This window comes from Plectropomus leopardus, chromosome 14 (assembly GCF_008729295.1).
Source record: "Plectropomus leopardus isolate mb chromosome 14, YSFRI_Pleo_2.0, whole genome shotgun sequence".
NCBI lineage: Eukaryota > Metazoa > Chordata > Actinopteri > Perciformes > Serranidae > Plectropomus > Plectropomus leopardus.
Window position 1 is genome coordinate 28,733,882 of NC_056476.1, and position 72,089 is coordinate 28,805,970.

The following is a 72,089-nucleotide window of genomic DNA, read 5'->3' on the forward strand; positions in this document are numbered from 1 at the left end:
TAATGAGACCACTGCTCACTCTTTTTTATCTGATGATTTCTAACTTAACTTCTCTTTTCTTGCCTTCTCTGTCCTCTATTTCCAACATGTAGAATATGACACAGCCTCTGATATTGTCACAGTTTGCACTCGAGGTCAAGAAACCTGCTACTTTTTGGTTACAGTTGGGAACCAACTTTTTGCATTTCAGACCAATTAATTTTTTTTTTGCTAAAGTGCTAAAAACAAATCAAAATTAGATGCAGAAACTGTAATGGAACCAGTTCCATGTTGGTTTAAAAGTGGTATATGGTAGCCAAATACACACTATTAAAGCATGTTTTCTTTTAATAGTCTGAAAATATTTCCAATTGTCAACAAAATCCTCCAGTACGTGCTAAAGGTCTGCTGTGTCAGGCCCTATCTAAAGCCAGTGTTTGATTTGTCTCTTCTGGGCTACTGTAGAAACAACATAGGGAACTCCATATAAAAGGACAAGTTCTGTATATAGACATAAATGGCTCATTCTAAAGTAATATGATTATATATGATATAATCTGATAGTAACATGATTATTAGTTTCATGTGATTATAAACTAATGAAAAAACAGTTATTATGTAAGCTAGTTATATTCCATTTAATCCAATATAGCCCCCCTAAATCCGGCACACTGTTTTAAATTTAAACAAAATACAATAAAACACTGTAAAACGTACATTTGACATGAAATGAGCATAAACATTAATGATATAATGATATTTGTCATGCATAACAAGTTTTTATTGGTTGACATATTATATAATGGCTTTTTTTAAATCAATTTTTGGACGACATACTATACTATGACTTTCTGATCTTTTTTTTGACAATATATTATGACTGAGATGCACTCTCATACATTTTTCATACATTATACCACACTTATGCCATGTGACCTGCATGATGCCATGTAAAGGCCAGTCAACTACTTTGTTGAAAACACATTGTATTGATGAATAATAACATTATAAATGTTTGTATGAAAAGTGCCATTATGAGGCAAAACAAAACAGTCTTCGCATAAGGTGCAGACTATACATGCCATAATTTAACAACATGCATATCATTCTTGTTGATTATTTTCATAAAGAAAGGAATGTTAATAACAACAAATGTGCCCATATGTTTTGTAATGAGCATATGCTGGGCTAAAACACACTCTCTCTCACACACACACACACATACACACACACACACACACGCACGCACACACACACACACACACACACACACACACACTTTGATGGCTCCACTGATAATCAACCCTGACAGGAGGAGGTGAAAATTCTCGGCGTTCCCTGTGGAGCCGGGATGCCACTCCAGCCGACTTAGGCAGAGAGAGCGAGAGAGAGAGGTGGGGGTGCGGAAGCTAATATTTGGGAGGAGAGGGAAAGACAAGACATGCAGGAGGTCTAGACTTTGAGACTCTGACACAGAGTTTATCTATTGTACTTAAAAAACACAAGAGTTTTTGCAAAATTTAACTTTTTCTTTAAAATGTATACATAAAATAGACATTTTTACAGTCAAACAAGTTACATTTAACCGAATAAAAATAGATTAGATAGAAAAAACAATGCTACTGAAGACATGTTGGAAATTAAATTTGTTCTTGCTTTACTTAAAGCATGATAGAAAATGTTTATTGAGTCTGACCAAAAAAAGAAAGAGTGAGGCCATCATCTGCTTGTGTTCCTGAGTGATATCAGGAGTGAATTGGGATCATGTTCTGCTGACAGGAGGCCTTTCAGGGCCTCAGAAATGGCAGCAAGCGGCGGTTCTGAGGTTGCACACCACAAGCCACAGACCCTCACAAGGTTTGTTACATGTTTTAAAGTGAAACCCTCTTAAATCCACTTTTGGTGATCTTCATGTTTTCACTTCAATTAAAGGATTAAAGGGTCCTCAGTGGGCTAAAAAGATCTTGGACCCTTTCAAACAGCACAGGCTGATGTGATAAATGCTTGTTAGTTCTGCTGAAAACAGGGCAGTTTTTCTTAACTCCTGGAGAGCTGACGTTCTGCAGATACCAAAGTTGTACTTGAAAGCTAAACACCTTGTGTTTCAGCCCCGTGATGATTTCCAGAGAGATTTATGTTAAGTATACAAAGAATTCAATATCATTAAGGTTTCATGCCCTTTTTGCAAAGAATTAAACAGTGTACCATCTGGGCGGCAGACTGGCACAAAGACTACACTTGAATTATTAATACAAGCAATCTTTCAAAGCATCTGTTACTTCTTATGTCCTCTTCTTATAGGAAAGGCAAACACAAGTCGAATTGTCCTGCCCTCAACTAGTCGAACTACCCCAATTACAAACTGTCCAGAAGTCTCTGTTAGGATGAAACAACACTGCCACCTGGTGCTATGTCACACCTACTGTAGCCAGCTGTCGCAAAAATATAAGGATGGCCATGACTGTGATACACTCCCTTGTGTTTAGTTGGCTTTTCCTCTGTTTTTTGCTTGTGTGTGAGAGTGCATCCTTGTACTTGTCAAATAGTGAGGACCAAATGACATTTCAAACCAACGGAGAGGGGACATTTTTAAAAATGAGGGCATGTTGGCTGCTCCCTACTTCTTTAATCCTTTAACAGCCACACTAAAAAAATGCCTTTGCACAAAAAAAGATGCATTATAGACTGTAGAATATGTTAACAAAATGCATCAATTTATTAAGCAAAGAAGTGTTATGCATTGTAAAAAGTGCAAAAGTATATAATAGAAATCTAAAAATAAAAGTAACTTTATATATTTCATTTTCTGTAACCGCTTGTCCTTGTAAGGGTCATGGGGGGGCTGGAGCCAATCCCAGCTGTCATTGTATGGAAGGCGGGGTACACCCTGAACAGTTCGCCAGACCATTGCAGGGCCGACACATATAGACAAACAACCATACACACTCACAGTCACACCTAGGGGCAAGTTAGAGTCACCACTTAACCTGAGCTGCATGTCTTTGGACTGTGGGAGGAAGCCGGAGACCCCGGAGAGAACCCACGCAGACACAGGGAGAACATGCAAACTCCGCACAGAAGGGCCCCCGCCCGGACCAAACCCTGTTCCAACTGGGATTCGAACCAGTTGGAACTGTGAAGCAACAGTGCTAACCACAAAGCCACCGTGCCACCCCTTTATACACTTTATACAATAAACATATAAAAATAGAGAAACAAAAATAGACACTAAAATATATGTTAAATGACAAATTATCAATGTTATATAATACAAATCTGAAAATAAAAGTAAATTCATACAAAAAGCAGATAAAAAACAAAATAATATTTAAAAAAAAAAATTATTAATAATCACAAATGATTATGAATCTAGTAACAAAAAATATCAAACAAAATACTAAAAGAATATCGGTATAAAATGAAATTGGGTTTGCCAAGTTTTTAGAAAATCAATTTTCAACACCCTGTAACTTTTTTGTAACCAACTTCCCGTAGGAGGCAAACTGAAGTCATTTTTTTAAAGACACAATGACATCTGACAACATAGCCTACCTAAACCAAATGGTAGAAATAGCTCAATACAGTTCTATACAATATTCATTGAGATAGTGACTCAAAAAGTGCTCTAGCAAAAGTTTGAGCAGCTGATGATATTTGTATTAACTGTGTTGGTTAGTTTAAAGTGTGATTCCACCCATTCACCTGGACTCTTACATCTCTGTTGTCTTTACATCAAAGATTACAACTTCTATAAGTACTAAACTTTATTGTGTTGTCCTTGATACTATGTGGATGTGTCCATCTTGTACTGTCATCAACTTAAGTCCCCCTGTGGCACACACAGACTGAAGAAATTTAGGGGATTCTGGGCCACTATCCGGTTGGGTACAGAGAATCGGGGCGAGAAGAAGGCAGGGGCCACACATTGGCAGGCTGTAGGGTGGTCAAGCCTGGCTCCAGCTCCTGAGATTTGCTGCTCAGCATATCAATGACCTTCACAACACAGAGAACAGATTCCTCAAACAAGCACTGACTGGTTAGAATAAAAGAGCTGTCATTTAGACTTTGTTTGTCTTGGTATTTACTCAAAATCGTGCAATCACAGAGGATGTAGGAATGGTCTTATTTTAAGGCCATTTCTTCGGTTATTTTTTATCTTGTGAAATACTAAAAACGATAAAATGAGTGCATCTATACCTGACAATCTAAGTCATATGGTTAAAAGCCTAAGAAAGACAGCTAAATGGCACGTCAGCAGGGCTGCATGCTCTTCTGTTAGTAATTAATGTTATAAAATAACAAAATGTACAGATATCATTTCAGCAAATGTAATGTTAGTGTTACATTACAGAGTTTATGGTGTGCTAATGTTTTGTGGGATGTGCACGCTTTCATGTTTCAACATGAAAGCGTGCACAACATAAAAAAGCCAAAAAGCTTTGGAAACATGTCCTTAAATTTTGGTGGCATGATATTATAATGCTTTTGTTATTTTGCTTGATTGACAAAAAGGCGCATTTGTGAAAAAAAAAAATGTTTAGAAACTGTTACCCTCTCTTTTTTAAAAAATACACTATTTATGAAACTCTACTCTAAAATGTCAAGTTTGGTACAAGTGTAAGAGGAAACCAGTTACGACTAGTAATCTTTTATTAAAACCATTTACTAAAACAATAACATCATGATACAAACATACATTCATTCAGTGGGCAGTGAGCATTCACCAGGAACTATGACATTCAGACACTAATTGTCAAATTTGTTACCACAACAAATTACTCAGAGGGCAAAGACTTAATGCAATAGTGCCAAACATACATTCAAATTAAACAATCAAGTCGGAGATGGAAAATTAACAATAAACATTATCATTCAGCTTTGAGAAAAGGCTATGTGCCACTAATGGCCAAGTAAAACATTACTGAAGGAAAACCCCACCTTTAGATATGGTTACAGTGTTAGATATCATCAATGCATTCCAGCTGTTAGCTTATCTCATAAATAACCTCTGGAATGCTTTAATTAAAAGGATTGTCCTTGTTGGTACTCCAAGTTTCCATAAAATCTGCATCATTTCCTGCTTTAGATTGCAATTTCCTTTTTTTTTTTTTTTTTTTTTTGCATTCACCTGTGTGTTCTATGAGAACAATTAGTCCCTTGTTCAAAGCACATTGTATTGTGGTTTATACAAGATTTCCCCTTTTCCTTTTATATTGTGATGGACTAACAACAAAGAACAGCAATTTTAGACCATATTTATGCTATTTAACTCCACTGCCACTGCTGGAAATATGATGGCACAAAGTTATGTGGTCTGTTTGGTGCGCTCATTCATGGGAATTAGAAAGTTATCCATCAAGAGTAAAATAAAAATACCAGCTGTTAAATTCAGGGTGCATTTTTACGACAACAGGTTTAGTTGGTGATCATTAGCTCTGATTTCATAGTAGTCAAACATTTAGACTTCTACAACGTAGTCTGAGTTACCACAGATCACCCCGGCGTCTTCATAATGGGCACAGTTATTTATCCCCACACCAGCATGTTTGCAGTCCAGCAGGCTGGACTCTGTACCTTCACACTGAACATCATCCAAAAGAATGGGCAGATCCCTTCCCTCCCCAAACTCTGAGTTCTTGGCTGCCTTCAGAGCATGCCTGAAACCCAGCTGTCGGCAAACCACTGCAGCGTTCTTGGTGGTCCATAGGTCATCGCACACAGTGCCCCATGCCCCGTTAACGTAGATCTCCACCCGTCCACGGTCACTGCGGCCTTGGTCATCCCCAACCAGCCTCACCATTCCGTTCTGGAGCTCAGGCGTACTCTCTGCTCTGGATTTGCCCTTTCTTCGTCTGTTTTTCCGCCTTGAATTTCTGGGTGATTTGGTAGTAGTTGTGGTTGGCGAAGCGGTGGTCAGGTCTTGTCCTAGAAGATCAATAAGCTCTTGGAGCCAGTCGTAGGACTCTGTAGGTTGTGGGTCAGGCTCAATTTTGTTTGGTGGGTCAAGGCCGATTAATGCTAATGTGAGGACAATGAAAAAATATGAGACCAAGAGTATAAACAACTTTATGTCTAGGGCTTTATTGAACCAAAGAAAATTTTGACTGATTGAAATTCTACCTACTCCTCAACTAATTGATTCATAGATTGGGGTAAAAAAAACTGCACATTATCTCTAGGTTAACTAAATCCCCACAGGCCACTCTACCTGGAAGTGTTGTGAGTCTACCAAAGCATTTTTTTTTTCTTTTACAGGGCTCACAATAACACCAGAGCAAGTAAACTCTGTGTTCAGGCAAGTGGAATGCCTCGAGTAAAAATAAATGTGATCTCGATTGTATCATTTGAAAAAAAAGTGTGCACTGTGCGCTTTTCCTCAGTTAAAAGAAATTCATTGAACTTAAAAATTTAAGAGAGGAAAAGAGGAAAAGAGGAAAGACACAAGTGCTCAACAACAACCGTCATTTTTCAGCTAGGAAATGAAATGCTTTGGTGGAAACACGGCCTCGGTAAAGTAACATCAGTGATTGTCAGACCAATTAGTATTTGGTCGGACAAAAACATATCGATCAAGCAATCGACCTTTCGACTAGAGGCTTATAATGTCAGATTTAAATTGTTTTGTAGTCAGTATTGAGGTCATAGTGTTTGGAAGTGGACTTACTTTCTTGGGGAACAAACTTGATGAGGTTACTTTTCACTCTGACAGGAAGAGGGTCATAGTGGCATTGTCTTGGTGGAGCACGCCTGAAAATAAAACACAACGAAACATTCTTGCACATTAGAGAAGCCAGAATACAAGCAGGTGGACAGAAAAAACTGTGGTCCTGTGATATATATTTAATTTCCAACTCAAGTCACAACAGTGGCGAGGAACACTTAAATGAGCTTGATGGCTGGGAAACAAATTAAGTGACACAACCGTCTACTGCTGAGAGAAACGCAGCAAGAGCCAAAAGCTGTCTGAAGCAATGTCAGAGAAGGGAGATTTAGGATGGCAGGCCTTTCACACTACTGCCAACACTGCTTCATTTCCCCTCCTTTACCAAAACAGAGACAGGCAGTATAACCTCCACATTCAGCAAAAGTTATCCCACCAGCACTGAGAAAACACAGATCTAAGCTCACTTCCAGGCCAAGAATGATCATGATACTGCACATCCCTCAGGCTCACTGAGAAGAATGACATGCCTGTGTTTGTAATTATGAACAGATGTGTGTCAGACATATCCAATTCCAAGAAATCGAAATAGTAAATACTCTTCACACAGTGTGCAGACACTGTACAGGGCAAAAGTTTTCTTTGTGTAATGATGAAGTAAGAAAGAAGCAAAGTAATCATCATATGAATCACTCTATGAAACCCTATTATTGCTGCAACTTGGACTATTCCAAATCACCCCTAGAAGTGGCTATAATGGACTAAACCATCTTGTACCTGATCTGTATGAACAGGATTTGTCGGTCAAATCTAAAGTGTTGAATTGATTGGTGGTTCTTATTTGTATGCATGTACATGTGTATGCATGCATGAAACTACCATTACACATGTTCTACTGAAAATGAACTAAAGTCAGGGACAGTGATGCTGGAAAAGACTACAGACAGTCATTTCTTTGTCATAGCCTACACCTTCTATCAAAAGACAGGAATATGTAGCTGCAGCACACCAGTACAGTATACACACAGTGTCCTTAATACTCACCTTGAAGGGTCCACTATTTTATAAATGACTCCTGAAGGTGACGTAGCGCTCGGTATTCCAGTTGACATGAAGTACAGCTCGCCTGATGGAAAGACAAACAAAGCATTACATCAGGCAGACATTGCACAGGAAATCATATTTCCAAATTAGAGCTAGTGCAAACTCAAGACATATTCTGGGTTTGAGGGTGTGCATGCATTACCAGCTTCATCCTCTGCAAAGGAGATGATGTACTGGTGGTAGTTGTTGATGAGCCCAGGGAAGGCACAGGTCAGGCCCATCCCCATACAGATCTCATTGTATTTCCATTGCCTTGTGTTTCTGTCCTCCTGGAGACTCATCAAACGCCTGGAAAAGGAATAAAATCTTCAATCTCTAATGTGCAGTGCACTTCATGATGGAGAGTTATCTGAACTTCTATACCTTAGCAACAAGTATTTCCTACACTGATGTTGTGTGTAGAGCATAACCAAATTATATTACATCAAAGATAATCTACATGTCAAACTGGAATTATCTTTATTAATTCTAATCAGTTCGTTATTGAGTCCAATTCCCTTGAGGTGTTCTTGAGACATTGCATTTACAAGAATGCAAGAGATGAGGTCACAGTGAGCTTTAACCAGTAAATTACTAGTTAAATTACTAGTTAATCATTGTGTCCAAATGGATGTTCATGCCAAATTTGATTACCTCCAGGTGTTCTTGAGATATTTTATTGCTGAGAATAGGACAGATGGTCAGACAAACCGAAAAACAAACAATCCAACTTTCAGGTCTCGCCAAAGATAACATGAGCCACAACCTCCTCTTCAACATGACCAGAAATGGAAGACATACTCTCTGTCTTAAATCTAATTTTGTATCAGTATCACAGTGTGAGAATAGTCTACTGTAAAAGTCCTGCATTCAAACTTTTCTTAAACAACAGAGGTAAAACGTACTTAAAGTAAAAAAAAAAAAAAAAAAAGCAAAAGTTTTCATTGTATAGAATGGCCCAAAGTTTATGTCTGACATCATATTGGTACCATTCTTTAATAATGTCTTAATACCCTTTTTAACAAAAAGGCAAGCTTTAGAGGTTAGTGTTATTGTGTAAAGAAAATATACTATTTACTAGATTAAAGCTTACCCACTCATAAAGTCTCCAAATATGTACATGCCATTCAGATTGGGGTATTCACAGCCGCGGTACACATAGCCACCAGTCACTGACTTCCCCATCTTGTGAGGGTATGCATAAATAGGGAGGACATCATCTGTGAAGAAACTGAAAAGTTATTATTGGTATTACTGAGTTTCTCCATCTTTGTTAGCCATTTCTTCCCAATGAAGCATCTTGTTGACCTGATAAAACTTGCTTTTATTAGTAAGGTGAAAGTAGTGAAAAATAGTTTTGGAAGCTAAATATGTATTATAGGAAGAAGTCCAACTATTTTAAAGTTCCTATGATTATGCTGAATGATTACACACCCAAATAAAATCTGAATGCTGTAAGTGCGGGGTACAACTGAAAAGTGAAGTATTTTTTGGAAAATATTGGAAACTAGTATGGCAGTCACACTTAATTGCCTTGATAACGGTGATATACTGTGCAGAGAACAATGCAGTTCCAACTAACAATGTGCTTTTGAAGTAACTGGTGATGCATTAAAATAATTTAAGTTAGGCAAGTAGGTCATGGTCATTGATTATCTAACTGTCTAGTGTGACAACATGATTACTTGAGGTTACAAAAATTAAAATGCTCTATGGTAGATGATGGTCAAATTTTGCTTTCAATATTCCCTCTTACATGTGTTTCAATTGAATTAGTTGTAATAATGAGTTCATGTCCTTTGCTTTGTGGCAGCACCAGAACACTGGTCACCATTTCTACCAAGGGCCAAGACCCTGCAGTCTCTCTTTCAAACATAACATGACAGAAGCTGATTTCATCCAGACAGGAAAATTTACACTAGTTTGTGCAGAGAGCTGCCATGGTGTGTGTCTGTGATGAATAACTCCAGTTCTGTAGTCTGGAGTTTAAGGAGGTTACCACGGGTGTGCTACCATTTCACTGTAGAGTATGCCTACCTAGTGAGCTGTTGGCACACAGCTTCTTGTCGTAGCAGGAGAAACCCTCTTTGGCTCTCCAGCCGTAGTTTCGCCCTTTCTCGATGATGTCGATCTCTTCGAACTTGTTCTGGCCCACATCCCCACAGAAGATACGCCCTTTGCCCTCTTTGTTGCGAGGGTCGCCCCGGTCCACAGAGCACCTCCACATATTGCGGACACCGTAAGCATAAATCTCAGGTCGTGCCCCTCGCTCTTGTATGAAGGGGTTATCTGGAGGAATTCTGTACAATGGCCCTCTCTCATTGTCATCCACATCGATGCGGAGAACTTTACCCAATAGAGCTGACCTAAAGTGGATGGTGGCAATATGTGAAAAGTGATTTTAGAAAATGTAATTACTCTTCAAATATCTAAACTACCATTATATATTATGACTAAAACATAGGTGTAGCACTAGCCCTATTCAAGGTTCTTTGCTATAGTTTCTAAAACTGGGTACATTCTTCATTGATTTAGATCATTTGAGTGTGTCTAGTTCCAGGAACCTTTGTTGATGTCTTACTTGTTTTGGGCATTCCCATATTTCCCAAATGGATCTCCTGCCATTCCACCATCTCCTGTGAAAATGTACAAGTAACCATCATCTGCAAACAGAAGTTGCCCTCCATTGTGGTTGGATGCTGGTTCATCTATCTCCAGAATAACCCTAGAAGGAGAGTTGACATGACAAATAAGACAAGAAACAGACCAGTTGTAGGACCATTGCTGTACTTGCCAACCTGGATCAGTCCATACCTACCGCTCAGAGGCATGATCCACCACATTCATGTCACTGGCTGACACGTGGAACTCACTGATCCTGATCCTCTCATCAAAACCCACCTCCACTGAGTAATATACATACAGCTTCCCATTGAACTTGTACTTGGGGTGAAAGGTGAGTCCCAGAAAGCCTCTCTCGTCACCTTCCCATGATGACGTTAACACCGCCTTGGAAATATTCAAAAATGGTTTCTCTAGTTTGGACCCATCAGGTAGGTACGTCCACACCAAGCCTACCTGTTCTGCCACAAAGAACCTATATGTGCCATCGTTAGCATGCACCATAGCTAGTGGGTTCCGCAGCCCGTTTGCAACTTCTTTCAGGCACAGCTGCAGACAGCCATCCAAGTCTGACTGAACCCGGCCCAGATTCTTGGTGAGCTGTTGGTTGCTGAGGAGGTGTGGGTAGCAGTAGTCCACATCTTCTAGTTCCAGATACTGGCAAAGAAGTGCCTGGTTTTGTTTGACTTTGGCTATGTGTGGGTCATCAGACAGGAAAGGAATGGTGGAGCTGCACTTCTTCCAAAACTGGGCGCAGTAGTCAGGACAGAGGCCAGGGATGGTCCTGAGTGGGGTGGTTGGGACCTCAGCATCAAAGAGATGAGCTGCATATGGAGAGCATTCCTGGCCAGAGGAGAGGATGAGTGAGTATGACATGTAAATATGTAGAGATTTCCTTGAACCTGCATTAAGAAGCCGCCCTCACTCCCAACTCATCAAATACCATCGCATCTGTATGCAGTGTACTGGGCCATCTCATTATCTGACGCTCTAAGCAACTGTTGTAGTATAAAGAGCAACTAAGAATAAGTGGGGTGGGTGGGAGAGATGTTACAGGGGGGTCAAACAAACACCTTTCACCCAGGAGATCACTGTTTGTGTCCCATGTGAAACCAAAAATAAACAGTAAGACATGATAACAGCATAGCACAGTATGTCACATCTTGTCAATGTAACATACACAATGTTACATTTGTAAAACATTTATTTTTACATAAACAAATAAAAACTCAATAAAACAATTAATAAAATAAAACAAAAACAAATAAAACTAATTTGGGTATGTTTCCCCAGAAAACAAAACCCTGAAGGACATGGGTCGTGGTTTGGGAAACTAACTAAACACTGATAATGTACATTGATTGATTTGTTTATTTAAGTGTCATGCACTTAATTGTGCCCAGCCCACATGGGCTTATAAGACACTGACAATAACAATACAGAAAGAATACAAAGATGCACACATAGCCCCTTCTAATATGTCCACATAACAAAATATAAACTATACAAGGAGCATTTCATAATTTACAAACCAATAATAGACAATTATATTGGATACAGTGTTTTCTGGAGTAATGACCATACATTTTCAATGAACCTGGCTAAGGCGTAAATCTTGTCCTTAAAGAGCCAACTCAACATATCACACTCAGCCAACCAAAATAAGTCGGGGTTCTTCGCCTGAACTTTTTTTAGACAAATGCTTTCTCAGATCCCTGTACAAAGGACAGAAGAACAAAAAATGAAATTCATCCTCAACAGCTTCAACATCACACAAAACACACATACGCTGCTCTTTAGGAATACCTTTATACCTACCGACTTCTATCGCCAGAGGCAGTGTACCAGATCTTACCGAGACCTTAACAGAGCACACAGGGGCCTCTGTCCCCTCCTGAAGTTTAATGTTACATAAGGTTCTGTGTAGTAATTTTCTTTAATTTGAACATAATTTCTGAGTTTTGGCTTACTCCAGATCTCCTCCTTCCATTGTTTCTTATGGATGTGTAGTCATTTTTGTTTGACTGTATATATTTTACACTGCAAATTATTAATTAAAATATAATGTAGCTCAAAAAATAAAAATATTGCATAAACTTCCCTTGACCAAGGGTGATTGTGTGCTCGATGCCACTTAAAGATCTTTTTGGTCAAGAGGGTGAAAGCAAAATTGGGTTTCTAAAAAGTGTCATTGGAATAAAACTCCCCACAGCCACTGATCCTATCAGAATGATAGACAAATTAAAGAATTGGTCTCAAAATGAAGGTAAAATCACTTTATATTTAAACTTTATACCTTGCTTATTTGTTAATTGGCACTTTCCCTGATAAAATACAAATAAAATAAACCTAAATATTGCACAAATTGCAAGAAATTGCAAACGAAATATTTTTCGAGAAAATTATATTCAAAATAATTTCATATATAAAATTATGTTACAGAAAAAAAAAATATAATTTATAAAATAAATACATGTATATGTTTGGCACCTTTTTAAAAGGTTGTTTCACATTTGTTTCATTTTGTTTTTTTAAAACTTTTTTAAAAATGGGCTTAGTTTCAGGTTATTTTCTTGTAACTTTTTCTCCAATTTTATGCTAATTTTTGGGCCACATCTTGTTAAGTTTTTTGTTGTCTTCTCCCCATATTTTGGAAAGAAATGAAACCAATTTGCTAAGGTTTCAAAGGGTTAAAATCCATATGCTCATGTAGACTACAAAGCCCATAGTGAGATCAGATGATTCCTCAGACAGTGAAATATTAGGTCCATCTGCTTGATAATAAGTTGCAGCCTCAGTTGCTCAATCAGCATGTGAGAGGTCTCTACAACTTTCTACCCTCCTGTGTGTGTGTGTGTGCGTCTGTCTGTCTGTCTTCACATCTCATCTATATGACTGATATGTTTTCAGAGAAATTAGTGAGGGGGGGCCTTTACCTTCACTCAGCTGGTTCTTTGGATTAAGACATTTAACTTTAATTTTGGTACTACTGCTATGCAGTGGTGTGAATTTGCATATTAGCTAAATATTTAGAATGGTGTAATTTAGATTTAACATTTAGATATAACGTTTAACATTTACACATAACACCTAACATTTAGATATAACATCAAACATTTACATTTTACATTTAACAAAATATTTAACATCTAACATTTAGATGGAACATTTAACATTAAGATTTAAGACTTAACATTTTGATATAATATTTAACATTTATATTTAACAATTAACATTTATAACATTTACCATTTAAATTTAATATTAAACATTTTTATTTGACAGTGACATTATCTTTAATATATTTTTCACGATGGCGTAAATCTGACAAACTCCGCAAATATCGCTCTGAATATGTTTTAAGGGGTGATTGAAAAATTCACACCTATTTTTAATTATGTTTTGGAGCTAAATACCTTAACAACACTTAACAACAATAACAACTTTACAATCGGCGTCCCATAGTCAACTTCATAAAAAGAGGAACCTTTTTCCGAAGTTACTGTAAGATCATATGATTCTGTTGGACTGTTTTAGCATTCATAGATTGTTTTTACAGATGACAGATCGCCTTCCTCTGCTGATTTTGTTGTTTGGACAGACTGTTGGCGCATGATGGAGACACAGCCAAGCGACCTTTGTCCATGCGTGCCTACCTGGCAGAGCAGCTCCAGGACGAACCCCGCGCAGTTGGCATATCCATAATAATCAAAGTTATCCATAATTCTGTAATACTTTGTCATGATCTCCTGGTCCTTCTGATAATCACAGCAGCCAAACTCCTTGTACATGACGCAGAACTCCAGCTCCCGGAGCGGTCGGAAGGGCGGCTTAAAGTCCAAACACTGCGGGTGTAACATCACAGGTGGCACACAGAACGCCAAAAAATACAAAATGCCAACCGGTGAGAGGCCGAGCCGGGCCGGGACTGTGCCATAACAGCGCTGCATGATGGCGCGCGCTGGAGATCATGGAGAGACAAAGTTGTGTGCAGGAGCGACTTCCTGTGTGCACTTTGCTCCTCACTCCAATCATCCGCCCGATGTGTCCCTCTGACGTGATGGACCGCGGTGTCACCCCGGGCCGTGTGTCTCTGTGGTCAGGCTGCAGCGTCGGGAGCCGGTCCGGACGGAAACCAGCTGTTGTCTGTCCCGGTATGTCCCGGTCTGTCCATCTGAGCACAAGTGGGAGGGAGCCAGGGGCAGAGGCTGTTTACCAGCACAGGGACAGTCTGCTGCCTCCATAATACACTCAAAATAATTATGATCATAATAACGACCATTACCAATAAAAGCCTGGTTATTAATAGTGACGTCTCTAACTACAGCAATATCACTTTAGGACAACTTTACAATCACAGCATCCTGTATGACATGTCTGATTGTTTTCATTCAGAGTCTAGTCTTAAGCATTTCACCTAAAACACGCAGTGCATTGTGGGTTTATAGTTACTGTAGTTCCTTGTCCCGAGCTGATCGATTGCAACATATTGTTATGTTGAGTAATCATGTATGTCAACTGCTGCCCAGCAGATGGCGGCCTTTACCAATCATAATCATTTTATTATGCTCATTTTACTGCTAAATAAATTCCGTAATAATGAATAAATAAATAATTAAAATTAAATAATAATAATAATGATGATGATGATAAAAACCATGACAGTGTAATACTTTAATGAGAGTGTATCATTCTTATATATATATTTTGTATAATGATAATAATAATAATGATTATTATTATCATTTTACCCCTGAATAAAAACTTTTGCAATAATAATTATAATAAAAATGATAACAACAACAACAACAACAATAATTATGATACAACAATGAGCAAAATAGTAGTAGTAGTAGTAGTAGTATCGTTAGTATTATTAACAAAATTGATAATAATAATATTGACACACTATGTTGGTTTTGTAACTGTATTAAACTGATTTTGCAACATATTGTTGAATAATAATTTTTTATAATACCTTTTTAAGACTCAGGAAATCAGTGGCGGGAGACCCTTATTTTCGGTGATGCCAGGCATAAACAAAGACATTTAAAAACAACAAATAAGCAAACAAATAACAGCTTAAATAGAAATATATTAATACAAAACAATAACAGCAATGTATAATTGCAAAAAATAAACATTACAGGATAGTAAACAGGTTATGGTGTAGATGTATGATTAAAACCATTTACACTCAATTAAAACAAGATCTGAAATAAAGCATTTGAACAGCCGTAATGGTGGCAGAGTGTCCAAGTTTAAGTTCTTTTGCAGATTATTTAATGTATAAGGTGCATTGGAAGAGAATGACATTTTTTCCTAGTTCAGCTCTGATTTGGGTGATTGGGAGCAACAAGCTACTCTGCAACTGAGTATCAAGATTATATGAGTTCAGAGTTAAAAGGGATAGAAATTTAGGGTGAAAGCATCTGTTTCAAAGCAACAGAATTCAAAACAGATACAAACACTGATTCAACTAGTCTTTTTTCCCTGTAAAAAGGGGGAAACAATGCACAAAAACCCAAATATTGTTCTCAATTTATAAATGTAATTAATTTATGTTAATTAAAATTAGAATATATTTGGGGTGAGGTAATTGTTGATTTACTGAAAGGCTGCATGAAGTTGAAAATTCCTGCAGTCACACTGGAGCTATTGTTCAAATCCAGGTCATGGAATTGTGTGTGTGTGTGTGTGTGTGTGTGTACATTAAATAGATTTAATGTAGCAGGACACTCAATCAGCATATAGAGATCTTCAGGCAACATAACCTACATCCACCTCTGTTTGATGAAGTGCGCTTGTTTTAGTAAATGTATTTATATTAAAAATAAACTAAAACATTAACTTTAAAGAAGAAACAAAGAATTGTCTGCAAACCCATTGGTTTCTCTCAGTAAATCAGAATCAGAAATATTTGATTGATCTCCAGGGGGAAATTGCGGTTTGTTACAGTCGATCTGGTGTCATCCCAGAGAAGTATAGCATGTAGATATAAGCACCAACACAGCTCTAAAATGAGAAAATTGAAATTATAATAAGGATAATAATAATAACCACAGAGGCAGACAAAGAAAGGCAAAGTAAAGCAGGAAGGAAGAGGACGGAGTCAAAGCATGACAAAACATCAAGGTTTCAGGTAGAGTGTAACAATTATTTTACAGCCAAGGATGGATAAGTGAACTGGTCTATACAGAGTGTCTACAAAATCAAAAACACAAAATGGCTACAAAGAGACAAAAATGACCAAAAAAGACATATAATGTACTCAAAGATAAGCAAAACAACCATAACAAGACACACTACGACCCCAGAGAGACATAGAATGACCTCAAAGACACACAAAATAACTATAAATAGACACACATTTTTGACAAATGGACACAAATTATCCAAAAGGGACACAAAATGAGTATAAAGAGACAGAAAATTCCTACAGAAAGACACTAAATGACCTTAAAAGACAAAATGAATAACCTCAAAGAAACATATAAAGACTACAACAAGGCAAAAATGACAAGAAACAAGCATAAAATGATCGGACATTGAATGACCTAAAAGAGACACAAAATGAGTACAAAGAGACAAAAATGACCAAGAGACATAAAATGACTACAAAGTGAGGCGCCCGATATACAGAGGTTGTATCTTCACCGCAGCGGCCGTGGTTTTGATTCCGGCCTTGACCCTTTGGTGTATGTCGCCCCCCTCTCTCTCCCCCTTTCACGCTTAAACTGTCCTGTCCAATAAAGGCAATACAAGCCCCCAAAAATAATCTTTAAAAAAACAAACAAAAAACTACAAAGTGACAAAAAACACCAAAAGAGACAAAGAATTATTACAGAAAGACACAAAATGACTACAAATACCACAAAAAACAAGTACCCTAATGAGGAGAGAAAGATGCATAACAACTACAAAGACATGCAAAACAACAACAAAAAGAGGCAAAACCATAACAACTGTCTGTGTCTTGCTCCTCTGTAGGTGAGGTAGTGGGGCCCTTTGCATATGTGTGCCCAGGGCCCACTGTCTCATCCGCCCATGGAAACAACCATCGCCAGTCTGCCGCTGTGGATATGAATGATTTGAATTTAACACAGAAACAGACCTTCAAAAGTTAGGGGAGGTTTGTTGTGCAGCAGTGTGTAGCTGCCTATAGAGGACACTGTGAGACTCTGTGCTCAGTGGGAGAATCAGATTGTCTCTGTCTCCTCCCATGCTCCTCCACTCCGAGCACAAACCAGCCCCAGTCTCCGGCTACAGGCAGCGTCTCATCGCGTCTCTCAGATCAACTTTAACCGTTAACGTTGATGAAAGTGAGACTACTGGATATTTCCGTGCTGTGATCTGCTCCGCCGGTGGATTAACGGCAGCTCAGCCCGGTGTGGCGCCGGCGGATGATCTCTGGAGCCCGGTGTGTGTCTTTCTGTCATGGATCAGCTTTTCATAATAAGATAGATAATTAGATATTTATTAGGTCAACATCGGAGCCAGCGGGGACATGGACGGGGCCGGAGTGAGCCAGCTGTCCGACGAGGAGCTGCTGCTGCTGGGGAAGGAGGACCTGATCCGGAGGCTGCGGCGGCTGGACAGCCGCAACATGGACCTGATGCTGGAGCACGGCAACATGATGAAGGACGTGAACCGGAGGCTGCAGGTCCACCTCCACGAGATCCGGAGTCTCAAAGAGGTCAACCAGAGGCTGCAGGACGACAACCAGGAGCTGCGGGAGCTGTGCTGCTTCCTGGACGATGACCGGCAGAAGGGGAAGAAGGTGTCCCGGGAGTGGCAGCGCTTCGGCCGCTACACGGCCAGCGTGCTGTGGAAGGATGTGGGTCTGTACCAGCAGAAGCTGACGGAGCTGGAGAGCAGTCAGGAGGCGCTCAGGGCGGAGAACATGGAGCTAAAGGAGATCGTGCTGATGCTGGACGAGGACAGGAGCGGAGCCGGATCCAGGAGCTCCTTAGACAGTCAGTCCAGCCTGAGCAACCTCAATTGCCCGGTGCCGGTGCGGGACGTCGGGGATGGGAGCAGCACATCCAGCACTGGAAGCGCCGGGAGTCCCGACCACCACCTCAACCACTTCCACAAAGCATCCGAGGAGAAGATTGCATCCCTGAGGAGATCTATGGACGACCTGAGCGGCCCCAACCTCCACAGAGATGGGATCAGTGGTAAGTGATGCTCAGTTTTACTGGGTCAAACTTTAATCTGTCACTTATTCATAGCCATGATGAAAAAAGACCAGTTTAAGATGGTTAAACTGGTTGACCAGCTTATCTGACTAGTTAAAAGTATGTTTTTGCGTAACGTTTGATGGTTTAGCTGCTTAAACCAGTTTGTGATGGTCCCTCGAGCTGGCTTATCTATTGAAGTTCCTGCAAAACTGAAACCAAATCAATGTGAATGAGTATGAAGAAATATCAGTCATGAGGGGGAAATATATAAAGCAAAAGGCATAAATCAGTTAAGCATGCTGTCACGGGATATGAGAGATAAATGTGTGCATTTTTGAGGAAATTCTGTTGTCTCTGGATTCAAATACTTATCTTTGAAAAAAAAGGTATTTTGCAGTGAAGTTTTATAAGGAACAACATGTATAAATAGATCAAACATGACTTTAAGTGGTGTAAGAGCTACAGTCCAAATCATTCTGAGTTAATATTTCCTAACCTTTACAAAAGTACATCTGTGGTCAATGTTACAATATATGAATGATTCACCACTGTTACCCATTAACTACAGCAGAGTGTGTGAAGTTCTAAAACAGGAGTGTTCATCCTAAATGCAAATTAGAAAGCAAATAATCATAAAGCATAAGATAAAACCAGACAGAACATGAAAGTTGTCATTCTTCCTTCCTAAGCACTGTCTATTATAGAGATTACAGAGCTTTCAACCACATTTCAAGGTCTTCATCAGTGGATATCTCGGAAATGTCTCAGTTATTGTCTAATGTGTGTGTCTAGTGTGTGTATTCTTTGTTCTGAGAAAATCTAGTAAGTAGTCCTGAAGTCAAAATGATTTTGTTGGGTATGATGTTCAAGATCAAGAGCATATGAAGTTGTTACGAAAGTCATCATAAGTCCAACAATATAGTGCAATGCTGGATCAATGGAGTGCTCTTACATTTAGGCAACTAAAGCTACTTGGTTAAGAATAGGGAAAGATCTTTGTTGTGGTCAGATGTCAAACACAAGTGATGCTGACTGTTATCCTGACGTAGCAGGATTAAGGATCACCTTTAAATTGCAATTCTTCTCAAACTATGTTTAAGAAAATGACAATAAAGTTACTTTGTACCCTGTATTAGGAGATGTAAACCCTGGCCTCCACTGTCAACCCTTTGAAACCTGGATCAACGTCAGTTTTCTTGTGCTGTGCCGTGATGCCTTTCACAAGGGATTTAACCCCTGAAACCTGAGCAAATTGGTTTGATTTATCTTGAAAACATGAGGAAAAAGGCAATGAGCAACCTGACAAGAAATGTCCCTCAAATTGTAAGAAATAAGTGAAAGGTGACAAGAAATGACCTGAAAATTTGTTAAAAGAAACAACTCTTGGCCTAATATGTTCAGGAACCTATGCGTGTAATTTGTTATATATTTGTTATATACAAATATCTAAAATTATGCTGCAGTAATTTTTAATATGTACTGAATGAATGAAATTATCATTTTTTTTTAGAATTTTTTTTTTGGTTTAATTTTCTTTTTTTTTTTTTATGTCACTAATTTCTTGCTATTGTTATGGCCATTTCTTGTTAAGTTGCTCATTGCTTTCCACTCATGTTTTTGAAAGAAGTCAAACCAATTTGCTCTTGGGCAAAGGTCAAAAACATGCTACTTCTTGTACTGGCACTGAACACTGGTATTGTAAATTATGTTTTGCAGGAACTGTTCGAGAGGAACATGATTCATAGGCTGACGAACCACTGCATGGTTCTAAAACTGAGTTCTGGCACCCTTTTGGCACCCTCTTCTAAGATACTCTAGGAAGCAGTGAGCAGTGTGTTAGTGTGTCCAGCTTTCCAGATAAACTCAAAGATTACAAGGCAGTGAATGACCCTTTGTGAGAACATTCTCCTGCTTTTTATTGCTTCAGACATTTAAAAACTCATTAAACTATCTGAAAGACCCATAGCGTTTCATCTTCCATGACTGAGGTGGAGTCTTGAGTCACCTTGCAGACTGAGTGACACTGTGCGGCCTTGTGCAGATGGCCCAGCCCTAATTATTCAGCTCATTACAGATGAAGTCAGGTCTAATGAGGATTTAGCACCTCAGCAGCGCCAGCGGGACAGCACTGTAAGTCGCGTCAGCAAGTCATCTTGTTCAGAGCACAGCTGGAGGGAGACGGCCAAGGTGCCAGTCAGCTGCATGCTAACTGCTGTCTCTGGCACATTCCAGCAGCCCCGAGTGTGTGTTTTATGCACACATTCAAAGCTTAGATGGGGATCAAGATTGCATTTCACAGCTTGGTGAGGCTCACATGCCACTGGCTTGTTTAGCAGGTTTTGGCTAATGGAAGCCAAATTCTGCTGACTGACTCATCAGCAGAAGAAACAAGTGTAATTATGTCAAATTATAATGTAGCATAATGTTTGAAACCTTGACTTTTCTACCAGTTTCTTTCAAATATCAGTATGTGTGGACATTCTTTTCTTTAGTAAATTCTGGACAAACAGGTAGAAAACAGAATGACAGAGAGAGATATTTTCACTTCACTCTGCTTTACTCTGACAGACTCTGATAAGCACAGTGTCCATAGATAACCATCTGGTAGCACTTATCACTGAGTAGGAGTCAACTGATTATGACAGATTATTGGTGTCAAATTTTGACATTTTGCTGTTTATCTGTATTAGTGTTTTATTAAATGATTGCTGATAAAATTAATTAATGAAAAAGTTTAAAGAAAGTAGGCGGGTTTCCATTAAACCTCAAATTGCACAAATTAAAATAAAAAAATTGCCTTATGGAAACATGTCAGTTAACAACTGTCCTATTTATCGCAAAAAAGTTTTTAGGCCAGCATGAGTATTGCAGGCGATTCGATAAAGCCAGACTTGGAAACATAATAAAAGTCACATGATATTCTACAAAACATGACTCATTGTGTGTGGACAGAGGAAGAGACTGGGATCTCCTTAACTCTCATACAAGACAAAGAAATTACGGCGATATTAGATTGGCTTTATTGAGTGGCTGCAATAGAAATAAACCTGCCAATGTTTGGACATCCATTGCCATGGTTATTGGAATGCTTTCACAAGAGGAAAGTCACATAACACCACAAGAGATGTCGCATACATTTTTGTATCAATCTAGCAGAGACGTGTGTAGGACCTGCTTAAGGGCAGCGTGTCTTTGGCGGATGCAGCGTGTGTGGGTGTTGGCTGCAGAGATTTATCCCCCTCTGCAGCATCTTGTCACAGCACAAGGAAGGCGTCCGTGTTTACGGACAGCGTTTTCGCCACTCTGCTGAGGCGGGGGTATTGAACTAATGGTAATGAAGAGAGTTGGGAGGATTTCTGATTTGGCTAGACTGGTTTGTTGTATGAGCTCAAACTGGTTTGGTTTAATGCAAACCGGCTGAGCCGCCACATGCCATTATGAGTAAACTTTAAAAAAATGCACTGATCGGAGCCTTTAAAGGCTAAAAATTAACATGATGTATTTGTCTGAAATTTGTAAAAATGTCAGATTGTTGTTTTAAAGCACTGAATAGCAAATTAGTGCGGTTTGATTTTGAAAATATGGGAAAAAGGCAATGAACTAATTAGTGAGAAATGTTCCACAAATTACAAAAAAAGAGTAGATAAAGGACATTATTATAATTTTTTTAATTAAAAGAAAAATGTCTCCTCTCTAGCTATCTTCTTTATTAAAAGAAAAAAATGGGGAAAAAGCTAAGTAAAAAACTATACTTATATTACAATAACATATTAAAGCATGTTACAGAATTATTATAATTTTTAAGCATTTTTCCTATGTCTTTTTTTTTTTTTGCTGTTGTATTTTTTAAGGCAATTTTTCAGGTAATTTACCTATGCTTCTTCTTATTTTTTTTTTATTTTTTAACTTTTGTGTCATGGCCCTCTTCCAGTGTTTTTTTTCAAGCCAATTTGTTCAGGTTTCAAAGGGTTAATTCATTCAGCTTTAATTAATTATGATATTTTTTGGTAGGGTTTGGGATATTTTTAAATACTTTTTATTGTAGTATTACTTGTTTTATTTTTGTACCTGCTATCATGTGATTAAAGTTCCATCTTGAGGTTATGACTGTGATGTTGTTGGAAGCTCTGGAAAAAGATGAAGCTAAATAGTCAAAATTTAGTTAAGAATATCTTAACTCGTGTTTATGATAATTAAGCTTTGAGAGATACATGCTGAAACCTCATGAATAACATTATACCCAACCCTTCTGTGCACAGTGTCCCAGACTGCAGTGGATGGTTGTCAGATGTGGTCTGTGGGCACAGGTTTCAGTTTTGGTCTGTGTTCAGGCACAATGCTACCAACCTCGGCCGCCTCACTGTGATGGTGAGACTCTGGGAAGCTGTTTTACAGTCACTGCAACAATTTTGTCAAGAAATAGTTCCAGCCTGTAACTCCTGAAAGCTTGTTTTAATAATAATGTGTTAATTGGTGAGCTTTTGTGGTGATTTTTTTTTACTTTGGACAGAGACAGCAAAGCATGGATTAAAAGGATGCAGACATAATTCTGTGCTTACAAGATGTTAATTACAAAAATGTGCCCTTAATCCTCTCATGGATTCACTCACATTTGAGCTAATCCTAACTACATGTGGGGACAAGCGGCCATCACAAACTCACTCTCATGAGATGAATGAACAAATAAAATAAAAATATCTGCGAATGAAACAGCAGTTTGTTGACATGATTTAGGTTAGAATGCTTGAAACAGGTTGGTTTAATTCTTATTGGCTTGTCAAAGTAGACCAGTAAATGATGCATGCAGCCAAATATTTCAAATATAATCCAGAATTCCACATAAACTGATAAACGGGGATAAAACTGATGGAATCATGTGGCTCTTCTAGACTTGCTATCTTCTAGAAAATTCTATCAGCCTGAATGGATCAAATCTTCATAGTGAAACTGGTTACTTTGCAGGAGTTGTGATGCTCAAAAATTGTATCCACCATATAGCAGACATCTCTTTTACAGGTAAATCAAAGGGGAAAAGTATTTTTGGGCCCCATGGCATCACATCACAGACCCAGCCATTGCAATTCTATGTGTGGACAATGTCAAATTTACTTCAAAACCTACCACTGGCCCTGGGGTCCAACAAGCAACACTACAAATGTCAACTTCATGGTCGCACTAGAGGAGATGGTCAGTCATTAGGGAATATCCTCTGATGAACATGAATGTAACTGAAAATTTCATGGTAATCTATGTAATAGTTGCTGAGATATTTCAATCTAGACTATCCCACTCTCATGGCTTAACCCTTTAAAACCTGGGGAAATTGGTTAAATTTCATTCAAAAATGTAGAGAAGAAAATGGGCAACTTTACAAAACATGGCCCAAAAGTTAGACAAAAAAATCGCAAATGTACAATCGCAATGTACAAGAAAATGACCTGAAAATAACCAGGAAAAAAGAGTAAAAAAATAAGTCAAACAAAAAGATGACCTGAAAATTAAAAAAAAGTATTTAACATATCTTTTTTGATTCAAAATATAAAATAATTCTAATTATAAGTAGATGCACACATTTAAAATATCTTGCAATTTGTGGGATATTTCTTGCCAAGATGGTGATTGTCTTTTTTCCCCCATGCTATTGAAAGAGATCAAACCAACTTGCTCAGGTTTTAAAGTTTCAAATGCTTGTGAAAGGCTTCTGAACGCAGCAAAAGAAAACTGTTATCGGTCCAGGTTTCAGGTGGTTAAAATAAAGGGTGCTTTTGCTATCTGTACCAAATCTCAGGCTTTCATTTTGGCTACACAGGTTTAATCTTCTTAAATTTGACTGATGTGCTGTAGCAGCTGCATATTCTGAAAATTCTCCTGCTGTTCCCCATAAAATCCATTAATGCTTTCTTCTATGAATACTTTTTTTAAAAATCAATTTCATGTGGTGAGTTTGCTTTAGTTGCATCAACTCATGTGATGTTCACAAATTTAGTAGTAATTAAATCAGCTCATCTGACAGGGGTGTGGTTCCAAAAACCTGATTTACTCTCAGAAACACAGGGAGCACTCAGCTGTGCTGCTGAAACCATGAGGTGATTTTAAACCTCAGATAAGAATCAGTAATAGAAACAACCGCATACCAGCCCTGAATGGAATGATAACTATGTGCAACTGAAACTGCAGCGCTATCAAATTCTGCCTCTGCTGACCTGAATTCTGTGTCAAGGTAGATGTAGAGAAACTCCACAGGAAAGCTCAGGGGAGTCCCCAAACAGCTTTAGTGCATTTGTCATGACCTATAAATATTCCCAGTTCAGCTCGTGTCAGTTAACAGGAGTCAAACTTTTTCTTACTGAGAGGGTATCTGTCAACAACTCCAACAGCTGAGTCTTGTTCACCAGCTTCAAGTGCTACTGAAATATGCAGAGATCCATTTATCAAGACAATCAGAGTCTTCAGGCATTTCTTGTTGGATTGTATAGAGACAGATGCTTTCTTTTGTTTTGGATTTATACTCAGGAATTCTTGTTGTTGTTGATAAGGATTTTGCTGTTTTTCATCCTCTGAGTAGTCGGACAGTAGTCAGCATATCTTACATAAGTTCTTTTCAAAGATGAAATGCAATATCTTGTTTGGAAAGTTGATATTTTTGCCTGAGATGATAGTGGAGAGAAAGTAAAATCCATGTTAATTTACGACAAAAAAAATAAAATTAAAAAAAGAGTGGAATAACTTCAAAAAGTAAACATGTCAATATTGAAAAAACTCCCATTTATTGCAAAAAAAGTTTTACACTTGCTTGAGGTGGTATTTCAGGCGATTCCAAAAAGCCATATTTTGCAAAACTGGGATGGAAACACTTTTTTGGCTTTAGTAGGTCACATGATGCTATGGCTATGTGCTAGTCAGTAGGAACTGGCTCCCTCATGATGCAGCAGGAGCTACAGAGGTGTTATTGCATCACATAACTCTTCAAAAGTTGAGTGGATCATCCAGAAGTTTTGAATCCACAGTTCCTCTGTGAAATCGTGGACTATCATCTCCCAGAAATCCCTCATATGTGGCCGCTCCCACGCATAAGGTGCTTGTCTTTCCAATATTGCTCCATAACATGCTTACATGGCCTTGGATCGTAAATAATGACTAACGCTAGTGAGATGGCTGCAATAGAAATAAATCTGATAATGTTTGAACAGCCATCACCATGCTTCTTGGAATGTTATTGCCACATAACATTACTCAGTGGAAACGCAGTCATCTCACAATTGTGTTTTATCATTATTTCGAAAATATCACGTAAGTTTTGTGCAAATCTGTAATGGAATCCTGTTCAATAAAGAATTTATGTCCAAATAAAATAGGCAACAAGTCAGAACAGACTCTGGTCTTCTATCACTCTGTCTGAGGTCACTCTGACCACTCAGTGATATAAATCACTCGACCCCTAAAGTGATCAATTCTAATGAGAAAGTCCAAATTCTGAGAAAGTCTTAAAACTAGTCTTAAAACAAGTCTTTCAAATCCGTCACACTGTCCAACCTCTCTCTCTGTGATGTGTGTGTGTACCTCTCTCCTGTATTGTAGTCAACACTAACCAGTAACTAGTGCTAAATGTTTGTTGGAAGACACCTAATGTGTCATATGTTGAGCTCAGTCACAATGGAGACAGGATTCAGATTGACCCCTGTGATAAGAAAGTCCTCCAGCATGGTTCTCTCTGTCACTCTGTCATGAGGGTCGCATTTACGTAAACAAGAGATAACATTTCACTTCTCATGCCTGCAGAACATTTACAGTCATATTTGCACCATAGCATGGAGGGTTTTTTTTTCCTTTTATCAGTTTCAGTGCAATATATCATATCATACATTTGGACATCTCTTTGTCCAGCTACATTAAATCATTTCTTTTAACCTCTGTTTTACAATTCTGAGCAGTACTTGTATTAAAATATTTATCTCTGCAGTTTTTTCTTACCCTCTCTGAACTTGATCTTAAATTCCAGTCTCAAAGATTCCAAAGATACCAAGTATGACAGGATGGATTTGGGGTAAATTTGCATACAATACCTTGTAGGACTCATGTGGGACATGAAGGTGAAGAGGACAGCAATGAATTTGTTTTCCAGAGCTGAGCAGTCCAAATGAACCCTCCACCTATCATGATAATCTACCATGTCATCGTTTTTTAAGTCATGCATTTTTGGGAGATTAGCAACATGAGACAGTGACACGGGTCAATACTCCACTTAATACTCCGGAACTACCTGGAAGCAGAGGCAACAGCAGCCTCTCCAGTCAGTCCACCAGATTCAGGGGCTTGTTTCTGGGAGGTAATAGTCCATGAAAACTATTTTTCTCGCATGCCTCCATGATAAAGAATCCAAAAGAGGGAGAAAACTCTTGATTAACTGAAGGAGACTGCATTTAACAACAGCAAAGCTACATCAAATATTCATTTGCTCAGTACCTCCTAAACACACAGTTTTTTTTTATTAAGGAACTTAATGAAAGTGAAACTTATCTATGCTGTTTTCTGAAAGTCTGCTTGTCTGAAGTTCCATTTCTGTCTCCGCTCCTGCAGCTCATAAAAGCCACCATTATCTCTCCACTAGTGCAGCGTTGCGGGTTTAAACTCCTTAAGGATCCTGTAATTGGGACTATCCATAACTGGCTCATTGACAGCTTCTCAATGGTCCTCTGGGGACTCGAAACCTCTGGGGTTGTGTGGTGGGGAGGAGGGGAAAAGCCATGTCGGAGGACTGGGAAACATACTGCTTGTTTTATGGAAACAGCAGCGGAATGACCTAACTTATATTCAAACATTTTCACTTTTTTTCTTGTGACTTATGAAGATTTTTACTCATTTAGATGAAGCAGGTTTTGTCTTTAGCCAGTCAAAGCGCTGCTCCATACATACCTAATCTGCTGATATCTGATATATTTAGATGAACATTGTTGATAATGAGTTTACATCTGAGAGGCTGAGCGTGATAAAAGTCGAATGATCGTTCGCTTCTCCTGTCCCATTTAGAAATGGCAGGGTTGCCTCTTTACTGTATGTGTTTAGCATCTTTTTCAGTGTATGTGTGTGTGCATGTGTGTGTGAGTGAGTGTGAGAGAGACGGATTTACAGCGTGCAATGGAGAGCGAGGCTGTGTTGTTATGATAATGAGGCAGCATGGGAAGGTCTTTGTCTGTGTGTGTGGTGCTATGAAAAGGTTTGGACAAACCGTGGGAGAATATGTCCCGTTTCTACACACCATCCACTGTCTGCTGATGGACAAGCAGAGCGAAGGGCTGTGTCAATGTACATATATATATATATATATATATATATATATATATATACATATACATGCATCTAAAAAAATTGAATATCAGGAAAAATCTCAATGTTTTCCATCAGTTATTCAAGAAAAAATTATTTGTATATATATAAAATTTGTGAAAATTTTACATATTCCATACCCATTACATGTAAACTAAAATATTTTCTTGTTTAATTTTAATAATTATGGCCCACAGCTAGAAAAATGCAAAAAAAAAAAAAAAAGTTTCAAAATATTAGAAATTTCATTTCAAGTTTGAGTAAATTACTAGTCCCAATAGAAATAAAGCTGCTAATGTTCTGAACATCCATCATCATGCTTCTTAGAATGTTATTGAGAGAGGAGAAGTTGCATAACATCACTCATTGGAAACACAGTCATCTCGCAACTGTGTGTTATTGACATTTTGAAAATATTGTTAAACTTTTTGTGCAAATGTATAATGGAAACCTGCCTATTGTCAACCGCTATCTGCTCCACCTCAAAGTTCTAATCATCACAAGAGATATTGCACTATATGATGTTACAGCACAAACACCTTTAAAAGTGCTCAAGTGTAATTTGCCCCTTTTTTTTTGCATCTGAGTGCTATTATCTGTGTGGCAAAGTATAAATGTTGACTTTGCAATAAGAACACAGTATACACAACAATGGCAGAGAGGAAAAGAGAACTGACATTTTCAAACTATGAGCTACGGATTCTGACCGAAAAGGTTCTGAGGCGTATCTCTGGGCATGACACATGAGGCCAATTTTGCACCAAATATATAGATATTACCTCATTTAAATAGATGCAAATAGCACAGAAGCAGAGACGCTGCTTGCTTGGCAGCACAGTTAGGGGTGCATTTCATCCTTTGTGGATGCTTTGAGAATTACATGCTTTCTTTTTATCTTATTCATGCAGGTTTAGAGGCTGCAAAAGGCGCAAAAGTCTTTTGTGAATCTGCCCCCTGAATGTAGCTGTGAGGTTATATGTTCACCCTTTCTGTGTCTCGCCAGATACATTAAAAAGTTGTGTTTGTGTGACTAACCAGTCACCTTCCCTGCAATGTTGACAATCTTATTTTTGCTCTTTGCATACAAATTGCAGCACCATACTGTTATGTTAAATGCTAAGCATCAGAAACATAGTTTGATTCCCATTAACTTTAAATGAAATCTCCTGTGTGGGAATGCTGTTGCATTGATTTTTTTTTTCATCTGAAAGTATTAATCATGCTAATTTAAATGGAGAGTCACTCCTGCTACTGAGAGTGAGTTTAGTTTTGCTGTAAAAAATGAGATCTGGCTTTGCATCATAGGGGTTTGTTGAGAAAAAGCTGCCTGGTCAGGAATTCCCACATTCCAGCACACATAATGGAGCGAGAGCACTGTGGGAAAAAAGGTGCGTCAAGGAAAAGGATAATAGTGCATTGTTTTGTCCGACATCACTGGAAGAGCCCCAGCCGTCTGCTGGGACGGGCCAAGCGAGGAAGTGGTTAAACTGCCAAATGGTCATTTGCAAAGCAGCTTTACTTAATATAAATATGCAGCAGATAAGTCATTGTGTATGTGTGTGTTTGCATTTTTCAGTATGTGGTTTGCACATATGTAGATCAGCCAAAGTGTGTTGCTGCACCGCTGCTGAACAGTTTTTCTCCAGTGACTCAGTTTCCTGTGCTCGCTCTTTGTTTTTCAAAGCACATCATGCAGAAACAAAAAGAGCATGTGAACGATTCCAATATGACAAACTCTGCATTCAAGCTGAGCCTGCGTCATTTTTCTGGGCTCACGTCAAATCAAACAGCATTAGTGCAAAATTCAAAGTCAAAAATGCTGACATTGTTACATGCAAAGACCGAGCATAAATAATTTTTTAAAAAATCATACAAATGTTCCAACTACAACCGCTGATTGTGTGTTCATCCCAGTCAGACACCTCAGGAGGGATTGATTATAATGCCATGTAGGGCTGGGCGATATGGCTTTAAAATAATATCACAATATTTTTTAGGTTATATTGTGATATACAATATATGTCATGATATTTTGAAATCTTCTCTAAACTACTGACCTACTAAAAAACAAAATTATATATGAACTACAGTTAGAAATAAAGTAGCTACTGGCATAAAATACTTTTATATAAAGTATTGTCTCATGCCTGTGGCTAAAAAATCAACAAATCAATATGCACTCAATGTTCGCTATAAAGCCATTTTATACATTGCACGTGGAACAAGTGGTGATGCGTCGAGTATATTTGTATATTCACCTAATCTTAGTTCTGTGTCTGACTGTTCATACCCAAACCAAACAACAGAAGGAGCCCTTTTTAGGGATGGGTTCCTTCTGGTTTTGAGCAGGCTGGTTGGTGTCAGTGTTTTGTGCTGAATCTCCACCTTCAGTATCGCTTTCCAGCTCCTCCGTGTTTGTTTGGTTTAATTTTTTTATTGAGCTCAAGTTGACGCATTCAGAGTAGTTTTTTTTGTCTGGCCAACAGCCCCAAACCCAGAGATATTCACTTTATCATTGAAAAAGCTGCATTTGTTCACATTTGGGAGGATTAACCCTTTAAAACCTGGATCCACATCAGGTTTGTTGTGCTGCATACAGACACCTTTTACAGGCATTTACCTTTGGAAACTGAGAGAATTGCTTTAAAGTAAAAGTTAAAGGTGACAAGACAATGACTCAGAAAATAGCTGTGGGGAGATTATTTTGTATTATCCCAAAAATGCAAAAAGTCCAGAAAACTACCTAAATTCTAAAACATAAAATTATGTCAGGAGATTTTTTTTTGCTCTCTCTCAAGCTCATCTTCTAGTTTCTTTTTTTTTCTTTTGGACTTTTTTGTTTTTTGCTAATTTTTAGCAAATTTTTCTTGAAACGTACCGGTTTCTAGCTAATTTTGGGTCATTCATCGTTCACTTGCTCAGTGCCTTCTCCTTGTGTTCTTCAAAGAAATCAAAACAATTTGTTCAGGTTTCAAAGGGTTAGAAGCCACCAGTGTGACGCAAAAATGTGGTGTGGAAATAAAGCAATTATGCACAGTCTAGTGCATTGCGGGTTTCCATTGTAGCATTACTAGTAGTAATTCTTCATAAATGAGGCTACACAAATTTGGCTGGCGGGCATTGGGGATTAGTGAAGAAAGATGTTGCATCAAAGGCTCAGGAGGCAGATGTCCATGCAAGAAAAAGGTGGTGTTTTTATAAACTAAAAATCACAATGAAAAAGAGGAGAGGAACAAACATCAGCAAAAAAAAAGAACTCAGAGCAACACTGCCACTGACAACAACCCACTCTCAGTGCCAAAGTGGCTTTATATTCTCCTCTCTGGCCCCACCCTAATTGGACTAAACCACTGTCTGGGGGTGACCTGGGCTGAACCACTGCATGGAGGTAAAGTAACCAAAAAGGAAAACTATTTCATAATTTGATTCAAACAGGAAAATATCAAACATATAAATGCCAAAAATATTTAAACATGAGCAAGTATCTAGTCAGCAGTGTGTAATCACACAGGAGGAGGAAGAGACTTCTCCCCTTTCAGCCCGAACTGCAGTAAAACCACAATAGCACTATGAAAAGAAGAGAAAATCACTATTAAAATATCTCACCCGAACACTGCAAAAAACAAGCACATAAACAACATTAATGAAACACTGTGTCATTAAACATTTTATGGATAAAAGTAAAGATAAGAACCAATTGACTCCAGCCTGTCTAACAAGCCACAGGTGTTCTTACTCAGCCTGATGACAGTGGTTGCTGTTGGGAATCTGGCCATGTGAGAACTGTACACATGCATTTTCCTTATGAAATCAATAAATACCATGAATGATGCTCAATGAGTCTCAATGACTACAAAGTGCCAGTGTCCAATCCAAACAAACAACTACCTAAAAAGGACAGAAAGTTTAAAGGGGATGTGATTAAAGATATAGTTTACCAATTTTCAACCAACTTTGTATCAAAACGATGTGGGTAGTATTTTAACCCTTAGGACCCACTTTAATATCACACACACTTGTATCGCTCAGCTCACAAAATGCACTCTTCAAAAACAAGCTTATACATTATTTTCTTTCATTGAGTTTATATTTTAACCAGCATCAGTCCTAATCATAAATATAAAATACTCATTTATTTTCAGAATTTAAATCCTCTAAATGCCAGGTTTTTGTCACACAAAATGCACAAAATGCACACACACAATGCCACCATGTTTTTAGATGAAGAAAGTGAATTATTATTTTCACTTTCTTATACTACATGCTCAGCAGATTATTTTTATTTATTATCACAGCTTAAAATCTAATAAATAATAAATATAAAATAATCATTCATTTTCAGAATTTTACCTCTTTAAGTGACAGTTATTTGACACTGTTTTTGGATGAAAATACACAAAAAAAAGAATTATTTTCAATACACTACATGCAAAGTAGATTTTTTTTCAGATGATCCCAGTCTGTGATATGTCAGTGATTTATAGCAACACTGATTGTGACAGTGTACCTCATAGAAATAGCATGCATTTTCTCCATATGCCGAATATGGTACTTTTTTTTTTAAAAAGATTTTTTTTTTGTCGGATATGATACTTATTTGAACATTTTGGTAAATGGTAAATGGACTATACTTGTATAGCGCTTTTCTAGTCTTATTGACCACTCAAAGCACTTTAACACTACGTGTCACATTCACCCATTCACACACACATTCACACACTGGTGGCCGAGGCTACTGTACAAGATGCCACCTGCTACTCAGTAATCATTCACACACACTCACTATCCGATGACGCAGTATCAGGAGCAATTTGGGGTTCAGTATCTTGCCCAAGGATACTTTGACATGTTGTCCAGGGGAGCTGGGGATTGAACCACTGACCTTCTGATTAGAGGATGACCCACTCTACCTCTGAGCCACAGCCGTCCCCTGAGCCACAGCCGTCTGGAATTTGGGATTGTTTGTTTGACTAAACAACCACTTTCAAGATGTCACCTTCAAATCTCAAAAGAGCAGAATAAACAATAAATAAACAGTCCAAGTAGAGTTTTTGTTGTCTTCATCTTACAGTTTTCTTAATATGAGCAAAGAGCAAAACACACACACACACTCACAATCTCAGTCACCCAGCTCTCAATGCCATGTTGTAGCTTATCATCAAGTTGTCAGCAGTCTGCACTACTAACCCTTTGAAACCTGAGCCAATTGGCTAGATTTCCTCCAAAAACATGGGGAGAGAGCAATGAGAAACTTAACAAGAAATGCTCAAACAATAGCAGGAAATGAGTAACAGGTTACAAGAGAACTACCTTAAAAATTAGCAAAAGAAAAAAATTAAGTAAAAAAATAAAAAACACAAATGATAATAATAATGATGATAATGATAATAATAATAATAATAATAATAATAATAATAATAATAATAATAATACTATGTGGTCTTAGAAGAAAGTATAAAGTATATAGTCTTTTTTCCTGTAACATAATTTTAAATACATAATTAGTATATAAAAGTATATAAATATAGTTTTCTGGACAATTTTCCCTTTTATTTTTGTTGATTTCTTATAATATTAAGTAATTTTGTTATAACCTTTTCCTAATTAACAACTAATTTTATAAATTTTGCAGTTTGCAGAACTTTTTTGTTATTCCTTGTTTTTGGAAGAAATCAAATGAGCTCTCTCAAGTTTCAGAGTTTGAACAATAGTGATAAAGGTGTTAGAGGTTTAATATACTTGTTTTCTTGCTTTAGAAAAAACTAAAACCTACAGTACAATCAGCTTCAAAAAAAAAAAAAAAAAGCCAGTTATTCTCTGTTTCTTTGGGTACTTAAATTTGAAACTCGAGCCATGTGATTGTTTTTTATCTGTTGGTCTCATCCCAGACAGGGCAAGGGTGTGTGTGTGTGCTCTCCATGCCCTGGCCATCTGTCCGACAGTATTGTCTGCCTAACAATGGGGTGCAGGGTCTTCAAAGACTCGCTGTGCAGAAAGGGAGCCTCACATTGACCCCAAAACACTCTGTCTGTCCCTCATCATAGTGTGTTTGTGCATGTGTGTGTGTGTCTGTGCGTGTGTGTGTGCGGGTGAGCCCATGGCCTCCGAGTCTGACAACAATGTGATGAGAGGGCTCAGGCTGCGAGGCTAGTCAGGGTCGAAGGTCATCTGCCTCTGTTGGATTTTATGGTGGTCATATCTCATGGTGGTTCTTTCAGCCGAAGTCTGGACTCACTGCGTCATTCCACAACAGACAGAGGTAGAAAGCACCTGGAGAAGAATAAAATTTGCCGCAAACTATTAATGACTGAGAGTTTATTGTTGAGAGAGTAGGGAAATGTCTGGCATGGGTTGTCAGCTGATCTAATTCACTTGGGCCTTTGGTTTTATAAAAGCTGGCCCGTGTGCTCAGTCAGCCAACATCCACCCTGCATCACCTTCTTTTTGCTTTTGCACCATCAACACACAGCTCAAAATGCTGAGATAGCTGAGATCTGAAAACACAGCAACAGCACAACAAGCAGTCAGACTATAAACAAGCCCTCTAAAACACAAGTAATCTGAAATGTCCTTAATATTCTCACTCCGAACTGGTCACATAGAGCTCTGGCAGAGCTCTGCCAGCGCTCTGGCAGCAGTGCTATCGGCGTACCAGCGTGACGCCAAAAGCCATCTTACGCGTCCAACCAGAACACAGCTAGACGGTGTCACATGAGAACGTAGTTGAACAGAACTGGTGGCGTTGCTATTGTATGGTGGCAGACAGACAGATGGCACCAGGTGTGTCCACATGCAATATGTACAGGGGGTGTTGAATGAGGACATGGCAGGTCGTGTGCACGTGAAACGCTGAAAGACAGTGTCAGGTAATAACACTGCCCGTAACCACATAATATAAGGACGCAAGTGTGCTTACAGGGTGGGTGGGTCAAACAAACGACGCACATAATCATGTGTTGTATCAGATTGTTTTTAGTTTGTATTATTTGAAACTGTCACTTCAAAATCAAAGTACAGTTTAAGTAGGTTTCCACACACATGGAATTTGCTGAAGTGGAATTTGCCCATTTTTATTATTAGTTTTTTTCACAAGCTTCAACTCCTGGTACTTTTCCATTACAAGACAAGTTAGCCACTACAGCTCATGTTGGTGGCATGTTTAAAAAGCATGATGTTAATGGCTATTCGATGTGGCTAACCCACCAAAGGCAAACACTCCTATGTGGTCAAAGTTCAAAAGAGTACTTCCCTGTGGTCAAACTTTGTCATGATGGCTAGTTTTCTTTTTTTTGTTAACCTTGTGAGTCTGGTTGTATGTTATGCCAAAATGAAATCCTTGTGACACCATGGACATATCAAGAGATCTGGATACAACATGGAGGCAGGTCCTCAGTCATTCTTATGAAAACTGCTCAGAAGTGCGCAAAGCAAAAGACCTCTATTTCAGCAGTATGATCTTATGGGGCCCATAAAGGGTGCACACCAGAGACTTACAGCCGCCAAGTGCAGCCAAGTGGCTAACTTCTGTGGACTAAAGGGTGGCCTTCCGGTTTAGCGCTCTGCTAACTTGGGGATGAAATTATTTAATATGGCACCTCTTCTAGACTTCCTAAATGTTATCAGAATAAAACTCTCAAATTCTGATAGTTAAATGAATTGTTCATTGAGGTTTTAATGCTTAAAATATATCTTCTAAATTCACAGAAGTCTCTTTTGGACTAGGACAATGTAATTTCACTTTTGGCCACTATGTAAAATTGGCTTCAAAACCTGATGTTCCTGGTTGCACACATTTAGGAAACTTTATAGGGGCCATATTCACAAACACTCAGAGCTCTTTATTTATCCTTGAATCTTTTAGCAAGAGCCCTAGCTGAGGAGTGATTTAGGCAATATCTGAGAGTAACTCTGAGTGAGAAAGGGGCAGAAACTTTTATCTCAGTGAGCAGGTATAGTTGACACTGTTACTAGGTATGATGCACTCTTTTAACAGATGCAATTGATTGTCACAGACAGCCGTTTGTTACCCTGCAAGGTGCGGACATGCAATGAAAAATTAAATGAACTGCATGAACTCACACAGGTTGGGTCTGTTCAGGATATAATTCTTTTGACCCGTTAAAAAATGTGTGCATATCCTTAATGAGATTGACCACGAACATTCTCCCTGCACCATCTAATCTGTCATTAGCTTAGTGTTATTCAGTATATTGGGAATATTTCTCCTATCTCTATGTATTTCTGCAATTTTCTCCTTTGCTTAAGAAGCTCTTCAGCAACTTAAGTCCTCCTCACTACTCGTTTTTCACCTTAGTAGCTCTCTTAAGGGCTTTGTGAATAACTTTTATCTTTACAAGGACAAGGACTAGTCTTAACTCTAAGGTGAAATTCCTAGACAACGTCATAAGAATTCTAAGAATTTTCCAAGAATTTTGTCATTCGGAGCAACTTTTAGTACTAGGAATCTTTGCTGATATTGGCCAAGGTGTGTTGTTGAGATCAAAATGAAGGCAGAGTTTGAATATGGGTGAGATATGAGCAAGGCGGACTGAAATAGGAGGGTAGGAGTAAGGAAGGAGTGATTGTCCCACCCCACTTCACTTGCGTGTCTGACATTCGTTTAAGTTTTGTATTGCTTTATCGCAGCTGGAGAGATCCCATGGCGAGATGGTCTCTTTCTGTATGTTTGTTCTCCGAACCCTCATCTAATGCCGGTTTAGCCCCCACTAGAACTTTATTGAACCACATATTTCACTGTCCCCCACACAGAGAACTTTTTCACCGCACCCCACACAGAGAACTTCTAAGACACAAACTTATGCACATGTTTTCAACCTGAAGCATTCCTAGTTTCACAACTTTACCTATTCAAAGCAGCTCCCGAGCAAAGGCATTAGTTGGCTCGACTACAACCAGAGTTTAGGTGACGTTAACTCGGCTCAATGCCAAACTCAGTCATCCATCATCTGGAAACTTGTGGGTACAACAAAGAAGGAGTACAACAGAAAGTAATTGATTTCTCTTTGAGATAATGGTAATGTCCTAAAATATGTCGACTGGTTAACCCTTTAGCACTTGGGTCGACATCAGTTTTCTGGTGCTGCGTTCAGATGCCTTTCACAAGCGTCTAAACCTTGTTGCTTATTTTCAGGTAATTTTATTGTTAATTCCTATACATTTCTTGCTAATTCTTTGGCCATTTCTTGTGAAGTTGCTTATTGCCTTCTTCTTCTCATGCCTTTGTGACCTGAGCAAATTGGCTTGATTTCTTTTGAAGGTTATACAGCAACTCTTCCAAATAATGAAACGTTGCTACAGTGCATACAGTACAGACCGGAGTTCCTCTCAGGTAACAGGCCTGTGTGTGCCTGTAGGCCTGTCATGTGTTGACATACTGATTTTGACCCAGTTTCAAAGACAAGCCTTGAGTTCAGGCTTTGCATAGATACACAGACAGCTATTGACACAGTTATGAGTTAACTTGGCCTTGTTTCCTTCCTCTTTCTTTGAGACTTATTATGATGGAATGAGGTTAAAATGGAAGCAGCTGATGTCAGGCCACTTTGTGTCGGGTTACCCTGTCTGCTGCTCTTTGGGGCCTTATAAAACATAATTCATTTTTACTTCATTTTGGCTCTAGGGATGTCGGTCCAGCCACATACTGTATTTCGACAGCTATTGGATGGATTGCCATGAAATTTAGTTCAGACATTTAAGGTCCTGACAGATTGAATTCTACTGATCCATTGACTTGCCTTCCCACAGTACCAGCAGGTTGACATTTTTGGCCTGTAGTGAAATACCTTTCTATTGGATGGATTGCCTCACAATGTGAAACATTCATCAAGATGAGTGTCTGGTATCCTTATGACAAGGGATGCATAACTCTTACCTGCTGTATCCGCATCAGCCGCAGTCCCAACGTGATGAAGACTAATGCATTTTATTTATTTTTATCTATGTATTTCATCATGTTAGTGGGAGTCTGACTTGGTTTTAATTGAACTTTTATCTTTATTCGTACCGCGTTTTAATCTCATCTAATCAGTAAGAGTTGTGAGTACCTCGTCCGTGTCCCTGTTTTGTACAGTCTTAACTTCTGTCAATTACATGAATAAAGTGACTTTTATTTATTTGTATATTTGCACCAGACTTAAAAGAATGATGTATAAACGCACCCATCTACAGCAGTTAAGAAGTAACGTGACATAACAGCCTTATCGCCTACAGGGATAAACCCCATGAGCTCCATAAAAGTTGGATGTGTATGCCAAATTTGAATGAGCACAAATCTTGTTTGATTTTCAATACATTTGGCACAAATGCCCACTTGGACCCAACGATGAATGATTAGAATTGGATGGACAAAGGTCACAGTTACCTCACAAAACATGTTTGGCCACAACTCGAGCAGAAAAAAATTGTTTTTAAATCTTTATTATAAGTGTCTGGACAATGTGTGTATGAAAAATTATGAAGATATGATACTCCTAACCTATTGTTTTGGGTGTGTTTTCATGGAAAATCAAAAAACGAGAAACCCACTGTGACTAAAAACTAAAAAAAGTATGTTACGAAAAACGGGCACTGTAGCCTCATACTTTAACCACTTTGAAAAATTCCAACTGATATGTTCTTAGGTCAGCTAGTACTTGCTGTGAAGGAAATTCTGAACTTCCACTAAGGACATTAATGGGCTGATGACCCAAAAATCTTCCAATGTATGAAATAAAAGTACAGTATGTCTTATGAACATATTAAGATAGATTTGAAAAATACTGAACCATTCTTATAGTGCCAGACAGTTTTTGATTTTGAGATAACTTTTAATTAGCAACAGACAGGGGAAACTGGGTCATGTAGAGGTTAAAAACTGGCCTATAGCCAAAGGGTTCCAGGACCAGCTGGAAAATGTGAGGAAGGGAAATTGTGCCACAGCCCCTCCCATAATTCTCTCATCCCTCAACTTCTAGTTTCAAGGTGTCCTTGAGCAAAACACTGAATGCTCAGAAATCATCCATGCAAGGCTGTGGTTAGTGTGCAGCTGTTAATGTGGATGTTTAGCAGTTTGTTGGTGAAAATGGTTAATTTTCTCCATCATGATTTGTAGATGGAAGGACTCAGACAGGAAGAGACTGGGGTGTACTGGTAGTGTGCTGACTGACTGTAATTCAAGGATATCCTCTGTCCTTTGCTTTTTTTTGGTCAGCATTGCCACCTCTTGTGTGTGTGTGTGTGTGTGTGTGTGTGTGTGTGTGTTTGAGAGAGAGAGACAGGGATTTGCCCTGAGGTCAGCGCAGTCTGTTCCGGTGACTTTGACTGCATTACCTTGGTCATTGCCTTATGGCTAGCGGTCCTTGTGGAACACATGTAAAGGCTGACTGTGACAAACCTTTACCACCGAGGGTCTGTGTCACAAAGTCGAATCATTAGGTACATTTTGAGCTTTACCCTTATTTTTTAGGGTACATCTCTCTGGTGTCCTACACTTTTTGGCTAAAGCAGAGTATACTGAGTTCAGGGGATCTATTCAAAAATCTTAAAAAAGTCTGCGGATTAACCAGTCACCTCACTACCAGCCAACTACTCACTCAATTCATATCTGTTTTGTATTGGCATGGATAAAACTGGAACTGGCATTGAAAGTGAAATCACAAGCAGCCTAAAAAAGAGCACTATGCATCATGATTAAAATCTGTCATGTTGAATTTAGAAAGATATAATGTCAGAGACTGTCAGATCAAAACATCTTATTATACATAATCTTTCATCTTTTATTATACATAACTTAACTGTTTTTTTTTTGGGGGGGGGGGTTACACTACAATGTGGTGTGTTAGTGTTAGGAGTTCAGATCTCGTAGCAAAGAGGGGTGCATGATATGTATCAGGCTTATAAACTTAATAATGCAAATTTTGTATTATTATGTATTATTCCCAAAATCAAACTATAGCCAAAAACTAGTACTCATTATATGAAGGCAGGTTGGTTTTATTGACTAAACAAGGGCAGTTATGATTCATCAATAAGCACAGAGAAGAACAAGAGTAGCACATCGACTAGAGAGCCAAGTGTGTTTGGAATATTAAATCAGATTTCATATTTGCTTCTTTTTAACATTAGAAAAAACTAAATGTGAAATCATCAGTTTTCTTATTGGTATCGGCCGTGAGATTCAGGTAATTATTGGTTATTGGTAAAAAAAATCCATATTGTGCATTCTTCATAGTGGCATATCATTTTGATATTGTAATCATTATTGCTGTCAGGTTTGTGCATTCCTACTAAAGATTTGCAATCTGCAATCTGCCCTTACAGTACTCTTACATAGCAGTGCTATATTGCACTTGAATCTGATAAACGTGAATTAGTGTAAGCACTATAAAGTAGTTGTCTGGTTACACACCTAAAAAGTTGTGATACACTAAGTTTTGGATGCTGTGTGCAAAGAATGCAGATTGGATTGCTGTGGGGTCAGTCCAGCACTGAATACCATGCATTATATCCTCATTCATCACTTTCTTCCCTCTTTTGATCCTCTCTGGCTGGTTAAATAACTGTTCACATACTGCAAGAATGTGATTGGCTGCTTCAAATAACTTACAGAAGTACAGAGAGAAAGGGAGAGGGGATGGGTGAGGAACAATGTGTTCTCTGTTTGCTGTAGCAGCTCTACTAAACTTCTGCTCCCCTGCTCCTGCAGCTCAGCTATACATCATTATGAGCTATAAGTCAACCGTATGTGTGTGTATTCAGTGTAATTGAAATCATTCCTGGACTTTCCTGTCTGTGGACCTGAGGCCCACTGGCTCTGAAACATGGCTGGGAGCCAGAGCATGCGCTGCTTAACCAGCTCTCAGCAGAATCATGAACTTTTGAAATGTTTTGCACTGGCAAGCACAGATGGTAGGAAACAGAAAGAAAGGGTCACAGTTGTCTAAATATAAAAAGAGGAAGGCATGAACATCTTTCTCAAGGTCAGTAGATGGGGAAAAAGACCAACATTTGGAAATACTCATAAGATAGAGGAAACAGGAGTGGACCACCCTCTTGTTCTCTCTCATCAAAACAAAGATCAGATTCAAATATGAGCCTCTGGCCTCCAAGATTGCACCAAAGTTACATATTATGGCTTGAAGGTTGGTTCAAAACAACCAGTTTAAGGATTAATTTTATGTTCATATTCATAAGTTGTGGAAATGAAGATACTGAAGTCACTAATAGCTAAACTAATAAGATGACTGTCCAAAAATCTGACTTTTGAAGTGGTGAGTAATGTGATTGTACCCTCAGACTCTTTTCCACTCAGTAACTGTGCCACTGCCAAGCAAGTCGGAGTATGCAGTTTTTCATGTAACAGTCAAAATACTCTTCTTGCCTTAATGACGTATTGGGGGTTTGAGTTCAACCAAACTGCAACAAGTGACTCATGCTTATAAACTGTATGCCATTCCTCTTTTCAAGCTTATATCAGCACAGAAATTCCCAACCAACCATGTAGATGTGCCCAAATTTCCTCCACGATTTCTTGTTCAAAGTTTGTTTTGCATTGTTAGTGGCCATGTGGTCCATCTTGTTCTCATCCCAATTAGTCACATTTTACAGCGTTTTCAGTGGACTTCTACGTCTACAACATTTTAGGTATCCTTCTGCATCTGTTTTTGGGATGGCTCTACCATTATGTCAACAAATGCACATGGTGGGATGCATGCCACAAGGTTATGCTTAGGGCACAAAAGCACATGGCAACCAACGCCAGAATGTCAACAAACAAGCATGCTGGCACAGACGGTTAGGTTTTGGCAAAAAGAGAAGTGGATGGTTAAGCTTAGACAAAAAAGTAATGGTTAAGTTTAGGGCAAGGAGACACATTAGTAGGGGGTAGAAAAAGAACACTATTTTTTACAAGTTTGGAATGAGAACAGGCTGTGTAGACACATGCACAAAACTTGTATGTGTCTATACATTATGTGAGAGATGGTTAAAGGATGATGAGGGTTAAAGGGATGGAAAGAAAGGGGACATTATGGTTTACCAGGCCACCAGGACACCTCAGTATAGTAATTTGTTATTTTTAAATAAAACCAGCAAGAACTCCTCCTGATTGCTATGCCATTTTTGTCCTAATTTTACCAAATCCCAATGTATTCCAACCATGACAGATTTTGACAGCCATAACCTCTTGCATCCTCCTTTTATATTATGTGAAATGATAATCAGGTTTTACATCCCCCAACAGTTAAAATGTAGGTTATTTACAGGTTTAGCTCAGTCCTTTTTGATAGTAAGGCCCTGTTAGTGTCTGGCTTTCACTTGCTTTTATGTTAAAGCAAGTGAAAGCCAGAATAATATAATTTTTAAACCTTATTTTGCATTCTTGAATTGCATTTTCAGCCTAGGCAATGTAAGTGAGTTAGTCTACCAAAAATCTGTGGATAGATTGCCACGAAACGTGGTAGAAACATTCCTGGTCCCCTGAAGATCAATCCTAATATAGGGGATACCCTGACTTTTCATTTAGCTTCACCAGCAGATCAGATTTCTCAGTTATATTCCAAGATGGATGACATAGGTTTTGTACAAATATTCATGATCCACAAAGGATGAATTCTAATGATTCTGGCGATCCCCTGACTTTTCCTCTTGTGCCACCATGAGATCGACATGTTTGTCTTTGAGTTCAAATATTGAGACAACTATTGTTTGGATTGAAATTTGATTTAGATATCCATGTTCCCCAGAAGATGACTCCCAACGATCGAGGTGATTCCCTGACTTTTTATCTAGAGCCATAAAAAAATTACACTTTTTCAAAGAAAGATTCCGACAATTAACAGAGTGGATTTTATGCAGATTTTCATGATCCTCTGTTGATGAGTATTTAATGGAATTTGGAATCACCTGAGTTTTCCTATCACACCACTTAGTAGGATGACATTCTTTGTCCAGACTAATATGTCTCAGCAACTGTTGATGGATGGATTGCCATGGAATTTGATGCACACATTCATTATCCCATCAGGATGAATCATAATTGCATGTTAGCATGCTGCCATTGATGGCTTATGGGGCTGGAAACTTTTAGCCATTTTGTACAAATAACCACAAACTTTCCATGAGATCAGATTCAAGTAATAGCTGCAATGCTTTACACTAAGCACTTGTTCTTGGAAGTCTTCTTATTTCCTTGTATTTAACTTCTCAGTCTGTGTGTTCAGTGTCAAACTCAAATAGGCTTTAATGTGCAGAAAATTCCTTTGTTGTTTAATACTGTTCTGAAAGCAGCTAGTACATTCATAAATAACCATTTGGGATTCAAAGACTACAACGGGGCAATTTTAGGATTAGTCGGCTTAACTCGAATCTGTTTGGGAAAATCAACAATGGAATTCTCAGCTGTATTTGGGGATTAAGCTCGAGTGGGCTGCTAAACATCTGAAAAACATGCCAATCAAGGCCCATATGGAGAAAGTACGACTAATATTTACTCGCAAGTTAAAAAGAAACACTTATTTGACAATCAAGTTCTTGGTTCAGATGGTTCATATGTGACATGTTTCCCTTTTTCCCATTTCATTCAGATGCATTAGCCAGCTACATCAGACAGCTGGAGAACAAGATGAGAATGCTGGAAGAGGAGAACAAGCAGCTGCTGTCACAGGTAACAACTGCCACTGTCACATCTCTTATCACTTTACACAGTATGGGAGACCGGGTCAGTTGTACACTGTAAAATCTGACAAGTTAAAAGAATCTTGGAAACCAATTGCCTTGAAAACGAACAGTAAATATATCTAAACTTAAGTGTTAGGATTACTTGAAATTTGTACTGTATTGTATTTATTCATTTTTTGAAGTTGCTGCAATTTAAAAGCGTTAGTTAAATTACTGGTAGCACTGTCCATGCAGACCACATTTATAATGCATTATGAAGGCATTCATGTTGAATTATAATGCATCCTTCCTTTTAAGTGTTTTGGGTGCTGACCCAAAAATCACACTTGTAAAATGAAGTCGTCAACACTTTCTTCAGCTTCCTACAATAAGTCTAAAATACACTGTGGAAACTGAATTGTTACATTCAGACTATTATGTGCAAACAATGCACCACTGAAACCCATTCAAGCTGCAATTTTTGATCCCAAAGCCATCAAAGCATAAAAACATACATTATAATAGTTAGAAATAGTTAGTTAGAAATAATTATACATTAATTCTGGGTGACATTCTGGGCTTTTGCTTTGGAATTTGTCATTTTTACTATTTTCCACCTGATGATGTAATTTTTACCGTATTTGGCATATGGAGAAAATACATGCTATTTCCACTAGGTACACTGTCACAATCAATGTTGCTGCAAATCATTGACGTATCCCAGAATGTGATAATCATAAAAAAAAAAAAAAAAAAACAAATATACTTAACATGTAGTATATTGAAAATAATTAATTTTTGTGATATTTTTTCTCCTTTCATCTAATAACATAGTGGCATCATGACAAAAACCGGGCATTTAAAGGGTTAAAATTCTTAAAAGGACTGATGTTGGTTAAAAATTAACTCAATGAAAGTAGAAAATCATACTAATGTATAATATTTTTGATAGCCTGATTTTGAAAAAGTGCATCTTGTGTGAGTGTGTGATATTAAAGTGGTCCCAAAGGGTTAAAGTGAGATCAGTGCTTTTAAGTTTGGGCAGTTGTCCTCCCCTGACAGAACTGCTGTATGTCCACACCTACAGTGACTTTGTCTTGTTGATGACTCATGTTATTATTAACCTGATGAAGGCAGTTTACTTATGTAAAAGTTGGCGTGCAGTTACATATCCTTGAGCTGTACACTCAAAACTACAAACAGCTGCGGTAGCATTGTTTTTATATACTGCCCTTATACTTTTCTTGGCTAAATATACAGTATGTTAAAGCCTTAAGTGGTAAATATTGTGTTTGTGATTTGATCTTGTTTAAAAATATTGTGTGAGAAAAGGTTCCTTTATTATTATTTAAGAGGCTATCAAGCGCAGCATGCTAAGGCCTCTGCTCAAAAAGTGGGACATGGGCCCTCAAAAAGTTTTGCAATTGTAGGAGGTGGAAGAAATGTGAAGTTGGGAGTTGAAACATCTGCTGGAGCTGTTGGAATGAGGGGAGGTGAAATGGGATTAAATGCATTATTGGAGCATATCGGTGTGTTCAGATACATTTTAAGGGCTTTTAAAACAGAAAACACCTGAAACCAAACTTTCAAAGAGTTTTGGAAAATAGGATTATTCCCATATATGTATTTTTTAACCTTTGTTGGAGCTCTACATTTCTGCCTTCTTCTTTCAGTTTAATTCACTTTTTTAACTCACTTAATTTTATAGTCGATGGAATAAGCATGCATCCCAAAATGTTGACCTAAAGGATGCTGACTTTTAACAAAGTCATATTAAGCTGTAAATCAGTGAGAAACCTCTTTGTGATAGCTTACAGTGGCTTACAGAAACATTCTGTCATATATCATGCCAGTTCCACTCTTTATGAACAAGGTTAGACAAACCAGTTTATTCTGTATGGAGTTTAGTTACTTCTTAAATTGTGTTGGACTGAATCAACTTGTTTAAGCATTATCTGGTTGCATCACAACCTATTTGAAAAGATGATAAAAGGGCACAGAAGTGTTTCTGTCAATATCTAAAGTACAGTATTATTGCTGACAGCTACACTGATGTAACTACAATCTACTGTAAACATGAGCTCCTTACAGCAGATGCAGGACATCATATTTCACCTATTGATGAGTTTATCTAACTGGCAGATTGATCCTGTCCTGCTTTACTGCAAACACAGCAGATCTACTACACCTCCTGTCACCATGGGAATACAGACCGCCCTGCCTCAGCAGTGCTGCTGCCTCCTCTTACACTTAGTCCTGTTGTTCCTCTTTCTATCTTCTTTCTCTTTGTTTATTTTTTCACTGCTGGTTGCTACAGTATATCTCTACATTCATACCTGTTGGTGTACATGGTGATTACAATGGTTGTAATCAGATAGCTCCACCTGCCTCCACAGAGTGCTGTTCAGACCCCCAACAGTGAACCATCCTCCACAGGGCTCTACCTGTCCCCCAAGCAGAAACCAGAAGCTATCGTCCATGCAATGAAGGTAGGCCACAAACCACCAACCTAAAGCCTCATTTACACTGCTTGTTCAAGGAGGAGATATCATGTATTTGGTTGTGTGTGTGTGTGTGCGCGCGCGTGCGTGTGTGTGTGTAGGTGCTAGAGGTCCATGAGAAGCTGGACAGGCAACGCTCACAGGAATACGATGAAGACTTAAATGAGAAAGAGAAGGCCATCGTCAGAGAGATGTGCAATGTAAGTCTCACTTTGAGCGTTCTTTCCTTCAATAGAAAGTCCGAATTAAAATAAAAATAAAAAGTCTAATTCTTGAAATGCAGGTTTTGGTTCACTTTCAAGTCAAATGAGTGGAAGGGCTGCCTCTTAAAAGCTGGAGGCTCAAATCATCACTCTGAGACCCTCACTTGACTGAGATTGCTTTAAGTTGAGCAGCCATTTTCTTCTGTGCAGTGCACTGTTAGAGGAAGTTTGGTCCCCAGATTTTGCTTTGGCGTGGATGCTCTTAACTTTTAAGCTACGTTTTGCAGTTGCAGACATACGGGCAACAGCACAGAGGGAGATGCACACAGCATTGTAGTTAACATGATAGAGTCTCTGGCTTTTCTTTGATATATAGTGTCTGCAGAAATTGTTGTGTATTAGTGATCCGTCGTTAGTGCCGTTAGCTGGTTTACTATATGATGTGAATCCACCTGTCACGCTGAGCGTCCCTCTGAGCTCATTCAAACTTTGTAAGGAAAACAAAACAAACTGTCGAATATTCTTGAACCTACAAAATTTGATTTGACTGCCATTATTCTGAGTCAGGTAAAGCCCTTAATGTGTAGTTTGCTGAGAGTCAATTTCAGAACCAACAGCCTATTGGTCTGACCATTACGGTCTGTGCCAAGACTTATCCACACGCTGGTCATTTTGGCCGATCTCTATAAGCAGATAAAATTTAACAAAGCTTATATAAGGATAACTCATTGTCAGACGATATCTAATGGGTTCAGAGATTGCATTTTGGCCAGTGCTTTCTGTCTCTTCACAAGAACTTATTACCTGCCATTCAGGGGTGGCAGAGAGATCAAAATCAACCAGTAGAAATGGATTTTGAGGCATACAAGGTATTGTCATGGAAATTTATATCTATGTCATTTGTAATTACATAATTTCAAATATACCACACACACACACACACACACACACACACTATTCTACAGGTTGTGTTACCCTGGCATCATCCTGGAACAAAGACTTCCAAATTCTATTTATTGGACAAACATGCTTTTATGCTACTGCAATCGGATGATTTTAGGGAATGGTTAAAATCAGGAAGAGTGAATCCAATGTCTGTTTTGATAGGTGCGTGAACAAGGACCGGCCCCTATGATAAGTTATACCACTATCTATCAGATGTAGCATGCCTCAGTTGCTTTGTAAACCAAACTCCTGTCTTTGGTTCAAATCTTTATATTTCGTACGACTACATCTTTGATAAGTTTAATTTTGAGTTAAAATATACACAACAGTATACCTTCTGCAGTATTTCAGCTGCTGGTTGCATATTGTTTTCTTGGTGTTTCCTATGACTAACTGTCTAAGGGTTTTCACACTTTGTTTCAATCTGATATTCCTGTCTGACCCTGTTTTGTCTCTCCCGCTCAGGTGGTTTGGAGAAAGCTGGGTGATGCTGCCGGATCTAAGCCTTCCATCCGACAGCAGCTGTCAGGCAACCAGTTTAAAGGACCTTTATAGTTGTCAGACACCAAGAGAAGCCACCAGTAGTCCCAACACCTTTTTACCACGGACTGGAAGCTCTTCAGCATGGTTTTGGTGCTCTTGGCTACAGCCTCCTCTGTCTGAACCAAACTGAATCATAATGGATATCCAGCTCAGTCTACCAGGACATAGTACTGAAATGCCAGCATTGGAAGACTTTGTTGCAGATGTACGGACAAACTTCTAATCTGGCTCACAGACATAGACTGTTTGAAGTTTTTTAAAGCCTTCGCTATTTTGGAAGCAGAAAATCCAAACATGAGAAACATGGCTTAAACCTGGTTGTAACTCATACCCAAGTGGCAGTCACCATGGCTTAGTGTGACAGTGTAGAGACACTGGCCAATCAACGGACACGACCAGAAAGTCTCACTTTAAGCCTTAATAGCTCCTTAACAAGTTAAAAAAATTGCAATATGACCACCTTGATACTGGACATATATATTAGTATATAAAAATGTTGCTTTGTATTTGAGGAGAGATGTTGGAAGCTTTCAAACCTTCAGTTTCAAGTGGTCACTGAAAGAACTGCCGCTCAAGACACTTCTGCATTGGCCTCTCTGCTTAGCTGTGGCGACTGCTGCAGTGCGGAGAGCACCAAAGGTAGTCTTGTAGGGGTGTACTCCAATAACCATGCATTCATACAGTGCTCAATCAGCTCTGCAGGAGCCCTTTGTTTACTCCTTGATAGACAAAAAGAAGCTTTGTATTTCGATGATTCATAGGCTCTTTCTCTGTTTTGTTCTTTTTTAAATTGATGAGGTGTCATCAAAAAACTTCTATTTAATTTCCTTAAAATTCATGACATGACTTATTGACTGTGTTTACAGTGTGAACGCACAGTGAGAATATAAAATGTCCATGAAGAACTGCAGTTGACTTCATCAAAGCCAGGAATCACAGAAACTGTGCAATTTGAGTCACAACCTTAAAGAAACCCTATACCCCTTTTCCACCAAATTAGCTCTGGTTCTTGAACCAGCTCCGTTCAGGATTCTTGGAACCTTGGTGCTGTCCAGCTAACCAACCTGAGTTTCCACCAGTTTTGCACAGAACCATTGTAATCAAGGATGTGTCATCTTCAGAGGGCGTTGCACAATGCACAACAGAAGTAAACATCAAAGGAAAATCAGAAACATTTGTTTAGTTATTACAGGTATTTCTTTATACCTAAGAGACAAGCATGAGCCAACTATTAATGAGATGCTGTTTTTTTCAACGATTTCTCATTTCTCGACCCTCTCTTTCCAGCCTGTAGAATATGACACGTCCACTGATGTCACTGTTTGCACTTTAAGTCAAGAAAAACCTGCTACTTTTAGGCGCTGGCTGAGAACAAACTTTTGGGTTTTGAACCAATTTGTGTTCAAAATGCTCATAACAGTTCAAAATTAGGTGCAGGAACTGAAACAGAACTGGCTCTATGTTGGTGGAAAAGGGGTACTATTGTTCAACCCGTTGAACGATGACATGCAACTCAGCTTATGAATGAAAGATGGATGAAGGTTTGTTTATCTTCTTCTTTCAATGCTTAACAGCAGAATAATGCATGCGCAAACACGGCTGGCTCTTGTTTTAGACCGTCTGTACATAAATATATTCACAATCTCTAGAAATTCCTACAAATGAAGCAATAAAAATTCCCATTTGGGGAATGCTACAAAAAACATATGAGGACATAAAATGTTGATATTTTCAGTTGTTCGGTTTGACATCTAGTGTTTCTTATTATTCAGCCTAAAACTAAAGAACAAGTTCTTAAGTTTTGTTAACAGTAGTAATTGTTTCAATGAAACACCTTTGAGTCAAATTCATTGTAATTTATTCATAGAGCTAGCAGATGAACAGGTAAACAATGACTTTACAAAACAGCTGCTTAATGAAAACTAGCAGCATTTTGTACATTTAGTAGAACTGGCTTGCAGTAGCTTTACAACAATATTAGCCTAAATGCAGGAGACACAATTAAACTGCTATCAGCACAGGAATTTGATCAAAGAGTGCATTTTTCACAAATCGTCTCTCTTGATTTGGAGCTGGTTGCACTTTTTAATACTTCAAGATGTTTTCAGGGACACCAACATCCTTGGAAACATGCTTGTGTTGCCAAAACAGTTAGATTAGAGGATTGATGTCAACTTCATATCTGTTTGTCAGTGCAGACAAAGGACCAGGATATGTTGTGATCTGGGTTTTGTTTAGTGTTATTGTGCAAATCAGAGGTGTGCACCATGAAGCAAATTAATGGCTTAGTGAAGTATGTTGAGTCTTAAGATAGAGTTTTCTGTGTCACAAAGGCTCTCATTTAACCTGGATAGATGCTAGGGTTGTCCCTAGTCACCGATTCTGTTTGTGATATAAATGGACAGGATTTCAAGGTGCAGCTGGGAAAGAGGAAAGTGTCTAATTTCAGTCTTGCTCTTTGCAGATGATTGACTGTGGATATCAACTTGTACCCACAGAATCACCTGTGGGTACAAGTTGATAACCACAGTCATGGTACCTGTTATCTCTTACTGGATCTTAAGGGTTTGCTGCACCAGCTAATAATGTATAGAAAACTTGGCCTTGTCAAACTTGCTTTGTGGTAAATCCCTCTTACAACCTCACTATGATGACACATGCTGCCTGCTCCCCTTTTGATGGAAGAAGAGTAACGTTTTCCATCTATCTTGGTGCTAAGCTAGGCTAAATACAACCCAGATGTTATTGTACTGGAGGTTAAATGCAGTCCTTTTACTCTAAGACGGTGAACTACATATCCCAACATGTCACAGTGTCCCTTATATTAACATGTTAGCCTTAGCATATCATTTTGGCTAGCTAAGTTTGTAAGCTATATAACAGTGTTTTCTTATTTTTGAAATTTAAAAATCGACAATGATATTGTCCATTTATTTTTTCTTTGGTCATAACAGTTATGATAACTCTATTCCTACTTGGCAATTTATGCTGTTTTCATAAAAAAAAAGAAAAGCAGATTTCAGATAATCAAATTAGCTAACCTGCTAGCTAAAATATAGGTACCAGAAGCTAGCCTGGGTGTTGGACTTTAGAAAATATACCTGGCCTCTTTGTCTTTTTTCTGCAAGAGATATGTAAAATATTACATATTTGTCCAGTTAATTTCATCTGTTTGCCTACCCAAAGCTCCATTTGCAAAAACCCAATACTTGGCCCATTAATTTATCGTCTTTCAGCTCTGCAACGCTAACTTCAACTTTCTTGAATCATAATAGGGTGTCTTCAAACTATTGTCTCAATAAACGCCTATTATGAAAAAATCTCTCTTTAGGATAATGTTCCTATACAATGTACAGTCATGTATTATAATTTATGAATTTATGTTGGAGTCATAAATTAAGTCACATGCTTTTTGTTTACTTAGGCCCTGATGGATTTTCCTTTGAAATGATTTAAGTTGAAGATACCAGTAGTTCCTCCTCGTAAATAATGCAGTCTTTAGGCTATGTCCTATTTTATTGGATAACAGAGTGTGTGTATTTACTGACACTGCAGAATATTTTCTATGTGCAAAGTGACCACTATTGATCACTCCATTACACCCCAAACAGCTGGTGTTTTCTTGTTGGTAAGAACACAAAGTTCTGTTTTAAAAATATGATGGAAAAAAATATTTTTTTAATGGTGACATTCAAATGCACTGCTTGTGTAGTCATGGAGTCACAGACTTCTATCTAGTAATGAAATGTTCCTCTGTAACAGTGTATTTAGAGACAGAGCAGTGCTGTTACATATCCCATAGGTAACCATGGAGTAGCATGTCTTTTATTTTTTGAATAAGCTGTATGTATAGCTGAACTGTATTTTAGCAGTATATCATAGTGATATGAAAAAAATAAAAAGCCACTTTTAGATGATTTTCAAATAAAATTTAAGTATATGTTATTCGTAAATGTGTGTTGTTGTCATTTACTGTGTAATATTTATGTTTTGGGGAAAGGTTTGATGAATTCTTTGTCCTATGGTTTATGTCTGTGTATAACAAATTGGCTTTAAATGCATTTCATATTTTACTGATTTACCCTAGAATAAATTGCTCAAATTGACTACAACCACAAGGGCAGCTTTAATCAGTTACATATGATTTGCTTTGTAGATGTTGATGGAACATGAAAAGGCTTTGTATAGTTTAGTTTAGTTTAGTTTATATTAGACTAGACTGCCTCCTAGTGACACAAACCTAACATTACAGCAGACTTAAATGACCTAGGAAACAATAGGTGTGTCCCGATTCCATACTGCATAGAGAACAAAAAAAAGTGTTTGGAAAAAAGATTTATATTTCTAAGTAACTTGCAGTTTGCTTAAACCTATATATTTAGCATTTGCATATATAAACATTATGTTGTTTTTCTCACAAATGCAAAAGGACGCTTATATGTTTATGTTTATTTCACTATAAGTGTTTATAAATGTAACTGCCAACAATTAGGCATCTGTGAGCAATTACACATGAGCACAAATCTCACAGTTGGTAATGAAGCATTTATTAATGTTCACACAGGTAAAAATCATCAGTGTCAGGCTTAACATAGTTAATAGATATCTTATCATAAAGAAACTGAGCCTCAAAGGGTCATTTTCTCTTCATGTTAAATGCAATCACAATATAATAACAGCTTTAATCTCTGTTAGCATTCAAACAAGTGCCAGTCCTTATGTATCCAGTGTCGCCTTTGTAAGCTAACTGTTACTAAATGAGAACATATACAGTGCAAGCTGGTTTTCTCTCTTTTTCTCTACTCTGACGAAGACAAAGACAGGTCTGGGGAGATAAAAAATAACTTCAGAAACCCTGTGAACAGAATTATTCAATATTATAACTCTTCTGGTCCTGAGACCCAGCAATTCATATTGTCCTGGGGGACATGGCATTGAGGACTTGATTTTAAACCCAATCTATGCAGTCTACTTGAGTCCGGATGTAAAGCACATCCTGAGGCCTGTATTATGGAGCCAGCTCAACATACCCAGGGTGTATTTGTTATCTGGCTTAACTAATCCTAACAACCACAATCAAGCTAAGGGGTCACATGCAGTGGTTATTAACTTGGTAAGTCTTTCATTGCATTCACATGAAAGGGAACATTTTACTTCTAAATGATGACTCCGCATTTTCTCTTGAGATTTCTAGAGGAAGACTGTTGCTTTTAGGTTTGACAGCTGCAAAGAAAATACCAATACAGAGATGGAAATCCCCATATACACTCCATATTACTCAATGGGTTACACTGTCAAATAAGGCCATGGTATGCCCACTAGAGACTAACACCTGCCATATGTGCCACAGAGTGTGCCCAAGCGGCTAATTTACGCTGGTTAACTTCTGGTTTAGCGCTCCACGAACTTGAATGAGAATAAAATGATTTAAACTTGTGGCTCCTCTAGACTTTCCAAATGTTACTGGCCTGAATGGATCAAACCCTGGTGGTTACACAAATCATTTCTCCAGGGTTTTGATGCTCAAAAAATGTAGCCACCAATTTACAGATGTGTCTTAAAGTTAGTCAATGGGAAAAGCTCTTTTTGGACCCCATGGCATCAGATCCCAGCAGTGTAATTACACTTTTGGCCACTATGTAAAAGTGGCTTCAAAGCCCACTGCTGTTCCCACAGCCTTGAAAATGACTCAAATATGTTGCATGCATGGTGTTTAAAAACAAAGGCCTCAATGTCATGTTCCAGAGTACAAATATGAATTTCTGGGTCTGAGGGGATCACTATTTTCCAAACTACTGTCAAGTTTGATTGCAGCCACAGACTCACAGCAAAGAAGACAGAGAAGACTCACCCTTCCTGCTTCTGTGATTGAATAGTAAAATGATATTCGTGATGGATACCAAATGATCTTAATGGCAGCATAGCCTTTGGCTATTCAGGAGGATGCGTGAAATATGGGAAGTGGGAGTACCTGAAGGTTTGATTCACAGCTATAAAGTTGGGACTAAAGCATATAATTGATTTCTGTGTGAACTTTTTTCACCCATAAATATGTGTTTACATTTTTCTTGTAAACCTTTGTGCAAATCATTTTAAGGCCCTTAGATATTGCAAATCATAAGTGCAAATCCTTTCCCATCTGTTCACAAAAAATCACACTCCAAAATGTTATAGGGGGAACTCATTTGCAAAACATCAATCAGGCTAAAAAAAGCAGCTAAAAAACATCAAAAACAGGTAGGCAACAAAAGTGAAGATAACATCAGGCATAAAAGAAAGAAAGAAAGAAAGAAAGAAAGCAAGAAGCATCAACATTAACATGGCAGACCAGCAAAAACAAACCAGGGAATGAAGCCACAAGCTGACAAAGGCAAAGTCACAGGTACATAAACACAGAGAAGTAATCACAGGAACAAGACACAGCTGGAGCAGAAGGAGGGAAACACACGGATTGGCTGATAATGAAGACAATAAGGGTGTGGCAGGAACACTGGAGTGGAGCAAATGACACTGACACAGAACTGGTGTGCATGGAAGACTGTGGGACAAAGGAGGACTAACAAGACTGATACAGAGCAGGAGTGTATGAAAACCATGGATGTATTATAGTGACGTAAGGCAAGAAACAGAGAAAGGAAGGAAGACAAGACATGACACATTAGGAGAGCGACCTTCAACATAAAACAGGAAACAAATGACAAGCAAAACCTAAGGTCATAACAAAGATTATGTTTCCACATTCAAACATTTGGATTAATTTTATTATTTTTTTTACATTCACTTATTTAAATGTACTCAGAAAACATTTGAACACAGTCTGATATGGACATACACACCTTGACTTCTTTTCATGTTTTTGAAAGAAATCAAAAGCAGTTTTCAAAGGGTTATTTGACCATGACAGCGTGGTCTTCAGTAAAGTTTTAGGATTTATTTATTTTTATGGAATTTTACTCAACAGAAGTGCTTTTCATTAAACTATTAATTTTTGTTTATTTAAAAGAGTAATAAAGACTTTTTTTTAATGTGCCAAAACTATGAGCTATGAATGAGAGTTATATATATATATATATCAGTTCAATTGTTCAGTGTGTGACCAACTAGGGCAGCGTATTATCCAGGAGATGGCAGTGTTTTCTAACCATGAACCTGTACTGTGACTGCCTCCCTGCTTAAATGTTACCACCACAAAACTGGACAAATGACTTTATCCTGCGCGCTTCTTTGACTTGAGAAAGCACATTCACTTCAAACTTAAAACAACAACCAGCAACTTAAAGGTGCTGGATCCAAAAACAAAATCAAAATAGCAGAGAGCAATGTGTTATGATTGAATTTTTCTTTGACTTTTGTGGACCAAAAGTGAACCATGTTCAGTTTGTAAGTTTACAAATTGACAAACCTAATTGTCAGCAGTGTAGACCTGTTCTTTGTTTTTATTCAGACAGTTTATGAAAAGTCAATTAATAAAGTTAACTTACTTCAGTGCTCTTTAGTGTTCTTATATTTAATTGAATAAAATCCAGAAACAAATGTCTCTATGTTTTCTTATTCACCTGCCACCCTTTCAGCTGTTTGTATACAGTGATATCATGCAGTGTACACCATTCAGTCTGTACTCAGAAAGTAGGTTTCCCTTACAGATTAGTGCAAAACGTCGGCAATATATTCTAAATGTCTATAAATCACAACTGTGAGATGACTGTGTTTTCTTTTTTTTTTTTTTTTTGTGATCAATTTTTTATTGGTTTTTCCATTTAGTTTAAAACAAAACAAACAAACAAACAGATGTGGCAAGCAAGAATTAGACTATAGTAGCAACAGTAACAAAGGAAATATAATGGTAGTGTAGCCCATCCAACAGAAAATGAATAACTAAATAAATACCAAACAATGGCAATACTACCAACCAACCATATCTACAGTATTGAGTGTATGAGAAGGTAAATATAAAGAATGCCACATCTCCCCTCCCACCCTCCCACCCACCCACAGGACCCAAAGTAAGAGCAAAAGATGGCTACAGTAGGGATTTTAGAGTGGAGATTGCGTCATCCCAACATGAAACGTTTTCAGGTTTCGTTAAGTGCAAATTAGCTGCCCAGCGTTCCATAATGGCTATATCAATAAAATCTAACAGCCATTTGTTTATGGATAACACATGAGGGGGTTTCCATCGACATGCTATCATCCTTTTAGCAGCAGTGAGACCAGCCAGAAAAAGGCGCTTAAGTTTAGCGGATAGGTTCAAACCAGAAAGATCATGGAGTAATAAGATGGTGGGTGAGTAAGGAATTTGCTTAGGCAATATTGTGGACAGCACACTACAAACATTCTTCCAGAAAACCACAACTCCTGGGCACTCCCAAACCATATGGAAAAAGGTGCCTAAGCTTTTTTGCGAACATAAAGTGCAGTTAGGAGAGGGCAAAGCTTTAAATTTGAACAAGCTGCGTGGAGTGAGATATGACCTGTGGATGAAATTATAATGAATAATTCGGTGGTTGGGGTTTCTGGAAGAAAAGGACAGGTTTTGCCAGATCAAGTGCCAGTCCATATTATTATCGACAGATGGGAGGTCCTGCTTCCAAACTCTGTCAAGAGAGAGTGGTTTGTTTGGTGCCTGCATCAAAATGGCGTAAACAGTAGAGACCAAAGCCTTACTCCCAGTCAGAGCCTTATGAAAAGGGTATAAACCTAGTGAGCCATCCCAAGGCACCCCATAAGTGCGCATTGCTGTACGCAACTGAAGATAAAAGAAAAAGGAGGAACCAGGTAAATTAAAGAGTTTCTGAATGTCTAAGAATGAGCGGAGACCTTCAGCCCCAAAAATATCAGATAATGTAAATACACCATTATTTGCCCAACTAGAAAAATATATAGGGCGCCCTCCCAGCTGGAGACGGGAGTTAAAAAATATGGGTGACTGGAGATACCAATTGGAAGAAACTTTACAAAATTTTTCAGCAGCACTCCAGGTGGAAATTAGCTCAGCGATGATAGCCCCAAACTTCAGCTTAGATTGTTTAATAGAAATATTGGACTAAATAAGATCTTGTAAACGGTGGGGCTGGACAATATTTTCCTCAATAGGGCGCCAAGATACGCAAGATGCTGTGTCAAACCAGGTGGAGAGAGGGCGCAACACAAAGGACCAATGATATAGTTGAAAGTTTGGGAGTCCTAAACCACCATATTTCTTTGGTCTCTGAAGGACAGATAATTTAATTCTGGGTCTTTTACCAGCCCAAATGAATTTAGAGAGTAGTGAGTGAATTTTCTTCCAGTAACCTTTGGGAGGTGCCAGAGGAAGCATAGAACTAACAAAATTTATTCGGGAGAGAATATTCATTTTAATCACTGAAATGCGGGAATGAAAAGACAAAGATGAGGAACTCCACTTTTGAAGGCTAGTTTCCACATCAGCAAGTGCTTTCTTATAATTGTTAGTCACTGTGGCTGAGACTGTAGGAAAAATTAAGATTCCTAGATATTTAAATGTCTGTACAACTGGTATGTTTAATGTGGCTACAGCGGTAAGAACCTGCCCAGTGGAAGAGTTCAGAGGTAGTAACGCAGATTTTTCCCAATTGATTTTGTATCCTGAAATCTGGCCAAAGTCCTTGAAAATGTTTAAAAGGTGAGGAAGACTATGAGAAACATTATGGAGGAAAAGAAGAACATCATCTGCATACAAAGATATAAAGTGTTTGGTATTATGTATAGTAATAGGGTTGTGGCTGATTGACTGCCGGACTGCCAGGGCAAGAGGCTCAAGAGATAAAACGAACAACAGAGGTGAGAGGGGACAACCCTGTCGACAACCTCTAGATATGGGAAATTGCCTAGAACAGGTGCTCCCTGTCAACACCATTGCAGTTGGGTCATTATATAGTGTTTGAATCATAGATATAAAGTTATGTCCAAAGCCCATATGATGCAGAACCTGCCACAGAAAATGCCACTCAAGGCGATCAAATGCCTTCTCTGCATCAAGCGACAGAATGGCATTTGAAGAATCTGCGGTGTTAGAGGCTTCTATAATGTGGAGAAGGCGGCGGACATTGTCTGAGGCAAGGCGCTTCTTAATAAAGCCAGTCTGATCCGCGTGAATTAGGGAAGGCAAATATGGTTCCAATCGGGAAGCTAAGACTTTGGCAAATAACTTAATATCAGTGTTTAGAATTGAAATAGGACGGTAACTCGAACACTCAGAAGGATCCTTACCCTTTTTTAAAAGTAGAGAAATAATAGCAATATTAGTATTCTTAAAGAAAGAACCATTATTAATTGTAGAATGAATCATCTCCAGTAAAAGAGGACCCATTTGAGGCCAGAAGGTCAAATAAAACTCTGGGGGTATACCATCAAGCCCTGGGGATTTATTCTTACTCATGCTCACTAGGGCTTTGTGCAATTCAGTCAGGGTTATTGGAGCATCAAGTTCGAGGGCGGATTCATAAGGAAGCTTAAGGAAACTCAGAAGAGTATAAATTGGAGTAAAATGAGCAGAAAATATCATTTATCTCGATTGGAGCAAAGCACAATTTACCTGTGGAAGATTTAGCAGATGATATGTTAGCCAATTGTTCGTTGGATTTTGGACTGTGTTTTCTTTTGAGTGATGTTCTGCAACTTCTCCTCTGGTGATAACATTCCAAGAATCATGGTGATGGATGTTCAAAACATTAGCAGCTTTATTTCAACTGCAGCCACCACACTAGCTGACATTATTTCCAATCCAAGGCCATGTAGGCGTGTTATGGAGCCATAATGGAAAGGCGAGCCCTTTATACGTGGGAGTGGCCATGTATGAGGGATTTATGAGAAGTGATAGTCCATGATTTCACAGAGGAATTGTGGAATCAAAACATCTGGATGATCTGCTCAACTTTTGAAGAGTTATGTGATGCAGTGACACCTCATGTAGCTCCTGCTGCATCATGAGGGAGCTGGTTCCTACTGACAAGCATATAGCCAGCATCATGTGACCTAGAAAAACCAAAAAGTGTTTCCATCCCATTTTGTGGTTGTGTTTAGGAACTAAACCCACTTAGTTATGGTTGGAAAAGCATCATGTTTTGGATTGGAAGTCCCACTTTTAGAGGCATAATCCTTGCTGAAAACACAGTGATGTCTCTTAAAAACAAACACTTTTCATGGCACTATCCCGACTAAAAAGAGGGGGGCCAGGGACTGGTTGATTGAAAACAATCATTTTTTTTTGTCTGTTGTTCCCAAAGACTGGTCTGCAGCTGTGCAGGCCTCTCATCTAAGTGTCACCAAATCACCAACCCCTCCACCTCCTCTCAGTGGATAAGGACATCACGTGTTGAATAGGTAATTGCAATGAAAAACTAACACTGTTTCCGCCTTTACTGCTGCCCTAAAATGTCACGCAAATGTCACAGCTCAGCAGCAGGGTGCAGGGTGCCATTGAAATTTCCCAATTTCCCACCTGTAATTGCTAGTGTTAGACCAGCTTGTGATGATAAACTGAAGGAAGCTGATGAACTGTGTGAAGCTGGCAGCACTTTCCCTAATGTGCAGTTATATAAGGAGTCGTGTTTAGAGATTTGTACAAAAAACACTCACCAACGTGAGGAAAAAAAGTGTGAATATTTGTTTTCTCCTCAGATGAGTCTTTGCCTCTGGAAACACTCAGTGATTCAGAAAACCTGTCTGCCAGACTCACTGACGGCTGCATTGCTGGATCTTACTCACTAGATGACATCATATCACCATCAAATGAAACTGGACGGGGCTCATGAAGGAAAAAAAAAAGATCTCATCAGAGTGGGAATCAGACTGAGAAGAATGCACATGTTTGTCATGTTTGAAAGGGACCTCCTGACTGTTTTTTTTTTTTTAAATATAATTAAAGATTGTCTATGAAGCCAAAGCCAAAGTCTTTCTGCCCCAGCTCAAGTATTGCAGTCAGCCGATACAGCAAAGGTTCATATATTTAAGAATGCATTAATTATTCTTAAATAAAATGACTGCCTCTATGATAATGAATTCAAAAGTACTGTCAGACAACTCAGACAAACTCAGTTGAGAGACTAAATAAACTGTTTTTAACTTTAAACTGTTAAGAAGGGTCAGAAAAGAGGCTTATGCAATGTTTCATTTTCCCACAGGGAGGGTTGTCTGACTTTTTTTGGATGAATGATGGAAGAGGTGTCTATATGTAAGTGTGTCATCCTTTGTGAGATCAATTTGAAAAAAAAAAGTAAACAAAATTTTAAAAAGAAAATAAAACAGAGATTTGGGTTACCAAATCGTATCCTGTTCATGTATTAGTCAGATCAGGGCTTTACATGTGCCACTTCTGAGAAACACAAGACACACTCAGATGCTATCTCTCCAAAGAGTGTTAAACAACTTGATGGTTTCTACCTCGATTTATACATTAAAAGTTCTTACCGCCTACCCAGTCCCAAGGTTAAAGGCTTACATCGAAGAAGGTTGTTCAGCATCCTTACATTTGCTGCTCGAAAAAACATATTACTTAGATGGATTGATGACACACCACGCATAAAGTGATCTTTGATATCATACTAATGGAGTATCTTACACACAGACTCAGGTGTAAAGTTGATTATTTTTTTTTAAAATGTGGACACCCTTTTTTAGATATACTGGTAAAAGATATACAAATTTGGTGCTAAAGGTAATGGTGGATTACAGCCCTCAAAACACTCTTGGGTACTAGAGAAGAATGATTTGCACAATTTAATATTAGTTATTTATTTTACTTGAGTTATTTCCTTTTTTATATGCTTTGTTTTCTGAGCCTGCTTAAAACTCATGATTTTTTAATGTTTGTGTATTTTAAGTGCTGCATCATTGTCAAGTGTAATTACAATTCATGTAGAATGTAATGTATTTTGGATTTAGATGAGAAATTTAGTTTTGCATGGCCAGTGTGTGTTTCCTGTACTTTTTCATTGTTTGATTTGTCTGTATGTATGTTGAAAGTTAAAAAGTATAATAAAAATGTTGAAGAAAAAAAGAGTTGAGAAGTGGAAGTGTTGAAAAGTGGTGTGGAAATAAGGACTCATATGACAAACCATTTCTTTGATTTTGGGTTAGGATAGGCTTAGGCTAACCCTAAACCTATCAGGCGATGTGATGGGGGATAGACATGAGGTCAGAGTAGATAATTACTATGGGTTGGGGGAAAGAATGCATATTGGCACCTTAAAAAGGCAAAGCCTTAACTACTGCCAAGGGCGTACATTCCTCCTTAGGGGACACATATGAAGTGGGGGGTCTGGGGTTGACCCCCAAGGCATTATGAATGTCTAACACTTCATTTTCTGCATCCTGGTGAATCTGTATGCATTAATTTATGGTAAAAATGTCTTGATTTATGTAAAGGAAGACACAAAATTCAGGTGACAATTGTTAATATAAAAATATAATGGAATTTAATAACATAAAGCTCTTAGACATTCTGCATTGCTTTCAATGTATGTGTTTATGTATTGTTCTGTAGATAAACTTTTCCAATTTAATTTTAATTATATATATGTGTAGGCCTACATATTCTCAGTCCCATATCGCTGAATGTTCAGTAGACTTTTAATGTCTACATGTGACATGCTAGGTATCCTGGGTGCCACTGTTGTTATGTCTATTGTGATGCCATGTTAATTTACACCTCATTGTGTCTTTTCAAAATACACTTCCGTTTTCACAAAAAACAGTACAGTTTCTGCTTGTAAGAAGTACACAGTCTTTTTAGAAATGAAAGCACAACGTCAGTATAACACCTTATAGTTAGGTTTATTTCCAACAAGAGCACATAGTTATGTTTAGAAGAAGGGATCATGGTCATTCAGACAGGTAAGCAAACAGCATCCTCGTGGGTGAAGGTCCTCTCTCGCCAACCCCAATGAAGACTTTCTGCCTAAGTCACGCTGTTGTAACTTAAGAAGCTGGAAACTGAAAACTGAAAAATGACTGAACGGATTAACTTTATTATTATATTAAGAGTACATTTCATCCAAGGGATGCAACTCAAAGTGCTTTACAATAAAAAATGCAACATAAAAGAAAAAAAAAATGACAAGATTAGACATTAGTGCCAGAGTAAATACAAAGTTTTTCAGCTGTCATTTAAAAAAATATTAACAACATATATTTTATAGTATAACATATTAACATTAAAACTGACGCCTCTGGACATTATAAAGTGACTACCTGGCGACATACCATACCAGCATAAAAGGATGGCTTTTTTTCTCTGATGCTGGATTCACAAATCAACCCAGCCAACATTTGTATGTGGGGCCCATAAAGGTAGTAAATAGGCTAAAAAAATGGACCCTATATGTGACTGTTCACCAGTTCCATGTCCATTGTCCACTTGGGTGGTTTTACTTCTTTACTTTGGCATTTGACACCATGTAGCGTGTTGATTTTATGACTTTTTTGTGTATGTGCATACTTTTATATTTTTATTATTGCCTTGTGCGGGCAGTCGCTTTATTTATTTTATTTTATCTTATTTATTTTATGTGATTTTATTTTTTTTTTTTTTTTATCTTATTTTATTTTATTTTATTTTATTTTATCCTATTGTGTATTGTGTATTTATTGTGCTTTTTACCTTGCTGTGCAGCACTTTGGAAACCTTGTGTTTGTTTAAAATCGTGCTATATAAATAAAATGGATTGGATTGGATTGGATACCCAAATGGGTCCTACATGGGTTATACCAAGGCTACCTAGGTACCAAGTTAATATGGGCATCTTATCTGGGTCCCATTGGGGTAAACCCACCCATGTGGGCAAGTGGCATGGAGTCATTATGGAACCCACTGACAACACCATTTTTTAGCCCATTTACTTGTGTAAATGTTTTGTAGATATAATTTAAACTTAAGTCCTCTCTTTTGTCTTTTGTTTGGAAAGAAAACTTTTTAAATGTATGCTTGTCATGTCAATGTGAAAGTCATGTTGCCATGTTCACAGAGAGTTAAATAAAAAACTTGGACAAGAGGAAGATGTTAAGAATTTATTAATGTTACTGATGGGCATGTGCATGTCTTTACAATTAATGGGCTACGGGGGATTTTTTAAGTTTTTATTTATTTATTTTTTATACCTTCCGATACTTTTTATTTTGGACAATGCAAATTTGTATCTTCTACATTACTTTGCTGCCCATTAGGTTTTCTTGTTGTGCAAATAAACCTTTCTCAAAGCATTTTTAGTTCAAATTTCTTTGTACAATCTGTCAGAACAGTTTTAACAAATAATGCTTTTAAAAAGTGACAGGAAAAAACGGTCATTTGTAAAAGTGGTGTGGACATGTCCCTAGTCTCGCCAGTGTAATAAATGGCACCTATGGTAACTACTTAAATAGAGTCAATGTGTCACTTTTAAGAAACACTGAATACACATAAATGTTTTCTTTTCAACGGGTGCAAAATTCTTTCACTACTTGTACTACTCATACCTACTAGTGGTTGTTTCTACAGGAGTACTTTCACTGAATGGTAAAGACACACAGTGAGAGTGTGCTGTACACAGCTCTCTGCAGTAAAGTCAATGGAAGAGATCAAAGAAAAATTTAATAATGCTGGAAAGGGCATAGTTTTTCAAAAAAGTGGCGACATATGTATGCACATACATTTTTTTTATATTACATATATATATTTATGCCCTTGAAGTTTAATCCACCTTGTCTGTTTGCACCACAGAAAAATGTATGTCTATAATAGGCTATAAGTGATGAAAGATGATTAGCATTGAATTACCCAAGATGGCCTCGAGTTGCTGAAGTTATGGATTAAAGTGCACAGTGAAGCTTTTAAAGTAAGCTATGAGTCAGACTCATAAAAGGGTAACAGCATTGTTTACTTTGCAGAAAGCAGGTGTAAGAGGGTTAAATGCGGTCCTTAAACCACAGCCGTGAGCTCCGAGTTTCCACTATAACAGTTATTATTAACCTCTTATCTAACACCCCTCATCCACATGCTCCTTTGCCTCTGCTGCCTATTAATTAACAGCGTCCATGCACATTATTAAATGACCCTTAAAACACTTCTGGAGTGAAATGAATGTTTATGCAGTGATACGCCATTAACATGCAATGTGGTTGCTGTCATATGACCAGGCGGTGCCGTAGGAAAAGCTCTCAATTAGCATTAGATCTGATCTCATCTGTAGTCATAGTCTGGGCTCAGCCTTTGGGGACAGATTGAAGGTTCTGACAACTGGGATGAGCTTGGACTACAACTACTGATCCTTCACATTACAGGAGCTATTGGAGGTGGTTTGGACATCTGAAGGTGGAGGGATGCAGGCACATCCAACTAGAAGGAGACCTTAAGGCAGACCTAGAACACGCAGGAGGAACTACATATCCCATCTGGCCTTAGTCCGCATTGGTACCCCCAAGACGGAGCTGGGCAAAGTTAATTCATGTCTCAGGTAGTTTGTTAAGCCTGCTACGGGTTGCAAATATGTAGCAGAACATGGATGGAGTTTTGATGGCCATGAAATTCTGAATAGTCAATACAGATGATCACCAGAGGATGAGTTGGGTGATCCATTGACCATCAGACCAAAAGTTTTCCTTGAACAGATTTAACAGTCCTAAATGAGGCCACTGTCTAGATTACCAGAACATTTGTGAAAATATTCATTTGACTCTCTGGCCTTTCTGCTACCGCCTTTACATCAAACTTTACACCAAAGAAACCTTTAAAATCGTAATGCCCTGACACACCAAACCTACATTAGAGAACTATCAGCAACAACAGCCCTCTGCTGCGTCACCACACGTTGTCTCGTCTAAAAAGTTGCACATGAACACACCAAACCGACTGCTAATCAGCATGTATGTTCTGCACCTGCATGAGAGCAAATAACTCTCCATACCTGAAGACAGCAGTCGTCTGTAATTGTCATTCAAAAAGAAAAACAGGAGGACCGCCTTTATGCTCAGTAGCTAGTTAGCACGTTAGCAACACAATCTAATGTTGAAAGAACAAAGCATATTTACAAACAACAAACCATCAGGAAACATGTCTGCGAAAGACTTTAAGGGTTAAAGAAAAATAATCTTTCCTTATATATTTTTTTTTTCTTTTAACACAACTCCCTCTTGACTTAAGCTCCTTGATTACTTTCCTCACTTTTTGATTTGATTTGTGATAATAGGCTTCATAAACAGATGTGACTTGTGCGAGTTGACTTTCGTTTCTCTTCTTGTTTGCTGAGCTGAACAGCCAATCAATGACTTCATTCACCGATGGGCTCTGCCACCACCGCCACGCTCATTCAGTGGAAAAAAAGCATTGACGAGGGCAAATGTTGTGAGAAACACTGCAGCAAAAAGGGTCATGGAGGCTTATGGTCCATGCTATGGAATGTGTCAATTTTTTTAAAAAAATTGTTATGCTTCCCAGAGGATAAACCCTACTAATTTCAACACTCCATGAGCTTGACTCAAACAGGTAAGCAAACAGCATCCTCGTGGGTGAAGGTCCTCTCCCGCCAACCCCAATGAAGACTTTCCGCCTTCTTAAGTCACGCTGTTGTAACTTAAGAAGCTGGAAACTGAAAACTGAAAAATGACTGAACGGATTAACTTTATTATTATATTAAGAGTACATTTCATCCAAGGGATGCAACTCAAAGTGCTTTACAATAAAAAAATGCAACATAAAAGAAAAAAAAATGACAAGATTAGACATTAGTGCCAGAGTAATTAGTGCTTCCAGATTAGTGCCTTGACTCAATAGTCAAGGCAACATTTAAACTTTGGCACTATGCTTTTGGTGCTATCCTATTTCATATTTAGGATTATAATTTCAATTTAGATTTTTTTTTGTTGTTATATTAAACATCCTAGCCTCTACACACTCGGCTTTAGAGAGCTGCAGATGATGCAAATGCAGATACTTGGTCTTTTCTGCTGAAAATCAAAGCTAATTGCTGTGTATCAATAGGCAATAAACAGACAAAAAATACAGCTGCATGACAACTGAGAAGCTTTAAGTCATTTTCTAAAAGAGGACCTGTGTTCATAAAATCTCTTTCTTTCTCTGTACCACTGTGTTGCTCTTCTCTGCCGTCTTAAAATGAAGGAGACAAAAAAAAAAAAAAACATGAAGAAGAAAAATTGGGCCAAGAGCCGGAGCATGCACCTGGGACTCCCAGAAGGTGTTAAAACACCAGGAGCCCTCTCCCACAAAGCAGAGGAGGGATCATATTAGGCTAGCAGGTGCAACCTTCGCATTAAAAAAGCTAAGGACTAAGGCCTTCCTAATAAATGCTTTTATGACTGCATCTGTTTTCGAGTCCTGTGGCGCTAATGCCAGTGAGAGAGAGGAATGCTTTATGGGGTAGGAAACACACCATGTATGTGTAAGTGGTATAAACAAGTATGTTCTGCAGAAACATAAAGACTACAGAAAAAAATATTATACACTACCTCTTAAAGATGAATGAATAGATACCCTGTTCTATTCCAGCGCTCTAAGGCAGGTTAAATGTATACTGGCAACAGCTTTTACCCTTCAATAGAAAGCAGACAGCAAATGCTGAACGGTGCACTGTATCCAGATGTGAAGCCTGGAGCTAACAAACATGCTAAATATGACTGTAAAACATTTTTTTTAACTTTTACATCTTCTTCAAGTTTTACCATGTGTATATTGAAATATATCAAACAAACAAAAAACTGCTCACACATGTAGGTAGGACTAGAAATAGTGATATTATCTTTCTTCGTAGGCAGCTAGTTACAGTAAAGAAATACAGAAAATGGCTAGTAAGCATGACTGTCATCGACTTATGTTTTTGTGAATTCACTTATCGTTGTAATAAGTCATTAACTGCTTCCAGCACCTTTGTTTACTGAAAATGACATTGCATTGGTAGTGATACATCACTCTAAAAGATGGTTAGAGCGAAACTAAACAAAAATTTCCAACTCCCATAAAGAAATCAGCTAATTTGAACACAATGTTGGCCTGAATTAATCAAGTCAAATTAGATGGCAGTTTAGTCTAAATTGTAGGATAAGACTGCAAAACAACATTACCAGCAGTCCAAAAAAATATGGCAAAGGGCTTAATGCAAATGACACCAATGGAATACAACAAACATGCCTTATGGTCAAAGGAAGTAGTTGCTTCATGATTGCCAGGATTTGCTGAAATTCTGATAATATTCAACAAAATTAACACTTCTCTGTAGAAGTGACTGGTCAGCACTTCCAGATACTGCAGCTGCATATTGCACAGTAACCTCTGATGACAAATCTATGATCCGGTACAAGTGTTTTGATGGGACTTGTATGCCTAAAGGTGGATGTTCATTACAGATTTTTGCAAAACTTAAGCAGTTGTTTTGAAATATTGAAGAAACACACATGTGGAATGACTCACTGATGAGTTTCTAGTGAGTGATGTTTTGCGACTTCTCCTCTGGTGAAAACATTCCAAGAAGCACAGCGATGGATGTTCAAAACATTAGCAGCTTTAATTCTATTGCAGCTGCTGCACTAGCCGTCATTATTTCCAATCCAAGGCCACGTAGGCGTGTTATGTGAGCATAATGTTTCCATTGCAGTTTTGCAAAATATGGGTTTTTCAAATTGCCTGAAATACCACCTCATGTGAGTGTTTTTTTGGGAGATAAATAGGAGTTTTTTTCTAAATTGATGTGTTCCAATATGACGTATTTTATAACTGCAATTTCAATTTGCACAATTTGGGGTTAATGAAAACCCACCTACCATTGTATGTTGACTTTCACAACAGAGGCTGTGGTTTTTATGAGGTCCTTTTCACAATAACATATGTTAATTTCTAGGCCAAATGTCTGTATCCATACCGCTGACCCCAATCCAGTGAGAACAATCTTCCCGGCCTTTCTGTTGCCAAGTAGTTGCAGTTTTTCTAAAACTAACCAAACCTTAACCATACAGATGTGGTCATATTTAAACAGTCAGATGGGTGTGGTGTCTGCTTCGCGATCAGCCAGCCATAGTACTCAGATTCGGTGATCATTTCTACAGGCTGCTCCCCGAACCCGTAACAACTTATGATTCAACCTGTTCTCATTCCGAATTTGTCAAATAGCGCTGCTCTGTCAGTGCTTTCGGCATACGAATGTGACACCAAAAGCCATCTTCCACACACCCCACCATGCACATTTGTTGACATCACCGTAACGGCATCATGGAGCGTAAACAGCTCATGCACAAGGGTACCTAACACATCATAGGTTGACGTGGAAGGTCCTGACAGAGTGGCACCATGTGAAGAGTTCGGAGTGAGAACATCTTGTATGATTAGATGCCATCCTTATTATCTCCCAAGGAAGTTCTCATTGGTCACTCCCACAGTGGTATCTATCCTGCCACCAGCCAAGGACTGAATGAGCTGTATGGAGTTATCACAGGACTAATAACTCATTGCAGGAGGCTGCTCTTATTGTGACGTGGATTTTAACAAGTCCTCTATGCATGGTGGTAACACCCTCGAACATGTCTGCATTCCTTTCCATGCAGGATAAAAAACACCAGTACAACAACCTCCATTTAACCTCAGCGAAATAAAGGATCTGATTGTGGTCTACAGGAGGTAACAGAAAGAAGGACACAACCATTTGCTTAAACAAGATGGGGTGTACATCACCAAAGGCCTGACTGTAAGGCTCTACAGACGGTGGTTTGAACTGCTCAGCACATCAGCATGACGAAACTGCAATCCATGGAGGACCTGTACACCTAGCGGTGTTGTAGGGAGGCCAACGGGATCATCAGATCATTCAAGCCACAAACGGTTTGCCTGCTACCATCCATCCTGCCCTTTTGTTGTTTGGATATTAGGATTACTTGCAGAAGAAAGCTCAGTCCTTTAGTTGGCCTTTATCACGTCATGTTAAGAAGGTCCGGTGGCAAATTTTTAAAAGCACCAATGCGTGAATTCAAATACTTGCACAGGGTATGTTTTTGGCCTTGGGGTTTGCCAGCTGCACAGTTTTCATGATTGGGCTGTTTAAGCAGGTCGGTGTATTAGCCTTTTTGGGGCCATAATTAATTTACCAGAGCCAAAGCTGTTTCATAGATAATGACAAAGAACACGCGTTTATTCCTGTTATAAAACAACATTTTTCGGTGACATCATGGACACTTCCTCACATCTCTTGCTGTTTTTGGATACCTGTCCTCATTATGGACACATGTGGTTTGTCCACTGAAAGCCTGTGTTTGTGTTTATAGCAGCAACATTGCGGTTAAGTGACTCAGTATGTGAAACTTTTCTCTGTCTGAGTTCATGCTTTAACTTGACCGACGATCTCGGCTTGTGGTCCTGCTGCTGTTTGTATTTGAAGGGAGGATTTTTATGGTGTCGCACCTGTGTGTTTGTTTAAGCCATGACTCATTTGCGTCTATTGTTATAGATTGTTGTTGGCCATCTTGTTCTCATTTGTTGTAGTTTGTAATGATACACCTTGGAATAACAATGCAGTCATCTCTGAGCTTCTCAGCAAATGAGCTTGGTGGTTTTATGCCTTATTCTATTAAAGTTTACAGGGAAAGGTCTGTTGCTCTCAATGAATGGTGAAGAACTTTGGACAGGGGCAGCCTACTGTTAGTAGGCTACATGTCAGCCAGAGATATAATACATTTTATAAACAGAGGTATGACGTTACTACTGCGGTGCCGTATCTAAACCTGTGCAGTAACACTCAATTGTTAACCCATTCTTATTCCCACATCTTTCAGTACCAATACCTGGTCATGCCCCTCAATGTCTTATAGTGATACGCAGGGTAACCTTGAGTGTATCTATGTATCACATAGCTCAAACACATTTTAACACATGGTTAGTGTTGTGAAACAGGCGCCGTTAGGTATAGGCAGTAAAACTGCTTGGTTAGTAAAAAACGCTGTGAGCTGTTGATTCCATGAATGAAGAAGAAATCTTGATGAATTACATACAGTATTTAATAAAGACTCAACTGAGGAGAATCACAGTTGAGCACAGAGTGTGGTACAATGTATGATATCCAGAGATCCTGAAGGTGTCCCTATGTGAGGCTGGTACTTAACCACAACAATTCTCCCGAGGAAGACACTACATGTTCCCAAATAAGGTTATTTTGCATACATCACTGAAGGAATTCTACTAGCCCCTAAGTTTAAAAAAAACAAAGTGTGCTCACCCTGCACATCACCAGGAGGAGACACTAAATCTACTGAGACCAAGATAAAACTGGCAGCTGTTGGGCGCAAGTATCTGAACTTGAGGCCTCTTCTAGACTCGGTACATGACCTAACTCTAGCTTCATGAAAAAGTCTCTATCAGTTAGGCTTGGAAAAAGATCATGTATTTAATGAAAATAAGTACACTGGTTACACAACATGCCCTAAATATCCAACACAAGTTGTCAAATCTTGTTGCTTGAACTACTGCTTCTAGATATTATGCTGTAGGTATCCTTCTGCATCTGTTCTTTACATTGCTGCTGCTGTGATGTGAACATATGGTGGGAATACTCTGCATGTGGTTATGTTTAGGCAGCAACAGCACATGGCAACCAATGCCAGGATATCAACAAGGGCACATGCTGGCATGGATGGTTAGGATTGAGGGGAAAGATGCACATGGTAAGGTGTAGAAAAGAAACAAAAAATCACGAAACTGGACTTCTGCTTTATAGTCAGGGGTTTGTTGGACCCATCCACTGCCCTGCTTGTCCAGTAAGTGCCCTCATGCTTTATATATTGTGTTGTTACTGGCAGCATTTCAACATGAAGCCATCCTGCCACTCAAGTGATGCGGCAGGTGCTGTCCCTCAGTCCACCGGCATATATTAATACCTTCCAGTTGCATTCTCGACTGACGTCATCGTGCCTCATTTCATACGCTAAAGGTGGCTTTTGGCAATGCAATCTCACGCCAAAAGCACTGTCAAAGTGGCAGTAATTTCTGAATGAGAACAGGCTGGAAATACCTGAATGGCCTCAGTGCATGTCAACCATCATTAAATTGTGCAATGTTATGTTAAAAGACAGTGCCTTTTGGTTTAACATGGACATGGACATGACCTGTCATCTTCTGGATATAAGTCTGGTATTGTTTGACCCATCAACTTTAATTTCATTTCTTCTTAAACCAAGTTCAAGAAAAATGACAAAATAAATCTACCCCCTACCTTCTACCTCCTGTCCTACACAGACTTCCTTTTTTTTTTTTTTTTTTTTTTACTACATCAGTTGTGCCTAGCATTGTAGTATTGCCACAGACAGGTAAGCATTGGAATTGTTACATTACAAATGAACTTATTTTAACCAAAAACATTAACCAACACACATAAACACAATTTAATTGTATATAGTTTTTTATATTTATATTTATGTTGTCAAATTGTGATAAATTGTCATAAAATTGTGATTTGACCAATTCACAGTTACTGTTCACCTGGTTAAATACAGATGTACATGAGAACAACCTCAGTGTGTCTGGGAATAATAGGTGATCATAGAAAGAGGGAAGAAACTGAATAAGCTGAGACACTGCAGAAAAAACAGAATTGGTCCCACTGCTGCATATGTATCAGCTGCAAGTCACAATTTTGTTTGATCATTAAAAAAGAAGAAGAGGAAATTTATCAGTTTCTTCACAAATATGATATATTTCATGCATATATATCATACATATATCAAAAACAGCCAGTTTAACATGGGCCTTGTCTGAAAGCAAGGTCATATTTTACTTAAGTGTGCATATGCAAACCCTTGATTGTGGTATGTAAAGATATATAGGCGTATGCCTTAGTAACTAAAATTGGTCATTTTCTAAAACCACAGGATTCCATGTCACAATGCAACGTTGTCTTTTATTCAAACCTTCGTGCCAGGTAAAAGCTAGTGTCTTTGAAACCTCCAAGCCCAAAATTACTCGAGTGATGTCACTTAAGTTATTTTCTCAGTTGAGAAGGGTCTGCCAGAGCCACATGACATCATAAAGCTGCTTTCATTGACTTTAACCAAAACCATTAATTTGAGATTACAAATTGGGCAAGTGCCCCTTTAGTATTAAGTGAAATTTAGAGGAGTTTTTGATAATTTATTTTACAGTAGTTTCACATAGTGACTTGACAATAAAGACTTCAGTGCCCTTGATGTGACACCAATTTCCTGGTGTCTGAATTATTTTCAATCACAAGCCTGATCTTTTTTTTTTTAGTTAAATGGAACTCTTTTTATTATTATTTTTTTCATTATATATTAAAGTTGTCGGGGCTGTGGACTGTGTAAAAAGAAATAAATAAACACCAAATGATGTACTGCCTGCTGTTTAAATAATCTGTATGGAGTCAAATTTGTTCACAAATGTAGGTCTGTGAAGGTC

The 72,089-nt window shown here is 38.3% G+C and overlaps 2 protein-coding genes across 2 annotated transcripts; one reads left to right on the forward strand and one right to left on the reverse strand.

Annotated features, from left to right (window-relative positions):
* Nucleotides 1-4,611: 4,611 nt before the first annotated feature.
* Nucleotides 4,612-14,751, reverse strand: hhipl1 (HHIP-like 1). Its single transcript, XM_042501141.1, has 9 exons — nt 14,002-14,751; nt 10,542-11,188; nt 10,305-10,448; nt 9,761-10,089; nt 8,817-8,943; nt 7,887-8,032; nt 7,685-7,766; nt 6,644-6,726; nt 4,612-5,997 (listed from the first exon to the last, which is right to left on the reverse strand). Exons 1-9 carry the CDS (start codon nt 14,293-14,295, stop codon nt 5,438-5,440), a joined length of 2,412 nt encoding a protein of 803 aa, XP_042357075.1. The 5' UTR covers nt 14,296-14,751; the 3' UTR covers nt 4,612-5,437.
* Nucleotides 14,752-17,627: 2,876 nt separating this feature from the next.
* Nucleotides 17,628-51,599, forward strand: LOC121953160 (coiled-coil domain-containing protein 85C-A-like). The gene is made up of 5 exons (XM_042500072.1): nt 17,628-18,525; nt 43,434-43,513; nt 45,903-45,995; nt 46,109-46,207; nt 47,621-51,599. The coding sequence occupies exons 1-5, from the start codon at nt 17,853-17,855 to the stop codon at nt 47,708-47,710; spliced, it is 1,035 nt and encodes a 344-aa protein (XP_042356006.1). The 5' UTR covers nt 17,628-17,852; the 3' UTR covers nt 47,711-51,599.
* The last annotated feature ends 20,490 nt before the right edge of the window (nt 51,600-72,089 follow it).

Coding starts and splice junctions, on each gene's coding strand:
- hhipl1 (XM_042501141.1), bottom strand. CDS start 14,295: ATGCAGCGCTGTTATGGCACAGTCCCGGCCCGGCTCGGCCTCTCACCG. Junction 8,944..9,760: donor GTGTGCCAACAGCTCACTAG/GTAGGCATACTC, acceptor GTTTCTTCACAG/ATGATGTCCTCCCTATTTAT. Junction 8,033..8,816: donor TTTGGAGACTTTATGAGTGG/GTAAGCTTTAAT, acceptor TTCCTTTTCCAG/GCGTTTGATGAGTCTCCAGG.
- LOC121953160 (XM_042500072.1), top strand. CDS start 17,853: ATGGACGGGGCCGGAGTGAGCCAGCTGTCCGACGAGGAGCTGCTGCTG. Junction 45,996..46,108: donor CTATCGTCCATGCAATGAAG/GTAGGCCACAAA, acceptor GTGTGTGTGTAG/GTGCTAGAGGTCCATGAGAA. Junction 46,208..47,620: donor TCGTCAGAGAGATGTGCAAT/GTAAGTCTCACT, acceptor TCTCCCGCTCAG/GTGGTTTGGAGAAAGCTGGG.